Raw genomic sequence first — 72,089 nt, forward strand, 5'->3', positions numbered from 1 at the left:
AAGCTTCCAGGCTCAGGAGTTTTCATGTCCTTCAGCTTTTCAGAGCTGCTTCACTGTTTTTCAGCACAAAGACAGACATTTTGCTGCTTATAGACACTTACAGGTTCCAAGTTGGACAATGAATGGATGCTGGAAACGTTGCAAAAAGAGAAACATATACAAGGAAGCATTTAATTTAAAAGAAAAAGTAATGCTGAAGGGTGTCAGGAGTTCACTGGATTGACCTCTGCGCAAAGTTCTCAAACCAATTTTTTCGCATCCAAACATGAATCCAGATGTATTAACTATTCCTACACATTAAACTTTCCATCATGCTTTTTGTCTGTTTGCTTTAAACTCTGAATCTTATTTTTTTTTCTCAACACATAATGACAATAAAGTCGAGACTAGTAAAACCATTTTTCATCAGAAAAAATCCATCAAGTTAGAGACAAACTCAATCTATTTATTGCTAATGATTCTCTCTTGCTGTGTAGCTTACATCAACATGGGACCAATTTTAATACAAAAAAACCCCAACAATATTTGTTTTCATACCCTGTGCACCGTGTACTGACATTTTGAGAATAAAGACAAAGACAATTTTATTGGTAGCTCTTAATTTCAATAGTTATTCTTGCACTGAAATATTAATGCGAAGAAAATCCTATTTAAGGAAGTGTTTGTTAAGAAATAGTTTTTAGCACAAATCCCTCTGAGGTAGCCACTTAAATTAAAATTAATACTTTAAGTTGCTTAGAGTGTCTAAAAAGGTTTAAAGAGTAAGTTGTGACTTATAAATATGAGGTGACACAGAGGGAACGATTAAAGTTTGAGACAATAAAATTACATTTTTCGGTTTGAGATGCTACATCGCTATCAAAATATTTAGTCAGTTGTTGCACATCCTGGCTCATTCTCAGATCATTTTGCTTTTAATGGTCTATTTTCAGCTTGTTTCGTGATTTCATGGTGTCCCAGTGCCCTTATTTTGCAGTTGCTCTTGTTTTTTCTGCCCCCACGATGATTCACTCCAATAATCAGTCAAGTAGCTCTGCCCACACCTTGCCTTTGGGTACTCATCTTGATACAAACTAAATCAGTCAGAAACTTCCAAAAGTACGGCAGAATTGCTAGATTTGTTTTTTTCCAGCAGCTTAAAACCATCAACCGTCTGTAGGTGAACTTGTGTAAACATCAAAGGTGAAATAGTGAGAAAACATCCTGCACCTTTAGCACCTTATTGGGAGCCGGCTCTGAAATATCAATGCCTCACAAAATCATTCATGCCCGTTTAAAATCAGATTTTGTCACAAATTTTAGGCGACAACAAAAACAAAGAGACAATAATTGTGACGTCGAAGGAAAACGACAGTTTTTAACACGTTTGGCAAATAATTGGAAACTGTGCTGTGCATTTGTGACGGTTTAAGTACATTTGACTGGAATTACAGCTGAAAGTGTTGTTGTGTTGAGTTTCCACCAGTTTTTGCACAGCTGAAGACTGGAAATGTTTGCCATTCTCCTTTGCAAAATGACCCAAGGTCAACCAGACTGGATGAAAAACACCTATGTTGAAATCTTGCCACAAGCTCCTTTCACAAAACTCTTCAAGGTTGGAATAAGACGACCTGTTTTTCCGTCTTCATGCATTTTTGTACTAGGACAGAGGCAATGAGGGGAGGTTGGCGTTAATTATTTTATAGTGAATATTTTTTTTTAACCTTCTCAGCAATATTTTGATAAAAGAAGAAAAAATATCGTAGGTCTGAAAAAGTGTCTTAAATACTTTGCCTTAATAAAATAAAGGTGAACAGTTTCCAAAATTTTCAGGTTCAAATCTTTTCCATTTTGTTGGTCTAGAAAATGTTATTTGTCTATTCCCTGAGACAAAAACAGAGCCCTCTGAAAATCACCCACTCAGCTCCTCCAGACTAGTGGCAGCAGCAGTTAGTAAATACCTGGTGGAAAACTGCATGTCTGCTGAGCTCATCATATGAACTACTTCCCAGTGTAACTTTCCGGAGAACGTAGTAAAGGGCTTGAAGGCGGCGTGTCAGAACGAGTAGGAGCTTCTTAAAGAGACAGAAGCCCAATTGCGAAATCAAGTTTCTCTTAAGTCATGTTGGATATATAGAGAATTTTTCTAACAATGTAAGTTAACATAGTTACCTGATTATGCTACGCACCTGGAAAATACATAATACAGCCTCTTTAAAGATGCAGGACGTAGATTGTGATACTGGCTACAAAAATTAATTACTGAATGTTTTGCTAATTAATTGACTAAAATGTCTCTGTTGAATGTGGTGTTGAGACTTTGACGTTATTCTGCTGCAAGGCTGCACTTTGGTGCAAAGATATTTGACTTCTTTTTTTTTAGTTCAAATAAACTGGAACCTCATTGAGCTCATCATTTTTTGAAGCTTGCTCACGTGTGCTGATACAAACTATTTCTTTTCACTATTTAAAAAGACCATTTTTAAGGAGCAAAAACATCTTATGATTTCATTCCTGCCACCACCACAGAAAGGTCTGAGGCTGAGGATCAGTTCTTACCGTAAGCCTCGTTTTTAATTTTTTTCCAGCCTCTGACAGATTTACTTTAAGGCTTGTCTCCACCCACCTCGCCTGCAACTCCGTTAACCTTTCCGGCCACTGCCAAGACAAACCCTACCTCTGGGGTTGTTCTATACCTAAAACATGTCGGCACGGAGATGGGCTGTGGAGGGTGATGTGCAGTGACAGTTTCCTACCACAAAGGTGCTTTTCCAGCTCCATTTCTGTTTCACATGACCAAAGCTCCTTGATCTAGTCTGCCTGTTTGCCATCATTAGTTTCCACCTGCAGACAGTACTTTTTAAATGACTTTCCTCATAGGTTTTGTTTTTTTCTGCTGTTGCAAACAATTGGTGTACGACTGATCTGCCGACGGATTCTCTGACCTGAGCAGTGAATCTCTGCAACTCCTTCAAAGTTACCACAGGCCTGGTCTGCACATGTGGTTGTATCTATTCATCTATCTGTCTTTATTGATTAAAGCTCTCCTTGGAAAATCTATGGGTTTAGGTGGACTGCCATGTCTTGGAAGGTTTGCATTTTCTTTGTTTGAACTGTTGGATTTCATTGTGGGGGTGTCAGAGTACAAATGCAATGAGAACATTTCTGAAAATCATGCCTCATTTTTCTCTTCCTACACCTTTTTTGTTGTTGTTGTTGTTGTTGTTGTTATTGTTATTGTTGTTCTGTCAAGGAAAATCTGACAAAAATAATCCTAAATTGTGATTGTGATGTGAATGAATGTGTCAATGAAATTTGTTGCTCAGTGAAAGGCGGGTGAGGATTCTTTGTTGGAAATGAAAAATGTTTTACAATTTGCAGCAACTCCCTCTGCTGATTGACCAAAAAAAAAAAAAAAGAAAAAAGAAAAAAGAAAAAGATGCTTAGTTATTTGTAGAAATGATTTATTTAATCTAATGATCTGCAACCTACATTTCTGGTAAATGCACACTTTCCATTTCATTCACACAGGGAGACGATGGGCACATTTCTTGGACAACACACCCACGCTGTTTGCTATTGGTATGCCAAAACACCATGTGTGATGGCTGTGGGGACTGCAGAGAGCAGAGTTGAACAGGTTTCTGCTGGCGGCTGAGTCATTACGAAGCCAATTTATGCATCAGTGTCAGAGGGACTCCAAGGGAGAGTGAGCAAGTGAGAGCGGAGAGAGAAACCCAGATAAACACCTAACAACTTTCTGCGGAAAATCAATAGGTGAGAATATGGTGGCAGAGAGAGAGAGAGAGAGAGGAAACAAACAGAAACAGTCGAGAGGATCCCACCTTAGTCTGGCCTTGAAAGAGCGGAGCAGACATGAAAAGGCAGAAAGATGAAACACGTCTACTGAAAAAGGGGGTCAGGCAGAGAGTGTCAAAGACGGAGAAAGAGAGATAGGTTTCCAATATATGGACAGGGGAATCCCCCCGAGGTTCAGCCACTGTGGTGGGGCTTGCTCTCCCACGTCCCCACCAGGCTGGAAGCTTTATCTTGTATCATGAGTGGGCTTTTGTTGTCTGCTGACTGCTGTAAGTGTTGCCCTCCCTAACCAGGCTTTTAGAGCTTGATGCTGTTGGATGGGAATCCCCCCCACATGCAGCTCCCTGCTCGCCTCTGTGAACTTCTCAATCCAGCTTCTGAAGCGTCGTGCACATCTTTATTGGCATATGAGCAATTCGTAGATTTTAATGCATACTGTATATTCCAGGAACGCTTTTGTGCTGACTAAAATAGTCGAGACGTGGTGGACCCCCTACGAGTTGTTGTTGGTGAAGTGTCAGAAAAAAGGGTGCAGTCCCTGCAGCAATGGGATGGAGCTCTGCTGCTGTTATTTGGGAGAAAGTCCCAGTTTCAGAGACACACTCTCTGACTCTGTCTATGAGTGTTATCTTGATAATAAATGGCGCTGTCCTTGAAGGAAAAAGATTACGTTACAGAGAACGGAGAAGATCCACTGACTTGTGCGTTCAGAGCCAACAGAGCTGCAAATCTGAAAAACTGCAAAAGTTGACGTTTGTTTTGAGCTCCACCGCTCTAGCTCTTATTTTTTCGTTCTTGTCGCTCTTCCATTTTATTGTGTGCAATTTGTAGCTGATAAATACTTAAAATGAAACAAACGTTAACCTTCCTGTGCTCGGATCATCAAGTCGGTTTGTTTTTGGCAAACAGGGCTTTTGCGAGCCCTGCAAAAGTAACTTTGTCGCAGCCAAAAGGTTCAGCGCAATTTGGTTGCCAGTGGATCCATGTAAAATGGAAAGATGTGTGGTTTTTATTTATTTTTTTACAAAAAATAAATTCAGAAAAGTTTGCAGTGTATTAACATTTGCCTCTCTGTGATTTTCTCAGCTATTGTCCTGCATTTAGCTCCACTGACCATGACCACCGGCTGTAAAGATTAGAAATGTGGAAAAGGCAAAACAGCCGCGAGAGATTGAAATTAAAGTTTGTCACATGGCTACTGGTAGTAATATTACATTGCCCACAAATCACAACAACAAACTTTCATACACGTTAGTTTTTCCTATGACTCACTGGGCAATATGGCAGATGAGGCCTGTCATTTGATCCAGCGAACAGAAAGTCTAAACTAAAGTTCTCAGTTTTGGTGTCATTATCAGAAAGCTTAAGGTTTCGTTTAGTACAGTCATACTGAGGGTCACTTGTCAAGTCCCACCGGTCTATTAATTTCCATAGAGTCTATGGAACTCCTTGAACTGATTCAGTTCAAGGAGGGCTTGAACTGAATCAGTTTTCTTATCCTTACTGTAAATAAAGGAACTCTGAGGGGAAAAAAAAGATAAAATGTGTCTTTGGAAAGATAGCAAGCATGTTGCAAATTAGAGACCGTCACCTTCCTAAAATAATGGCCTGAGTCTTTTTTTGTTGTTGTCAAAATCCCTTTTGGAAAAACAAACTTAGGCCTTTATTTTATTTAATCATTTTTACACAGAGAAGAAAAAGTTTGCTTTAACTAGGACCTTGTACAACTACAAGCTCTCCTGTCTCTCTGCCAGTTGTGTACATGTGCAGGTGAAAACTTACATGAGACTCTTCATCCCAAATATGTGTGTGTGTGTGTGTGTAAACACAATATGTATCAAGGTTTGTTGTTTTTTTTGTATTGTATCAGACATGTTTTAATATTATCTGACAAGGAATCCATCCACCAAGATTTCCACCAAAACAGGAGAGTTCCTGAAGCTGCATCACATCGAAGACGGTTCCTATGATCTGAAAGATTCTCTTCTGGAAGAAGGATGCACAGAGTTTTGAAAAAAAGTATTTTTGTCACAGAGAAGTAGCCAAATATATAAAATAAATATCTATATAACAATGTTTTGGATCAACATATCCGTATGAATCCAGCTTCTCACACATGAATGCCTTAAAAACAGACAATATGAGCCTGACTTTTCTGCTCTGGTTCGGTTGAGGAAAGGCAATTTTCCTAATTAGATGGAGAAGAACTTGTTTAGTAGTAAGAATATTAGTCACCTATTATTTTTTTTGCTTGTAAATTATTGCCATCAGCACACACCCACGAAAAATTGCAAGTGACTGATATCAATCAGATCAAGCCTTGTGAAGTTTCTTATTTGCATTTGCAGTCAATGTAAATTTATGAGACTTTGATTTCAATCAAACCGAAGCTGGTTGTGTTGGTGGTGGAAGCCAGCAGTTTCTACTACTGTCATCTGACTGGGATTCAAATAACAATGTTGAAAATGTAGCGGTGCTTTATATTAATTGCAGATTCAGTATGGGAGTAAGAGAAATGTGTGGCCCAGGGACAAATAGCCAATTTTCCAAATTGTCATCAGGCTGATATTATGAAAATCGGACCAAACAGTGTACAAACTTCAAGTAACTTTCTTGTAGCCTTGTAGAACAAAGTCACAAAAATGTGGGACACTGGTGATGCGCTGGTTAGCGCGTTACTAATACGTAAGCAAATGGCCATTCTGGTTTGCGGTGGAAGTCGCACCCATCCTCATGGGGGCGAGGAAATAGATGGATATGCTGTAAAAAGAAAACATGATTTTAGCGGGGAACCTTTTTTTTGTCCAGAGGAAAAAGGACAGGCTGTAGCATCTCAGGTGTGTCCACCTGTGCATCTTCCTGCATAGTACCCTTAGTGTGAGATCCTGTAACCATGTGACAAGATGTCAACCACACTAATCTCTTAGCAGCACTGTATGTATATATATGTGTGTTGTGGTAGAAGTCCGTATATACATGTTTGAAGTGCTTTGAAGAATCAAATCTACTAAAACCAAAATCTGCAGCATTTGTGTTTGTTTAAAAGAAGAGACATAGTATTGATCATTTGTATAAACCAAGTTGTGACACATTGCAGGTACCTGCAGATGGATGCAATTAGTCTGGGATTCTAATAAACAGGAGCCAAATGGCAACACTGGTGGCTTTGAATAATTCAGGAGCGTCATCATATTTGGCTAAGGCCATTGGATATTCCTGGAGGCCCGACTAAACTGTAAGGTTTGGATCCCACAATACCACAGGAAGTCCTAGAATTGAAGGTCAGAAATAAATATCTTGAGAAGGATAAAAGATAATGAGCGGTAATTTAAAAAACTATTTTCTGCCTGAAGAGAGGATCTCTGCAAAGTGGAAGGTCTTGCATGCTTTGCAGTCTCATTGCATAAATAGTTTCAAGGCCTAATGTTGACTGTAGCAGGCTACCTAGACTCCTCTGTTCAAGGGGGGACAGAAGCCATAGCGATAGCAATTTAGACTAAATTTAACGAATATAGGAAAGGCATGCAAGTTCAAAACCAGGTTTACAGATGCCAATAAGCTGCATTTCCCTCCCAATTCTTTTTTTCTTTTGCATAATGACCAGTTGTGTGCACCACCTACTGACTGTAGCATTGACTGATTCATTGATTTGTGAAGTAGAGTAATCGTAACAGCTCTTTTTCTTCATGTTGGCCGCATTTTCTGTACTATTTATTTTTCTCATTTTCAGCACTGACCTTACTTGAAGGGAAAACTTAAGGCTTACAAAAACTTTGTATTTTCTGTCCTGGAGGGTATACTAAGAAGCTGGTTCAGTTGTAAAGCAGGTTAAGTTAACCTTGTGCTATAGGTAAAGCACCTAATTTTCTTAACTAAATGATGCCTGCAGGTATATCTATTAGCAGGTTTAATTTTGCCTGCACTTGGTTGGGTACATTATTTTAAGTGTATTTGACAAGTTTACCAAAATATAAAAAATGTCATTCAAACTGCATTTGCTTTGTTTTACTTTTTACTTGTACTTTTCATTACATTACTTGAGTACATCCATTTTTACAGTAATTTCCATACTTAAGTACAAGAAGTTTCAGATACTTTAAGACTTTAACTCAAGTAACATTTCAGTCAGCTGATACAGATATCGGCTGATGTATGAATAAAAGGTGTATTCTTGTTGGGGTAGTAGATCCGGTATAGGAGAGGAGGGTTGGGAGGGATTTTTTGTTGTATATTTCGTCAGTCTTTTTTTGTTGTTGTTGTTGTTTTTTGTGTGTGTGTGTGGTGTATGTAAAAAATAATAAAAAGACCTTGATCAAGTAACATTTCAGTCAGTGACTTGAACTTTTACCAAAGTCATATTTTGGAGAGGTACTTATACTTTTACTTGACTCTGAGATTTCAGTACTTTATACAACACTGCTTACATGTTCTGGCTTTCAATGCCTGCTGTCAACAAGTTTTAGGAGATTTTTGTCGCCCTCTGGTGTTCACATTTTAACATCGTAGAAAGGTTGAAGGTGTACCATAAGTTTCCCCCATTACAAAATACACATACAATGACAAAATGTAATTTATTTATTTATGTTTGTGAGCTTTAAAAAGCATTTTCAAATGTTTTTTGTATGACGATCACCCTGACTCTATATTATTCTTAGAGAGTGCAAGGCTTTCTGAAATCCTCTCAGAGAATCTAACAAAGTTGTCTTCTTAAATTTGTTTTGATTGAAAATGTAAATAAACGTACATAAATAGAAATATGATACCAAAATGGTGCGTTGCTCTGTTCTTTGGAAACGCTAAACTGTGTGTCTAAGTAACGTGCAAACATTGTGAACGCGCCACAACCACTGCTTTTCTAATCAAAACGGATCAAAAACTGAACTCTGTCCCACTGGCAGATCTGGTTCACTGAGATTGTCTGTTCTGGTCAGGAGTCATGAAGCACAAAGGTCAGGACGAACAAACGGCTCTGTTTCCACAGGCGGTACAAACAGTTTTCATTCATTTTGAACTGAAAATGAATGTTTTTGGTTTTACTTACCAAAAACTGGCCTCTGTCAGTGCCAAGGCCTGGATTTAAGCAGATGAGACAAATGCAAAATGTTCATTTTTGTCACAGCCTTTGCTTTGACTAATCTTGAATATATGTTCCTCCCCCCAAGAGGCAGATGGAGCTGCTGTCACTGCAACAAATGGGACATCAAGGAGTCTCCTACAGATGTTTCTGTAATATAGATCCAGCGCTAAGTCAATGATCTGGCATAAGCAGTCTTTATGAGAGAACTGAAGAAGAAAATAGTATGTACATTTTAGAGCGTAGTGCCATTATCATGTCATTTATGTTGGTGCATTAAAAAAGTACATGCTGTGAGGGACTAAATGTGAGAAAATAACCTGGATTTTGTGGAACATCAAGTGCTGTAAAGTTTTTAGAGTATGGGTGTTGATTTTACAGCGCTGTTAGAATAGAGCTTCAGATGCTGTGTGAGCAGAATCGCGAACTGGATTCAATCCTGTTACAGAATCGCAGACGTGCTACGGTTCCTGAACCCGACCTTGGAGGAGTTTCAAGCTCGGCTTGGTGGAACTGGCCACAAATTTGGGTGTTTGGACTCGCCATTGAGATGTATCAGCGAGACTTTCAGGCAGATGGAAATGAACGGAGTCGGCCTGATGAAGAACAATTGCTGTTATCTGCCGGGCCGGACCAAAGCAAGGCAAACTAAGCGGCTGCTTAGGACCCCGGGCCATTAGAGTAATAGATTAATGATTCCTATGTGATAATATTAACAAAAACACACAATTTTATTATAAAATTGGGATTTTTTTTTTTACAATAATATATAATTGATCATGCAGACATCATTCTATTTATAGGCAAAAAGAAAAAATAAGTTGCTCTTGGGGTCCCTCTAGTGGCCGCGATAGATTAAGCTTCACCGTGCAGAGCTCATCCAAACCTCCAAAGCTCAGGTGGAAGAAAAGTTAGCAAAACAGCGTCGCAAAAAGGGACTTGACCTTCAGAGACAGAGAAAATAAAGAGGAAGAATAGGGGGGGGGGGGGGGGGGGGGGGGGAAGCCAAGATAAAGGTTTGTTTTCATGTCTCTTGGTAATGCAATGTTTATCTGAAAGATTTGTGGAGCCGCTAATAGACAATTAGCTCGATAGCGAAACTGGAACAGGTCAGTTCAACAGTCAAACATTTATGCTAGGGTCTTTGTATTTGTGTGAAACTGAGCTTTCACACAAATACAAAAAAAGAGTTGATTCTCGTGGTTGGCTCTATTTTTTATTGTTGTACTTCATAATGTTTGATAATAATAATTAAAACTTCTCAATGTTTGACGTTGCCTACAGGGCCGTGCAGAAACCTATGGAAGAGCAGGGGCTCAAATTTAAAAAAGGGGCACATTGAACAAAAACACCGTACAACAACACAGCAACAACCCATATTAATCAAGAATCTAATTGGATCCTACTGTATCATTGCCATCACGCAGGGAAATGCAAAGCAAATATAATCTATATTTTCCCCAACAGGTATAAAGTTTCTGTTTCTGCTGCTGACAGTCCTGGAGGGCTGAGCTGATCTGAGACTGTCGCTGTTAAACAGACCAGAGGAGAGAAGGTCAAAGGTTATGAAGTTAGGAAATAAGCTAATTTGCTGCCATTTTACTAATGAAGCCCCAATAATATCTATTTAACCTCTAGAACAACCTGGCTGCAGACTGATTTATAGATCCAACACGCTCAAAGGGGTGAACTCTTTATAATTTTTTATGTTAGCACCTCTGAGACCTAGAATTATAAGACTGGGATATCAAGGCAAAGACAACTCAGTAGCTGCTGGTAGGGGCCATTCAGGGGCCTCCAGACATTCAGGGGCCCCTAGAAATGGTTTAATTGTAACACAGACCATAGATCTAAGCCTGTAGCATCCATTTAGAGAGAATAGTAATGTTATTACATTTTATTTAATGCATTCAGCTGAGAAAAATAAATAGTACATTTAGGATTTAATTAGGAAGTTTACTTTGTAAACTCTCTGATGTTTATTTTGTGAACTCTAAATGGGCCGAATCTTCCTTTAACACTTGAGGTTCTGTAATAACTTCTATTTACAGCCGCGAACCTCCAGCCCAGATCCCGTCAGCAGAGGCTTTAACCCGCCTGGTAGAAACGTTAAGGAGAAGCAGAGCGAACAGTCAGCAGGTGGTACCGGGTGGTACCAGGTGGTACCGGGGCTTTGAGCTGCGTTGCGACTCGCGGTGACCGTGTCTTATATAAGGATGTCTGATATAAAGACAAATATTCTTTATATCTGTCGGTGGACCGACTCAAGCTGCCTGTAGTGAACCGGGCCTTTAGCAGAATGATCAAGTTAAAGTCAGAAGTTTCTCTGCAGCTGAAGCATTTCTGTGTTTAGTGGCGAGGCAGGTTTTGTCTCGCTATAGCGAGGACGATTATGAAAATATAAATAGAAACAGTTTTTCTAACGTCAAGATCAGACCCACGTTTTTATTCACAAACCAGTCTATGAAAAAATATTCTTGCCCATAATTTGATAGTTAGAGGACACAGATCCTCCTCCTCCTCACCATGGATCCGGAGTCTGAACAACATGGAGGCTCTGAGAGTCATTATTAGACTGAGGGCAGCCAGACTAGTTTATTTTTACTAAATTATTATATTTAGCTAAATATTATTGCTGAGGGGCACAAACCGGCCTTCTCAAATACAGATTAAAAATTACAAATAAAAATAAAAATTCTTTGAAAAAAAAAACCCTCAAAAAGGGCACTAGGGGCATCAAGGATACAAAGGGCAGGGGCTCAAGCCCCCTTCGCCCCCCCCTGCACGTGCCTGATTGCCTAGCAAAATGTTTCAGGCTACAAGGCTACTGCATTAATATATCAAGGTGCTAAAACAAACATCATTTGTATATTAACTTATAATTTATGTAACTTATAAGTTATGAAACTTCTCCAGGAGCACTGATGAAATTATTTGAAGACTCAAAATCAGCTCAGTACTGTTTCCCGTTCTCAGGTAAGAAAGACTCACCCTCATATGAATTTAATTTGTATTCGAATTACACCTAAGACAAATGAATCTAATCAAGGTATGTCATGAACATGTGTGTAAGTATTCCATCTTAAGTCCAGTTCCTTCTAGTTCTTTTATTTGCCGCTTTTACTACTTTCATGTATGTATATAATGTAAACAGCACTGTCAGAGACGCAATGAGTTTATAGCAGGTGGCAAATGATCAAATCGTCTGACTGTTGATTGCAGCGATCCACATTATTAACAGAAACATAGGGCCTCGAAACCAAATTTCACTTAAGGTCCTCTGGAGGCTTGGGCCTGGCAATGTGAACTGGCTACCCACCGTCACTGTGAATGACTGTGGGGCAGTGTTCACAGACCCACTTAAAAACACACACATGCACACACACACACAGGCACATAACTATAAACACACACCCCTCGACTCCTCTTGCCCTCTGCTTGCCCCCAGTGCGGCAACACAGTGGAACCCAAACACCAAAGTTCATAACATAATACTGATATAAGGTATTTTCACCATTTTTATGCTTTTATATACTTTTTAACATATACATGTAGAAGTAACTAGGGTTTTGGTTATATTCTATTAAATAAAATTAATATGCAACTGTCACAATAAATCAATGAATCGCATGACAAATTAAAAGAACTCAATAATTTTAATTTGCTTACGTTATTGTTTTTCCTCTCTTCTTTCTCGTTTTACCAAAAACCGAATGATGAAAGTGGTGAGTCTGGTGCTTTGGTCTCAACTATCCCTTTTTTTGGAAGATAATTTTGTTTACGCAGACTTCATAATTCATTTTATTTGTTGTTTTATTTTGGATATTTCAAATGTCTTCCAGCTCCAGTCTTTCAATGCTCTTTAGAATTTAATGTGTATTGATCTTTGAGAATGTGTTCATGCGTTTTTATGCCATCATTAGCATTATATTACTTGAAAATATAATAGTAATGTATATTACTATACAAAATAAGAGTGATATTATTGTAAAACAGCAATATTATCGTTTATCACAATAAGTTCTGGGACAAATTGTCCAGCAAAATGTTGTGGTGACAGGCCTACATGCAACAGTAAAAATAGTCAAATGGTACTTAGGAAGTGTTGAATAAGACTCTTGGTAATGTAACAAAATGTAACATTACTTCATTGCACCATGAAGTAATGGATGCAGTGCAAAACACTAAAACTGGGTAAGACATGTTCTGAAATGTCAGAACCAACTATTTTATTACTGAGCCACTATCTTCACCATCTGTCCAACAAACGAGAAACGAATTCGCTAAGGAGAAATAACTAAAGAAAGAAAAATCATTGAACAGTTTTAACTCATCAAAAATAGTTTTAAGTATCACAAAAACACACAGAGGAAGCTAAGCTCACTGACCTGAGCAGCATTCATCAATCCTAATGCTGAAAATAAAATCCTGACTTCTGGGTATCTTTTTCACTGGAGACAGTTTCAACCAGTTTGGCTGATAAAAACTGCAAATAAAAGAAGGAAAAAAAAAACCCTGCTAAATAAATATGTGTTCTTGGAAAGGTCATCATTTTAACAATGCAGTTTGTGGAATACGCTTTAAAATGTGAGATTGTTTTAATCATCCTCATATTGAAATAGCAGCCGCGTTTGCAGAACTACGATCACAAAATCAACGTCTGTCTTTTCAGAACTCGCTTTTCTGATGACCAGATGAACCAGCCAACACACCCAGCAGCTTCAGAACATCATTTAAAACACACCAGTCAGGTGGAAGATGCATAAAAATGTCAGCAAGTGGGGTAATCTGTTTCTATGGAAGGCTAAGAGTGACAAAATTAAACAAATAAATGTGCAATAAAATACATACGTGTAAATCTCCCATTATTTATTAAATGTATCACAAAAAAATACTAAAAATATCATTAATATTATAATGAAAGAATAGAATAATTTAATATAATATTAAATTATCTAAAGCATCAATAAATTATTAAATATATCACAAAATTATGAAATATGCCATGAAATACATACATGTAAATGCATGGGACATTTAATTTTCTGACTGCATATTTATTCATTCAATTTTGTCACCCTTAACAGTGCCAAATATTTTTCAACAACAAATGGAGATTTAAAAAAAAGAAGAAAGAAAATGAGAGGCGGAAGGAAGAGACGTAAGAGAGCAAGAGCAACAACATTATCCCAAATAATCTATGTAACACTTGTCAACCATGTAAAAACTCATTGAGTGATGTGAAGGAAGACTGCACTGAGCATTGGCTTCATCAGACTTGCATCAGGAGCAAATAAAGAAACTTTACTAAGAGTTTCACGTAGAGGCGGAAATTCAGAGTGAAACATCTCTGGCGTTTGCTTCACTGGATCATTGTACGTTGCATACATCAGAAATTTGATAAAGAGCTTTTATGTTTTGCCAAAGCAAATGTCTTCTAAACAGCAGAAAGAAAACTAGATTGATGGCACTCTGCTCTGACTTCCTTGTAGTCTGATTGAAGTTCATTAAAACAATGAATGTTTTGAGCGATCTGTAGCTTTTCTTGTTGGACTTCCTCTGTTTACATAATTTACAGCAACAATTAAGAAAGTTGAAGGGATAACATAATATGATGATAACATGCTTCAAGGGTTTGGTACATCAGTGTGTGTGTGTGTGTGTGTGTGTGTGTGTGTGTGTGTGTGTGTGTGTGTGTGTGTGTGTGTGTGTGTGTGTGTGTGTGTGTGTGTGTGTGTGTGTGTGTGTGTGTGTAGGGGGGGCGTGTGTGCGTTTGTGTGTGTGTGTGTTCTAAAAGTGATTCACCTTCTGAACAAGTACCGTTTTCATAAAAACAATTCTTGAAAATTTTACAAAACTGTTCCATTTTTGCAAAACACATGTGGCGATCGTGCTAACTGTTTGTAGTGGTTTGATAAAAATGAACAATTTTTAAAATTGTCCTAAAAACTACAACTATGGTTCTGTCTCTTGATGACACCAGCAGAGGGCGCCAGAGTAGCGATTGACATGGGTGGTGAAGTTGGTTCATCTTTACAAAACCAGGATAACTACAGAGCTAACAGTAACTAATAGTAGCAGCAATGGATACAAGGCAATGCTGTAGGCTGCAGAAGCTTTTTTTTTTTTTTTACTCGGAGTTGTGCCTTTTAAAGGCGTTGTGTTGTTTTTTTCTTTTTGCAAAGTTCAAAGCTTTTATTTGTTTCCCAAGATGCTTCATCTTATAAGTTCTAATTTTCCTTAAGTTGCTGTTTTTGAAAACCTTTCTGTGCAGTTTAGCGTTCTTGAATTGACAGCACTGTTTTCATGTTTTGGTGATATGCAGCCTGTCACCATTTCTTCCAACAACCAGTGTCTGCCACAACGTCCCAAAGCTGAATGTTCCCAAATTTCATGCTTACCTGTACGCTGCTTCTTGGCTGTATCTTTTAATGCTCTGATGATATCTGATAATCGTGGCTCGATAGTGACTGTTTGCACAGAGCTTGTTTCAGAAACCCCTCTGGGTAATTTGGATGTGACTTTGCTCTCTTCCTTCTTTCTCTAGACTCGTGGTGCAGACTGATGTGCATGCATCAGCCCTGCACCACCGCCTCCCGAGTGGCTTCTGAGGCCTTTTTGCAGAAGCAGTGCAGCCATGTGGGGCTTTTGTTTTCCTCTTTCTTAGAGGAAAACAAGAAAGAGGAAGGTCAGCACAAAGTTTTCAGTAAAGATTTCTTTCAGTTCTGGAAATCTCCCACTGGCACTTCCAGACCTGTCCTGCAGCTTGCGCCAGTCAATAAAGACAGGCAATGTTCATGCAATAGAATAGAATAGAATAGAATAGAATAGAATAGAATAGAATAGAATAGAATAGAAGTACTTTATTCATCCCAGCAGGGAAATTACTTCGCAGTTACAGCATAGAGACAAGACACAACAACAACTACCACTGAGTAGTAGTTGTAGATAAAATAAAAAATAAAATATAAAATGCTATAAATTGTAAAAATATAAAATGCTGTTAATATAAAAAGCAACTTAAGAGCAGTCTTTGCAAAGATTCAAAAATGCAGATATGTATATGTAAATATATGTACAGCAAGTGTGCCACAGTGCAGTTGTGCAAAATTGGACTGATTAGTGCAGAACAATGATTTAGCTTTTATTGTACAGTGAGATGGCATGTGGCAGGAAGGATTTCCTGTATCTGTCCCTACGACAGCGGAGCTGGAGCAGTCTATGTGAGAAGGTGCTCCGCTGTCTGTCCACTATGTGGTGGAGAGGGGGCTGTTTATTGTCCATAATGGACAGAACCTTCTTCAGTGTCCTCCTCTCCACCACAGTTTCCAGGGACTCCAGCCTTAGTCCCAGTACAGAGCCAGCTTTCCTGATGATTTTGTCTAGTCTATTAGAGTCGCTGGCTCTGATGTTGCTTCCCCAACACACAGCAGCAAAGAAGATGGCACCGGCAACAACAACAAAAGGCAGATGGATTAGAAACTAAATGTATACTTTATATTTGCTTGCTTTAACTTAAACCTTTGGATACAAACGTGCATCTTTAAGTTATATTAATAAAATATTTTATTTTTTAAAAAGAAATGTGTTAAAGTGACTATTTCTGAACAAAACCTACTGTATTATTTGTCACCAATAGTGTATTAAACAAGTGTTAAACTGCTGTTTTGTGTAAATTATTGGTCTGAATTAAAAAGCACACTTTATGTATAATTTATAAAGAAAAAAAACTCCCTTCGTTGGTCTCTCTGTCTGGTGTGTCAAATTAATTCACTCATCCAGTAGATGGGGCTAGAGAGACATTTTTCATGTTTTGGTGATATGCAGCCTGTCACCATTTCTTCCTACACCAGTGTCTGCCACAACGTCCCAAAGCTGAATGTTCCCAAATCTCATGCTTACCTGTACTTTCAGTATTCAACCCTACACTAAACTATACATTTATGGATATTAATTTTGAATAATATCGTATAAATGCATTGCACTGGCCCCTAAAGTATGCCCGATTACTAAAATTGTCCCACTTGGTGCACGTTCTAAACATAAATAAATTATATATTAAGTTACTCTGTGTTGCTCACCTCTGTTACACACTCAGCTTGAAGAACATTCTGTTGCCTTTACATTTCACTACCTGTTACCATTCTAATAACCTCTGATGACTTTATTCTGTGAAAACACTGCAATCTACTCCGGGATCCAACGCGTCCTTATTGCCTGCAGTACCTGAATCTTTCACCAGAGGGCAGAAGATAGCGTCAGAATTGAAAAGAAAGGTATTAGGGGAAGACAGGAGTTGTGCGGTGGCCATAGAAACACATCTGTGTGATACATTTGGCGTAATCCGGTGTAGTATTCAATTTATACAGGAATGGACTGCTTCTAACTGTAAAATTTAACTCACCTTTTCTACCAATATAGCTTTTATCCAACAGCTTTTGTTTTGTTTGTGTTTTGTAAAACTTTGGCCTTTCACTTTTACCAATGGGAATATGTTGTTTAGTGTCTCCAGAACACGGTGATTAATCAACAGGAAAGGCATTTAGTTGCTTATTGGTCATTTGTAAGTAGATATTTGTAAGTGATGATTGGTTAATCATTTCAGTATTTGGTAGGACAAGCCCTTGATATCTTTGTGATAACAGCGAGGTAGTCAGAGTTCAAAGTCTTTAGTCCAATGATCCCAAATAAATCATTATTTGAACTGCAGTTGAATCTGCAGTTTATTGTCCTCACAGACACACTGCAAATATTAAACTGCAAACAAATCTGTTGTAGAGAAAGATCTCTATAAAAAATATAGATAATAAAAAATGGTGCAAAATCTTTGATCACAGCTTAAAAAAAACACTTTGTTGAAACATCTTTTGATTTTCTTTCAGAATTGAGCCTTGGAGTCTTTGGGGTATTCTCATGGTAGATGGATAATAGTTTCATTTCTATGTGACGACAGCAGTTCAAACTTTTTGGCCGTGAGGGAGAAAATGATGAAGTTAAAGACACCTGCAGAGCCCAAAAATATATTTTAAAAAGGAAAAAAAAGTTAAACAAATTCATTGTACCGTTTTCATTTCTTTTTCACTTTATTATTTCAATATTTCATGATTTTTTAAAAATATTGAAATGAACAAAATGTTCAGATGTTTGTGAAAAAGTGATTCATAAAATATTGTAGATCCAAAACATACACTAGTTTTTGTGGGTTGAATGTTTTTGTTTTGCACATCACCAGGCCAGATTTGCTCCATTGCAGGATTGTGATGTGGGGCCACATGAAGCCAATAACAGGGCCTCAAATGGCCCTCGGACCACACTTTGGACACCCTCTCTCTATAAATTTTTCAGTCAGATTTATGTCTAGCTTTCCCAAAACCTTAATTTCCTTGGTGTAAATCCACTGCTTTGTTCTTTTGAATCTGTTGAACTCCCTGTGGAATATAAAGATAAAAACTCAGCCTCTAGTAGACACCGGAAGTTTCTCTCTCTCTTTTTCGCTCAGGATTTACCCAAACCAACAACATGAACATTTTTCATTTGGAAAACCCATTTGGGACAAATGTTTAACTCACTGGCTGATATCTGAGTTGTTGCTACAATATTTCCATACAATATGGAATTATTGCTGATCAAAGGTCACCAGTCCCTCCTACGATATCCACCCCCAGACATGATGCTGCCACCCTCGTACTTCACAGCTGGCATGGTGTTTCTTGGTTTGCAAGCTTCAGTCTTGTTCTTTGATCGTCACGAGCAGCAGAAATGTACACAAGTCATTTATTCCAAGTCTCAAGTTTTTTGCCCCAATTCAAGAGTCAAGTTGAAACTGAAATTTCTCATCAAATCTGGTGCATCTCTATCCCGGCATTAGGATGCCGACAAGAGCAGGTTGTTGTGAGGCAGCAACGTCCCATAATCCACCACTGTCAATGGCTGACAGTCGCGCTTATCCATCACAGTGAAAACATGTAGCTCGCATCCCGGCTTCCTTTCACTCTTCATTACACGACATAAAAACTGTTGAGACTCGATTCTCACACCAGGTGTTCAAGTCGAGTCTCTAGTCTTTAGGGCACAAGTCTTAGTTGGGTTGGAAGTATTTTATTTTAGCTACTTAACTCTGAAGTCTCAAACTTGTGTGGCCAGAGATTGTCACTCAAGTTTGACCTTTCGGCCCTTGTTGGTATCGGAGTTGTTTCATGGTAAATTGTGACATTCTTTCACTTGTTTAGGCCGACATCTTCACAAAATCTGCTCTTGTTCTGAGTTTGATATACACATTTCACCCGTATCCTTCCTGAATGGCACGATGAACTTTTCCAAGCTGTTTGTAGACTGTATCTTTGATCTAGTTTTTAGAGTAAATATCTTAGTACAATTAAAATACGACAAACTAACTTACAAGTAAATTTTTTTGCAATATATAGGAGCTTATTTTTAGGCAATACTTCCTCAATATTGATAAAACAGTACTAGTTCCACTGGCAGATTATTTCACTTATAACAAGACATTTTTCCTATGTAATAATCTGCCAGTGGAACTAATATTTTTTCATTAATATTAAGCAATTATTGACTCAAAACAAGCTCATATGTCTTTTATTGGAAGTTAGTTCAGTCTTTTTCCAAATGTACTAATATATTTGGACTAGAAACTAGACCAAAAATACTTTACATATAACAACGACTCCTCCAGGTGAGATACAAATTATTTCCGGGGACGGGCCAGACTTCTGGTGGAGCTCCATAGATTTCTTCTCTTTAAAGCCATGATAATATTTCTCTTTGTAAACTTCAGAATTTTAATAAAGGAATTAAAATCAGTAATACAATTACCTAATTTAGCAAATACGGAAATAAATCTGATAGTGCTAGCTGAACTAAAACTGAAAATCTTTGTTTGATTGAATTCCAGACAATCTTATATAATGTATATAAGATTAAATATCTAGTCCCATTTTAATAGTGCCTTCCTCTGACTGATACCTTTATACAAGTTTACTTTGATCCTTTGTGGCGATCCGTTGTGATCATTCTACAAAAAAATAAAAATGAGCAGTAGTCCCTCAATTGACTTTTACTCTAGGTTAATCAGATTCGTCGTAAGTGATGGTAAGTGCAAGACTGAATGCTGAAACTAAATCCAAAAGTGTTTCACCAAAGTGTTAGCGTGCACAGTTATATAACCAGGTTATTGCAACATGGTTCACACATTTCCTCCAAACTGATTTGTTTCTGAATTGTTAACCCTGAAGCTGTCTTCTCTCCGTGTCATCATGACCAATGGCTTCACTATACCCTCAATATAAGTAGCTTATTATATACAAATGTCACATGAAAGATTCAGCAAGTTTGGAAATAATTCACTGTTTTCAAAAGTTTCAGTTTCTAAAGTATGGAATTTTAACAAAGGCTTTGAGAGCCACAGTAAATTATCTATTTGTAATTATTTTTGTCTTCAGAGGAAAGTTTTCTTCCATTTTGTGTGAAGTTAGTTGGCAAAACCTCAAATTGTAACCGATGTTCTGTTGAAAGCTATTTAAAGTAACCTAAAGATTTTCTTTGTATTCTATATTTCTCCGCGGTTTCTTCAAAAGAGGAAATATTCTAAAACATCTAAGTAGCAAACTTGTAGGCGGCACATTTTTATTTCAATCTGTGCTGCTCGCATTGAAAGAAGTTTGATGTGATTTGGACCTGTCTGCATCCAGCTGATTAACAGAAAAGGATTTTGTGCACAGAAAGAGCTGCAGCTGTGCTGCCGGCTCGACTAGATGTGCTTTAACCAAGATGGAGGCACATGTTTAAAGGCAGCGCTTTCACAAGCGGCATTGCGATATGAATTTAGTGAATACTGGAAAGAAATGCAACCACACGTGTGCTGATTGCAGAGTCTGGAAGCCGGGCAAGACTATCTGAATTATGCTGCTGAGTAAAAACCGGAACAACTTCAGATGTGTGGTTTTGGTAAAAAAAAAAAAGAAAAAAAAGAAAAGAAGAAGCTAACTCAAAACTTGTGAAACCTTCATTTTGTAGATGTCAATTTAGTGGAAGGCAGAGCGACAAATCAACCAGCTTCTGATTTGCAGCCACTGACGTAAAAGCTGATCTGAAAGCAAGAGGCCAGAATGTGGTACATGTGACTGAACCCGCAAAAATAAAACACAAACTTTTCTTCTCAAAAAATTTGAAGGTTTTTTTTTTTTATCTTCCTAGTTATCGCCAGCACATTTTTCAGCTCTTCTGATCTCGGCTCCAGAGGCCAACTTCTAAAGAAGGCCAACCACATGGGTGAGAAAAAGCACGAAACCTTTCACAAAAGAAAATCAGCCTGCAGACATGCAAGACCCTCTTGATGTTCACACAGGAAGGAAGCAAGTCAACACTGCTACTGCTATAACCCCTTGTTCTGTTAGCCAGGCTGCACATTTTCGCACTCCACTCGCCCGACTTTGTGGTGTACAAGAAGCAAACTCTGCAACGAAGGGATTAAAACTGAGAAAGAAAAAAAAAGAACGAGGCTAGTCAGAAGAAGAAACATGCATATTTCTCTTGGAAGTCTATGAATAAGTCATTTAATTACAAATTCACATGGAAAAATGTTTGAGTCTGACATTGCTGCCTCTCTGTCTTAGAGGAATCTAGTGAAGTTTACAATCAGCAGAATTATGCAAATACTTTCCAGTGGTCATAATCAAAACTAGCGTGGGTGTTCCTCCCAAGGCAGACTATACTCAATTATGAAACACAGTTTCACAAAAAACATTCATCATTTTATTTTTGCTTCAACACACAGAAATCTGCTTAATAAATTCCTTTATTTATTATTATTATTATTTAAAGAAAATAAAACACCCATCCTACATCACAGGCATACATACAAAAATAAATACTGAAAATGCTACAACTAAATCAGCATCTTAGTGTCAACTAACTCGACATTTTTCATGAAAGCAAAAAACTGAGGTGTAAAAATGCTGTTTATTTCTCTGTGCTGTTTTGCTTTGAGCTGCCAATGAACAAAAAAAGTGCACCGCCATCTTTGGGTTTCTATATTGCAAAACAGAATATATTTAGTCCAGGTATAACAGATAAGAAAAAAAATACAATCAAAGGATCTCTTTGTGGAAGTTATGAGTAAGCTTTCCTCCTGATTCAGAACAAAACTACGGCACAATGAAACAGAGCTGAAACAATCGAAACTCTTCAGATCTTGTACAGACCGAAGAAGTTGCCATAATGTGAGTGGCTGAGATAGGTCGGGTGCGACACGTTCACGTAAACCCTGTCGAACTTCATCAGCTGCAGGCCGCCGCCGAGGTAGTTCTCTGCAGTCCACGGGCCGTTGGGTTTCTGGACGCAGAAACCCGACCTGTGGGCTTCCATCAGAGTCAGGAGTTTGGACTGTCCTGCTCGCCTCACAAACACGACGTGATCGAACGAGGACGTGGGCTGGCAGTTCTTGAAGATCAGCTCCACTCGAGAGTAGACGTGGTAGAGCCCCGACTCGTTGACCTGCAGGGCGCCGTCTTCGATTTTGTAAGCGACCTCCCCGGACGTGAAGGCCTGGCCTGCTTTCGGTTCCCATCGCAAAGTCATTTGGGACGGTTGATGCACAATGCGCCCTGCAAAGAGACGATTCCATTAAGCAAGGTGGACTTAAGAAAATCAACGATTCGTCCATGGGTTAATAGGAACCTCACCGAGAACATGAGCCGCAGGTTTCTTCGTTTTCTCTTCTCCGTTTGAGTCGGGGTTATAGAGACCTGAAATGGCCGTCAGATTAGCCCACATCAACTGTTTTTGTTCACCATCAAGAACATTTTCAACATAAAGGACGGCTACGTGTGCAGAGAACACAATGTTCGCATACCAATTTGCTTCTGGGGTGCATGAAACTCAGTCACGAGGTCATGTTCAACCTTGAGGGAAATAAAAGAAACAGAAAGTCAATACCACATCACACAGGAGAAGTGCATCTTAGTTTGTCTCTGAGGCTGAAAGCTCTGCCGCGGCACATGTGAGATAGAGGATATCCTGTCTGAATGGACGGGTGACCACAGTGGAACATCAAGAGGCTCTGGCTTGCATTTTAAATGTCAGAGTTCACAAGTGAAGCTATTTTAATTTTAAACGGTTTCAAATTAATTATTAAACTTTGCAGGTCTGCCCAAACTTTCCAGCCTTGGTTCCATTCTCCCACCTGACGCCTCCCTGACACCACCTCCATATGTAAAGATACTTTCAGGTCTTGCTACTGAACCGTGCTCACAAACACACAAGACTTGGAAAACATATTTGTTCCTTTTCAACAAGAAGAGCTTCAAGAAAATATTCTACACAATGCAAAATCCCATTTTTAAAAAATACAAAATTCTGCAATTTACTTTGTGTGTGTGTGTGTGGGCGTGTGTGTGTGTCAGTCCTTACCTTCTCCACATCTTTGAGTTTTTCCTGGAGTCTCAGGATCTGCCAGGCTTCAAAGCCCAGGGCGGCGAACACCAGCAGGAACAACATCAGCACTATCATGGCCACGCTGCAGCTGACCCCCATGCAGCCTCGGCTCTTGCTGTGGCTCCTCACGGTCTCCCGGGCCTGAGGGAACGACCAGCAGGGGATGAGGTTCGGCGGCGTCGCCGGCGAGCGCTGACCTCCGCCCTCGTCCACCAGGAACACCTGAGGGAACGGGTACCTCTGGTCACGGCTCATGGTGCAGGACCCTACTGGGAGGACGAGTTGTCTGCGAGTCTGACTGCTCTGAACTGAAGGAGGTGTGGACTTGTGTCTGAGAAACCCTTTTCACGTCGAACCCAAGAAGCTGTCAGAGCATTCACCACCCACTGCCTCCTACGCCTCCCCTTTAGAGTTCAACACTAAACTAAAGTTCCTCAACTAAGAAGCAGTCACTCTGATTAGTTACACAATCTGATCTGTTTGGTTTTGCTCCCTAATCTTTCTCAACATAACCAGTTGACTTGGGTTCTATGTGCAAACTTTTCTCTGTGTAGTCATGTAGATTAGCTGCACCTGCCTGCAAAGGAAATTTGAGGTCTAGCTGACCCATACCTCACTAACCGCGCTCTCCTCTTCTGCATAAAGAGACCTTTTCACAAATTCCACGAAAGGAAAGATTGAGCAACATCGCTCGTCGGGAGCCGTTTTTCAGTCAAACACAAAAATAACTGACCCCCTTCTCACCGAATCGGACCCCGGCACAATTAAGTGTGTTTTCTGATGCATTCTTTATCTGTGTCAGGGTGGATGGGTGGCCCTGCGTGTTGGTAAACAGTGATGCAGCAGTTTCAAAAGCACACCGCATGTTCTCTGTGGGAAGAAGCGGCTGCCACATGAAAAGGAACACGCTCCAAGCATTGGCTTGCGCGTTGTCTGCTTCAGAAAGACTCGTAGAGACACTCGCTGAAACAAATGAAGCACAACAACGCCGGCCCGTTCCTCTGAGACAGCTTGCAGCACAGGTGTCAAACTCCAGTCCTCAAGGGCCGGCATCCTGCAGTTTTTAGATGTGTCTCAAGTACAAAACACTAGAATGAAATGGCTTAATTACCTCCTCCTTGTGTACATAAGTTCTCCAGAGCCTTGCTAATGGCCTAATTATTCTATTCAGGTGTGGTGCAGCAGAGGCACATCTGAAGGTTGCAGGACACCGGCCCTTGAGGACTGGAGTTTGACACCCCTGGTTTACCGGAAGGAGCACATGAGCCAGGCTTCCTTCTACCTGACTGATACCCAGTGCTGCTGCTGTGGCTTTCACACCAGTTTGGGTTTGTTTCGTTGGATGTTGAGCAAGTGCAATGCGGCTAAAGTTGCGGGTGCAACACCTTCCACTTGCAAGACTACCTGGCATTAAAAAGAAAAAAGAAGAAAAGACATGCTGGCGGCATGTTTTGAGGTCTTTTCAAAGCCCCTTGGGTGATTTGGCTAAAAATCTCTTGATTTTAGATGAAGAGATAAGCGAGAAGTCCCTGCAGCTGATATTTTGTGCAGCATCTGTGAAGAAAGAAGGCAGGCATACTGAAACTTCACGCCACGCTGCAAATGGAGGCAAACCACAGCTCATGTCAAGTGAAGAGAAACTGTTCTCTTGTGAGGTCTACCTGTTATCTGCACACAAAAGCCTCCAGGGTTTCCACAGCGAGGTGAGCGTCAGAACGGTGCTGCAAACGTTTTCTTTCGTTTCTCCAGGCCGAAGCAGCCGCAGGGAAACCCAGCTCGCAGCGTGCAGACGCAGCTCCCAAGTTAAAGGGCAATTACGTCAAGCTTAACCATAAACTTCACAGACTGCCAGTAGCCTGCAAGCTGATGTGCCTGTTTCCCAGAAGCGTCATGCCGAAACAGACGCTCGCAGCAACACTAGCGGCAGCAGCACGGAACCGGTGAGGTGGGAGGGTTGGGTTTTGGGGTCTAACCAGCAGGCTGCTGCTCCAGTTATTATAAGCAGGCGAGTGTAATAAAACGAATCTCTGAATCAGCAAACGCGTTTCTCAGTCAATGTGTTTCCCACCGTCTTCCACTCTTTGGCTGCAGGTAGCTGTGGTCTTGATGACTGATGACACAAATATAGCAGAATAAATGACAATGAAGTTCGTTACCTGGAGAGAATGACATTACCCAATTTTTTTTTTTTTTTTTTTTTTTGAAGACAGATATTTAGTCTTACACGGCACATTTGATGAATTATCATATCATAAGAAGTTCCTGGCAAACGCATTTGTGCCATATGAAATCTTGTAATGACGAAGCAATGGACTTTTATATATTGAATTTGGATTTATGTGATAGACATAAATCCAAATTTATGTCTATCACAAAAACCAACACGAAGCAGCACATAATTAGTGAAACAAAAGAATATACACGCATATATTTAATAAGAATATATGTATTCTTACAACTTTCACAAATAAACCTGCGTTTTTTTTCCCCTCAGGTTTGTCCTGTTTTGAAATTCATTCATCTTCTTATCAACTCTGCCAGCTTCCTTTTCCCTGATAAGAACAAAAACCCACATAATGACACAGCCACCACCATGCTTCACGTTAGGGCACCTGCAGGTGAATGTCAATATACACATTACATGTTAGTAGCTATTTTGTTGATATTCACAAACATGACACTGTTACTTTTATTCTTACGTGCAGTTATGTTTTGATTGTCCAACTTTGTTAAATGCCTTTTTTTCTCATCCTCGTGCAGAGGGTGGGCATTGCAAGATGTGCAATGGTGTGCAACATGACCGCAGACAGGAAGTGCTGATTGGGCAACAACTAAGAGCATTTCTGTCAAGAGGAGCACAGAACGGCCAGTTTCTCTGAATCAGTTTAAATCAATTTATGCATCAGTTTTTATCGGTGCATTGAATCATTGACTTGAAGTTCTGTTTGGTGTCTAACTAGATGTCTGTATTGTTTAGTTTATTTTAAGTATTTTGGGGGTATTTTGTGCCAAGCTGCTCAGCTCAGCCAGTATTTTTTTAAATTCATCTTTGTCTTTTGTTGGGTAGCTCTTTTTTTATTATTATTATTATTATAAACCAGTTTACGGTTGGTGTTAAACTTAAACTTTGTTCAGTTTGTTTGACCTATTTTAAGGACATTGTTACCAATTGTTATCAACTGAATGTTTTTCTTTAGTTCTCAGGTAACTAAAGTCAACTTTTTAAAAGAAAATACATCTACATCCTCATGTCTTACATGTTCAGTCCATTACAGAAGGCGTTTTCAGGATGGCTTATGAGGTCAGTTCCCAAACACACAACCTTGTGAAGCTGAACATTAACTTTGATTTTATTTGACATTAACATGCTTGTTTTATCTTCCAGGCAAAATGGATTTCCGACATCTTTCTTTTTTGTCACATTTCTATGCAAGTCAGATCTGTGGATTGCATGACTAATGATTTTCATGAATGAAGTATGCTTTTTTGCAGCTCCCCCTGAATTACCATAACCATCAGAGCCTCTTCTGAATAATTTCATCGTTGCCTTTTCAGTGTAGGAGGTGGGGATGTCGTGCAATGTTTGCAGTTTAACCACACTCTTTCCATTCCTGGTCATTGGACTAAAATGTCTATGCAAGATGTTCAAAGCTCTGGGTTTTCTTTTTTAGTTACACAAACGTAAACTCTACTTATTATTTGCACTTGGGATTTTATTTGGGGGTGCCAGAGTAAAAGGGTGGAGTACAAAGGCACACCTCACTTTCTTAGTTCTCTTTTGTAAAATTGTTGAAAACCGTGCATCACTTCAAAGTTATGAAACAAAAAATTTCAAACCACTGTGACATTGTTTGAAGCCACCAGGCTCTTTCTGTTAGACTAGAAACAAATTACAGTATTTTTACCAACTTGGGTCACAACCAAACAGTTCAATCTGGAGAGACTCAGACGGAGATAAGACGACAATTAGAAGAGTTTATTGACAAACAGAATTTAAAGTCTTTGGCGCTCGGGCCCCGACTGGGGATAACGGTTATCGCAGCGTTAGCGATAGGCTTCAGATGAGCATCCCCGATGCTGTTAGGAGCGTCATCCCCCAGGGCCCGGCACTGGTGGTGGAGGTTGAAGAAGGGCGCGGGCCTCAGGACCGGGCGAATGGAGGAGAAGGGGTGGTGGTGGGTTGAGCTCGGCTGGAGAGCGAAGGACACCATGAATGAAGGTCCTTATCAGCTGGGACTTGGTCGATGATTGGACCTAACGTGGCTTGGTCCGGCGTTGATAGGTCGACGATTGTGGGCAGGTCGCTTCAATTAGCGGGTCCCGGTGGGGATAAAGGAGTCTTCCAGTTTGAATTTGTGCCTAGGCTTCATTAGAAGGTAATTAAGCCCCCATTATGAAAAAAAACGTCATTTGAAAGTGTCACCTAAATTACGAAATAGTACATAAGAGGAAAGCTCTCAGTAGAAGTGTCATAAACCTTTATGGAAGGATGTATCTTTGATTTGGTTCAGTTGTTTATTCATTTTATTTTTATTATTATAACTTATTTTAGTGTTCTGTGTGCTTCCATTTGGTTTTAATTCTGGCATTTAGAATAATTCTGTTTTTTTCTAAAACTGATTTTTTTTTTTTTACAGTCCAAACATAGATCTGATCCAGGCAAAACCAACCCAGCAACAGTTCTGTTCAATTTAATTCTAATTCTGGTGCTTCCGGATTATGGTTTCTGTGGTGATCAGTTACAGCCAAGCAGTAAAGACAGCAGGTTTCTTATTTTTACCACAGTACAACGAATGGTTCTGCGGTGCAGAACCCAGAATTATTGTTGATGGTTATCTTTATGTTCCGTAAGGACCCCCTCAAAAATGTGATGGTACATCTCAAGGAGTCATCTTTGAAATAAATAAATACCGTATTTTCCGGACCACAGAGCGCACCTACAATTAAAAAAAAGCAAAAACTGGAAACGTACATATAAGCCGCTCTCGGTTTTCCACAAGGACGCAGCCCTGCGTCTCCAACGCCGGACTCGTTCACGCCGAGTTTACACTGCACGATTCTGCCGGATCGAAACTCCTCGACTTAAAAGCTGCATCATATGAGCTTCTTTGTGTGGTAGGCGGTATGAGTTTGAAAACATTTCTTCTTTGATTTCCAATTTTGACTTCCAATGATTCACTTCCTGCTAAAGAGCCCCCTGGCCGCACCGGACTGTAAGCCGCATGGTTCAAAGTGTGGGAAAAAAGCAATAGTCCGAAGAATACGGTAAATAAAAAAAATTGGAAAACACGTCGATGGGGGGAACTCAGGCCAACATAACAGCGTAATTGAGATGTTTGTAACTTTTATGTATTTTTTTTTGCCTATGCTATGTTTTTGTAACAAATGTAGACTGTAATTCAAAAACAAAGATATTTTTAATATACATGTGCTTGAAAGAAATTTGACCATCATTACAAAATATAATATTTTAATTGAGGTTACACACTATTTAACAAAACCAATAAAAAAATCACTACGTGTTAGTGTCCTCATCAGAAGAGGAGTAACAATCAAGTCCCAGGATGTGTCCACTCTTGTCCTGTGTGAGCCCCGAGTCAGACGCCGCTGCACAGCTTGAGTTGTTTTCTTGAACAGCGCTTTGTTCCGTTCCCACCAAAGAACCACTTGTGTGCTTCTCATTTCTCTCTGGGCTCCAGTTTTTAAATTCAGCCATTTGCTGTGAGTGGAACTTACTGAGGTTGGGAAGGCCAGACTGCAGCATCCTGGCGAGGTCCTGTGTTTGGGAGGAACTCTGGTGCAGAACCGGTCCTCTGAATGCAGCTGCAGCCACCGCCAGCCGCGTCTGGTCGAAGGAGAGCGGCTGGTCCTGGACTGAACTGGCGTCTGAGACGGCGGTGGTGGGAACGAGGCTGGGAAGCCTGGTCTCTGAAAAGCTGCAGGTCGCCGCTGTTGCTAAGGAACGAAAACATCCGGGAGAATCTCTTGCAGCGTCACTCTCACCTCTGCTCTTCTGACTCCCTTCATTATACAGCTCATTAAGTCGAGGGTTTTTACCTATGAATAAGAGACATAGAGACAGTTAATTAATCATAAGTAGTTTGGGAAATTTCTCTGCAACTCAAAATGTAATATAAAAAACCAACTCTATTTGAAATTTTTCTGACAGTGATATGTCGCACTATGTGGCATTCAGCTGTGGCTCAAGGGGTATAAATAGAGCTGATTTGCAGAAGATTTAAATCTACCGAGCTACTGTGCGAGTACGTCTTAGATTATCCAACATTAAATTCTTCTTCTTACAGATGAAGTTTAAGAATCAAGCTACATCGTGTACAGTTCCTCACAAACATGAGATAGAAGTGTGCCAAGCACTTGTGAACAAAGTAATTCTTTAAAACAGCTGAATATTCAGATATGTGCAGGAAGCAGAGGAGATTTAACCTTTACTTTTACTCATTGCTCATTTCTGTAGCATGCACTGAAGCTGCCAATGTTGTGTTTACAGCAGTAGCATACTGCTAACTGCAGTGCTTAAAGTGACATTAAGCACACTAAAGCTTATTTAGTGGTTTCTAAATAAGCTTTACCTATTAGTTTCTAAAGCTTATTTAGAAACTAATAGGTGGTTTCTCAGGAGAGTGAAGCAACCAAATTAACCATCAGACAATCTAGATAGTGGCACTTTCATTTCCTGTGACAACCAAAGCACTGACCGCCATTTGGTGGGTCTTGAACCTCTCCTCTCCGTTTGCTGTAGGCTCTGGGAGTCCACGGTTTGTGTTTGCATGAGGGGTCTAGAGCTCGTAGCTTGGTGATGAAGCTTTTGTATTCTTTTTCCAAAGCCTCGATGTGCAGCTGGAACTCAGCTATCTTCCTCTCCGGGTAGTGAGGTAGCTGGGATTGCTGAGCAGTGGACAAAAAAAACCAAACAAATCCAAAACAATGTAGAGCACTGGGTCAACAAACCAGGACCTTTACAACTTTCCAAGCAGCTCTCTCTTACCTGCAGGTAATACTCGATCTCACTTTTGATGCTGGGAATCCACTTTTTTACAGACGGAGCTGAGTTGAGCGTAGACTGTGAAGGGACGTGGTTTAAAGTTTATTCTCAGTTAACGAGTTCGGACTTGGTGGCTTTAAGAAGACATTTCATTAGCTTCGTTACCAGTTTGGGTCGACGCTTATTTACATCTTTAAGCCGTCCCTCTGTAAAAACAAGGTTTCATTAGTTCACGTGCTCAGAACAAAACAACAAAATCTATATCTGTGTGGGATATAGATTTAGAAAAATAATGTATCCCTGCATTGACAGCAACAACTTAGCACGAGTGAAGCTAACAGGTAAAGCTAGCTGTCGGAAACCCCGCAGGGTTCTTATTAGCAGGATGTGAATAAAATGGCGCCATGTTCTACAGACGGTAACTCTGTACCCTCTCTCTCTTTCTGTAGCCATAGTCTGTTCAGTCTTCCCTGCTGTTTCTCCTCGTTCCTTGCCATGGATTGAGGTTGCGATGTTGAGCTGCGACTCAGGCAAAAAACAAACTCACGTGACCTACAAGCAACTGTCACGTGATAGCCATAGAACGTTGAGTCTTAAAGGGGACGTGTCTGTAAATCCAAACGGCGGCTGGGACAGAGCAGCTCATCCTGTAAAATATGGAAGAAAAAATAACAAAAGGATGTTGCTATATAACAAAAGCTGAGCTGGGATCCAAGTAAAAGATGTGGTAGCCTTGAGAGGATTGTGCAGAAAAGCTTATTCAAATATTTGGGAAGATTCGCAGGACATGCACTGTGTCTGGAGTCAGTGATTCAAGAACCATCACTCAGAATTATCCAGGAGTGACGGACACGTTTTGCACGCCATAAAAGATGTGTACAAATACGGAACAAAATATTTTCATATCATGAAAAAGTTGGACTTATTACAGCATCCTCTTCATTTTACTCCAGATTCCGCACAGTGTCCACAAACATGGCTGTTAGAGGAATTGTTCACTCTTTCCATTAGGTCAGGGGTCTCAAACTGCAGTCCTCGAGGGCCGCAGTCCTGCAACTTTTAGATTTGCCTCTGCTGCACCACACCTGAATAGAATAATTAGATTATTAGCGAGGTTCTGGAGAACTGATCTACTCAAGGAGGAGGTAATTTAGCCATTTCATTCCAGTGTTTTGTACCTGTGGCACATCTAAAATCTGTAGGACAGGGGCCCTTGAGGACTGGAGTTTGAGACCCCTGCCTTAGGTATAAGTGTGTCCATGTGTCTCTGTGTTGCTCTGCGATGAACACACCTGTCCAGAGTGTGTCCTGCCTATCTCTCTATGACTGCCAGGGATAGGCACCGAGAAAATTTGTCACAATAGCAAATTTTGCTGGACGATAAATTGTTCAAGAAGTTATTGCGATAAGCGATAATATTGTTGTTTTGAGACCATTTTTGAGTAACAAAATGGCAATGACATAATAATGCAAGAACACGTTCTCAAAGATGAATAAACTTTAATTTTTTTGTCAACATTTAACAGTGGAACTGGAAGACATTTCAAATATTCCAAAAAATAATAAATAAACAAGACAACAGAAATTACAAATAAAATGAATTATGAAGTCTCTGTAAACATATTTATCTTAAAAAAAAAAAAGGGGGGGCCAGTTGAGACCAAATCACCAGACTGAGGAAATTTGTCATCCAGTTTTTGGTGGAAAGAGAAAAACAATAAATTATGCAAATGCAAATTATTGAGCTCATTTTAATTTGTCCTGTGATTAATTGATTTATTGCTTATTGTGACAGGCCTACTGCCACCACGACCTTCCATGGATAAATGGCATAGACAAAGGCATGAATTAGCCCTCATCATAGCTGCATAGTTAAGTATGACAAGGCCTATCATGTTAATACCAAGTCTTGCTAGTTTAATTTTGTTTGAACATTTCATAAATATTAGTGTAGGGCTACCCAACCAGAGAGATGTGTGGTTTATTATCGTTATATAATTGTGCTTTATTAATAATAATAATAATAATAATAATAATAATAATAATAATAATAATAATAATAATAATAATGTAACTAATTTTCCAACAAGACTTTTGGTAGGTGAAAAAACAGGAACATCTCCATGTTTAGTCTTGTTTAAATAAACAAAAACAAAACAAAAAAAACCCTGACTTGGTCTTGGACATTTCCAACAAAGGGAAAATGTGCCAATGCAGCACTGTCACCATGAGTGTGTGCCTCCTTCTGATTTATATCACTGAAGTGGAACGTTGATGTGTGTGTGGGGGGTCGGGGAGGTGCAGCTTGCAAGTAACTGAAAATATCTGAAGTGACAGAAAACAAACAAAGAAAAAAAATCCCACCCTGCACCCTTTGGGTCTGTGGTGTTAGATTTTTATCATTTAGGCCTTTTATTAAGAGTCAGACAGGAAGAAACGACACGCACCGCACCGCCGATATGCGTCTTTATCATCCTGTCACAATTTGCAGCAAGCAACCACAGACAAAAACAGCTCACAAGAAATTAAGGTGCAGGAGCACAAGAAATATTTCATCATAACACCACTTCTGTGCTATGGTACCAACGAACATTAGTGCATTTTAGTAGGATTTTATGTAACAGGCCCACCAAAACGTATCGCATAGTTGTGAAATAAAGCCAAAAATGATGGTACTCACGCAGAAAGATCTGAAAAGTGTGGTGTGCTTTTGCATTCAGCAACCAGGGTCCACAGTGTGTTTAGGGTTATGTGCAGTCTTGCAGATTGCTTTTTAACACGGGGTCAGAAAGTTTAGCTTTGGTTTTATCTGACCAGAGCGCCTTCCTTCACATGTTTGGTGTGCCACTTATGGCTTGCGGAAAACTGCAACTAGGACTTACGGTTTTCTTAGAACAATGACTTCATTTTGAACACTTCCTATAAGGCAAGAGTTGTGGAGTGTAAAACTAAATGCAGGTAAGTCATGGTATTCTCACGCCTGAGCTGTCTGCTAGAAGCCTGTGCAGAAGCTACTGAAAATGAGATTAAAACACAAGTGGACTCTCTTTGCAAGTTAAGTGACTTAGTTGCAGTCCATTTTATTACAGAGCATCAGCGTGAAGGGGGTTTTCAGAGTGGGTGATTAAAAAGGTATAATTAAAAAGGTGCTCAACTTTGTGTTGATCTGGTAAGATGTGGCTTCAATGTGAAAAAACGTGAAAAGGTTCAAAAGAGATGAAAGCCTTAGCAAACTACTGTGACTTCCATAACCTTAATGTTTGATTTCTTATTTACAGGCAGATGATCTTCTGATACTGTGTGATGCAGTGGTCTCAGATTAAGATGTTGTATGTTCAGCAACACCATAAGGGTTTGCAAAAATCTTCATCAGTACACTGAAGTATTTCTCAGCCTTAGGAGTTACTTCTTACGTCTTTATTGGGGAAAACTGCAGCATTTTATTGAGCTTTTAAGGTTGTTTCTGTCTTACTGTCACGTTGAAGCACGCAGACCAACTGTCTTAGGATTCAGGGGCCGATCATAACAAAAATAATCCTGTATTCTACATTATAAATCTGCATATTAAGAAGTGTTCCAAAGGCTTCATATATGTTTAAGAAGAGTCTTATACTCAATAAAAGAATATACTGTCTGACATGCCAGTGCAAATTACAGGAAATGGGTACCAGCAAACGGCTTTAAAACTCAATGTTTGCTGTTGTAGAGGAAATTACAACCAGTGTTCACAGTGATGCAGAATTAAATAAGCAGAATGATATCTTTTAAAGGACTGATACTTCTCTGCAGGACTGGAGTTTCTAGACATCGCCACTATTGTACATTATCTGCTTTAACAGCTGGGTTTGTCTTTTCTGTCTGTGACCTGCAGCCGCATATTCACTTCATAATTTGTAGCTTGCAGTTTAACTTCCTATGTGCACAGTTTACTTATAAACCCTCACCATGTGTCCTGGTGTACCGTGCATGCAGCACATTGCAGAGGAGCATCTTCATCATTGGCCTGCTCAACTGCAAAACAAAGCCCTGCTGTTGAGTGACTTCAGAAATGCTATATTGCTATATTTCTTCGATTTACTTATGTCAGTGATTGCATTTTGTTGAAGTTTCTGTTACCTCGTCCAATGACTGCTGGAAATAGCCACCAGCCTTTTCTCGAATTGCTGTTCAAACATAAAATGTTTCAGCTCTCTAACATCTTGCTTTTTGCACATTATTAAACCTTTACTTTCATTAACCTGGAAAACACAATGAATTAAATGATGGCTTGTACTTACCATTATTGCTATGCTATTACTGCTATTACTATTTTAGCACCTTATTAAGTCCAGAGGACCCCAAAGCGCTTCGCACCACATTCAGTTTGTCACCTACTCACAGAGTTTACCCACCTATAAGTCGGAAATCTATCTAACCAACATCTAAGCAAACTGGAAGAGAGTAATTTCCTGGATTATGGTCTTCACAGGTTTTGATCGGAATATTTCTGATTTTGCAGAAAAGTTTTTTCCTTTGTTTTACACCTCGAACATAAATTGACCTTATTAGCTTCCGTCCCTGAAGTTTGATAATATTTCCGATACAATGTCGCATTTAGTCTGCCTTCCTCCAAGTTTCCGGGAATCCGGCATGGTGTGGAGCCATTTCCTTTGTTTAAAGAAGAAGAAAATCGAGAATTTCAGAAGACAAATCAGTTTTTTGTTTATTGCTTTCTTTGTAATGACTCAGAAACCTGCCTTGACTTGTTTGAATAATTACGTGCCAACGTGTCAATCGGCGTTAATCTGTGAAACAGCAAGAGCTGCAAGCTCAACAAGCTGTTGCAGACAATTTCAGGGGTTGAAGTCAAAAACCGCAAGCGGGCGAATACAATGGTTGTGTGGAAATATGTGATTCACTCCCACACTGTTACCAGAAAGACCCTCAGCTCGTGGAAATCTCCTGGTTCAGCAGCATTCTATCTTTCATCTCTCTGGTCTAGTAACCCGGCAGAGCTGTCAGGTTTCAGGGGGCTTCCCTGGAACAGTCTCCACCTTCTCCTCCTGACCTCTTACCTTGTGACACCTCACATCTCTTTTTATAAGACTATTTCGAAAATAAGGTGAATGTAACCTGAATCCTACAAGAATAAATCTGCACCTATACCTGCAGTGGCGTGGGGAAAACATGCTGCTAAATATTTGAGAAGTGTACACCCGATAATGACTAAATATTACCAAAAATGGAAAACATTTCATGAGGTTATTAAAAGTTTAGAGTCACTAATCTTTTAATACATACTATCTAAGTTACTTTTGTAGCAACATATGACTTTCTCTTCAACTTTGCTTGTTTCAGTAACAAAGAAAGCAATCGGTTAATATTATTTATTTAATATTATCAGTGAATACCTTCCTGTCAGTAAAACAGTAGACTGGCTAAAATATGTAGACTCAAAAATCTGATGAGTTTGACCTCTGCTCTGTTTGCAGGAGGATCAGCATTCGTTTTCAAACAGCACCCCCTAGAGGCAAAAGATGCTCAGTTAAAGTTGTATTTTTAATGCATTGAGTACGTGAGTGGGTAAAATCAGCGGGTCTTTGCTAACATATGTCACTTTCTGCCTCTAGAGATCTGCCTCAGCCTTTGAGCACAGAGGAATGAACCCTTCTTTCTCACATCTGTCGATATCTGCTGCGTCGTCTCTCACTGGTCACCATTAATCACATTTCCGTATAAACAATGAAGAAACCACAATGAAATTTTATTTTTGTTGACACCTGACACAATAAAAGTCAGTAATAAGTAAGTATTTGTTTCTTAAAGGGGATTTGTTAAATTTTTTTTAGAGCAAAAATCCTTGCAGTGGAGTCAAATACACTTTTTAATTAGAATTATTTTGTTTTTATTGCTAATTTTCAGCTATTATGACAATGAAACTATGAGTTGCTGTTTTACTATATGCAGTGCAAATATATTATACACTATATTTATTATTTTAACAATATTATATATTTATGAAAATACTTCTGAATTCTATTATAGCTATTTAAGTATATTGAGGTATATTCTATACATTAAAAAAATAATACTTAATTTAATAAAATGACAACACCAATGTCATTCAGTGATGCTTTATGTAACACGTGTATATATATATATATATATATATATATATATATATATATATATATATATATATATATATATATATATATATATATATATGCAACGTTTATTGGCCCACACAGAAACTTCTATTTTATTTGTCATTTCTGAATACTTTATATTTTCATATCTCTTACCAAGAGGTAAGACTCATTTACAATAACATTTTAAAAAGCACTTGACTTCTTCCTATGCGGAACATTGAACTTTGTATTTTTTTTTATCGCGGTTATAGACTTTTAATGAGTTTGCTCTTTGAAACCAAATCTCATTTTGTCTCCGGATTTATTGGACTCACCCGGTTGTGCAGCAAAGCAGCAGATTAAACAGTCGATCCACTTCCCGTAAGAAACGCCCCCCTGCGCTGTGACGCAGTCTTCCGAGCTCGCCCTCTCCTTATATGGCGGGGAAGGATGCCGTGTTCCGGGATGATGTCACGCTGATGCAAGTTTGAGAAACCAAATCGCATTGGGTATTGAAATACAAATAAGTCTTGGTGAAACATATTTAACTTTTGTAATTTCGTAGGTTAGATAGAACTGGAGTAATTTTAAAAATTTCATAGACTTATAAACTATAAAACTTGGATATAATTTAATGGTGTAGAAAGCAAGTTAACAAGCCTATGTGACAAATATAATTTGGGAGGTTGAACTAGAAAAGAAGTATGTGTAATATGTTCATGAATAATTGTATTTATCATTTGTGTTATTGTACTTACATATATATGGGTAAGTACATATATATATGTACAATAACATGTTATTGTTTAATGGCTGGTAGTTTTTCATTTATCTAACTAAAAGCAAAATTGTTTCCCAAACATTATTGACTTGTGAAAAGTACTTCAGGTTCTATTACAGCCAAACTGAAACTTTCTCTCTGTGCATTCCCAAAGAAACATCGTTCTCACGCTGAAACACGGTAGTGGCTGCATCAAATGGTTACTTTTCTTTAGTTGAGAGTTGGATCGGTTGTGTTGGTGGGGAAATTATGAACAGCCTCTTGTCTGCTTGGATCAAAATCTTCAGATCTATCCATAACGCTGAAGAGGGATTTCATTTTTCAGCATCACAGTGACTTACACATTTATTCAAATAAAAAAGAGTTTCACCTGAAGAGACTGAGTTTTGGACCCGCCCAGCCAGAGTTCAGAGGTCATCTCAATCTGAGTGACAGGCCTGTAACCAAAAGAAATCCTAACAACCTGACGAATTTTGCATAACAGTGTGCAGATATTGCAAAATCAAGATGTGACATTCTCAGACTGCATGAAGAAGATTGAGCAATTGAATGAAAATAACAGAGCTTTATTATGATCTCAATGTTTCAAAACCTGTCTTTTTATTAAGGGCGTGTCGACTCTTTGAGATTAACTAATTAAGATGATAATCTATTTTTAATTAAAGCAAAACAATCAAGGAACCACTACAGGCAATAACAATCCACCGCAAGGAGCGAGAAATCTCGGTTACAGTTTCTGTCGCCCTCTAGTGGCGAACTGGATTTATGTGAACCAGGGGGGCCTGTTGTTTTAAAGTATAAAAACATTACATAACTCTTGAGCGCTATACTTCTGCTGTCCTGTCAAAAACACCTGTTTACTGAACAGGCAAGAGTATTGTGTTCCCTAATTTAAGCGGTCTGGACGATGTTTATCTAACCGAGTCTGACAATCTGACGTCCAAAACAACTAACAGACGGGCTTATTTATACATGTTCTATTACTATGAAATATTTCGTAATAGAGGAATAGGCATCAAAGTAATTAAACTTTTGTTGTGTTTGTGCATGTAATGCTATTTTTCAAATATCTGATCATATGACCCTGAGACAGGGCAGCACATTTACAAAGTTACGGGTGACTTCAATTAATTCTGTTGCGCAAAAGCTGACACTCTGGAGTTGTTCTTGAAATATTGACTTTGTTGACTTCCGAAAAAGTGAAGTTGGATCCTCGAAAGTAGCAGCGACACTGAAAAACAAAACTTCAGTGTATGTCAATTTGGTTGAGATGTTAAAGTGATTTTAGCCTAGTATCACCAAAGAGTTGGCATAAAACTATTGCTTATAGGGTTTGAGATAATTTAGGGATTCAAAAAAATAAACAACTTCTGTGCTTAGTCACAGAGTGGAGATCAACCCCGGCCCATCTGTAGTGTAGGCTTTCATCAGTAAGTGAGCCTGGCCTGTCAGCTGTAACCCAATCGCTGGGCTTGGATCAATACCAGCACTAATGGAATTTACCTTGATGTTCTCAGAACTAGCAGTTCTTGCAACATGTTGCAACATGTTTTATTGTTTCTGAGTTCCTGACATGGCACACCCACTGTTTTTTTTTTCCTGTCACAAGAACACAGAGAGACACTGTTGCTTCATTCCATCTGGTTTATTTTTTTCTCCTTAAATATCGATTAGTTTCTGAAGTGCTCAGAAGACAAGCAATAAAAAAAACAAAAACAAACATTATACAGTTTCCTTATTACAAATAGTAAACATAAGTACTCCAAGTTGATCTTATATACATATAGCAATGAGTGAAACCCCATTAAACGACTTTTAGAAAAACAAAACAACAAGAAATTCTTGAAGCTTTATCTAACTTAATTTCTTACAATTAAGAAAATGGTGTTTTGAACTGTAACTCAGAGGTCGGCAGCATTTGTTACAACTTTATTTAGCGTTGACAACACGCCCAAAAATATGGCTACAGCAAGAAAAGTCTCTCAAGTCCTAATACTGAACCTCTCCTTGTGGAAATGGCAAAGTCCATGCAGAGCTGTGGATAAATCAAGAAAACTTTCAGTTCACTTTAGTTCAGTTGGTGCATGTCCTCTCTGGTTCATGGCTGCTGTCACTGTCCCGAGCCCCATCTCCAGGACTGCCACAAGGGGAGTGAGCGGCAGTTCATCGCCCCCCACCCACCCCCTCCCAAGTGATCCTGTCAGTGTCGCCTCCGTATCCTCCCAAATCCCATTGGGATGTTTTTTTGGGGGGAGACACGCCATCACAGGAAGCGTCCGTCTCTTTCAAACTACAGTCTCTCCTGTCTGCTGGGGTCGCCTCAGAAGGTCTGGAGCTGCTGCGTCAACATGAGCTGGCAGCCGCTGTTGACGTGGTTCATCACCTTCTGCTTCAGCTGGGCCACCTGCTCCCGCAGCATGTTGGCGGTGGACGCCAGCTCGGAGTTTTGGGACTTCAGGGTCTTCACCTTATCCTCCAGCCGGGAGATCCGCTCCAGCTTCCTCTTCCGGCACTTGGAGGCTGCGATGCGGTTCCTCATGCGCTTCCTCTCCGCCTTGATGCGCTCCTGGTTCTCCATGTCGATCGGGGAGAGGGGAGGGGTCTCCCCCGGCATCTCGGGCACCGTCTGCGGCTCCTCCTTGAGCGCCGTGAGCCGCGGCAGCTGAGCCGGGGACGGCTGGCCGTAGATGGGGAGCTGAGGAGGGGGCGCGGGGAAGGACACGGCCGGCGCTGAGGTGGTGTAGCTCGGCGCCGAGACGGTGCTGATCGCCGGGTTGAACGTGTTCAAGTCCTCGTAGACCGGAGAGTCGGAGCGCATGGCCGGGGTGTTGTTATAAACAGTGGCACCGGCGACGGATGAGACGGGCGGCAGCGCCGTGTTGACGCTGGCCTGCGGAGCGGAGGCATTGGTCGTGGCCGGCATATGCTGGTGGTGGAGCTCGGCCAGGGCTCGGACGAACCCCTCCGCGAAGCCCTCCTGCTCGTCGGTGACGTTCTTGGGGCACAAGAACTGGGTCGGGGTCGGGGTGGTGGTGATGAGCCCGTTGCTGGACTGGATGATGAGCCGCTCCAGCTCCGGGGAGGCCAGCTTCAGCAGCCCCACGTCCGGAGAGGTCAGCAGGTCGCCGGCTTTGGCGCGCAGGTGAGGCTTCAGAGAGCACGTCGGGTCGGACAGGTTCAGCGTCATGCTGTGCTTCAGCGCTTTGGGGTTGCCGTATCCGTAGCCCGCGTTGTCGTTCTGGGAGAAAGCGTTGAGTGAGTCGTCGTAGAAAGTAGTTTCCATCTTGGTATACATAGAAGAAGTTTTAAAAAGAGACGCAGCTAGAGAGTTTTCTTTTTTTTTTTTTTTTTAGAAAAACCCTAACAAACAAACTTCTCGTCCCTCTTCCTTCCGAAAAGTCCTCTCAGTGAGTAAAAAGTCTCCAAACTCAGAGCGACACAGGAATCAGAACTTACTTCTTCCCCTCACTCGTTGGTCTGTAACTGTTCACTAAGCTCTTCCCACAGTATCCACAGCTGTACTGAGTCTAAGAGTGAAAGGCGCCTCGCAGCTGCTGAGCTGCTCCTTCTTGCCTGGCTGTGTATACACTGTAAGCCAGGCAGCGTGGAGGTAAAGCTTATTTGCTGCCGCGGCCTCTCTAAAAATAACCATGAAGTCATAACCGGGCTCTCCTATTGGCTGGAGGGCGTGTCCAGGGGCGGAGTCAAACCCGCCCGATAAGGTGTGTTGCCTAGACAACCACCCAGAAGATTCTGAGTCTCGCGGTGGATTGTGGGATGAGGTAATGCGTTAAAGCAGAGCGTGAGCGCGGTGCATTGTGGGATGACGTGTTGTTTTTGAATATTTGGTTACCCGCTTTTTTGCAGTCAGTGGCGGGACTGGAGGAGTTTATACAGCTTAATGTCCTCTATCTGTCACTAAGTAAATGTGTTTAATATTACTACTTATGTTTTGCTTTAATAAAAGTTTAATTTACATTATATTTGTCTTATTGTCTTTATTTTTGAACAGTAAAAATCAGAACATCAAATTCAGAGTTGGAGTAAAAAACCAAAAAAAAAAAAAACCCCAAACAAACAAACAAAAAAAAACATGGGTGGACTTATTCCTGTTACAAAGTTCTTTCAGTATTTTAATTTCGATGGATGTTGTGATGGTCTAAAGATGGAGGTCTCGCATAGTTTGTCCTATATGAAGTCGATGAAGTTATTGTCATTATCATGGTTGCACTGTGTAAAGTCTTGTGTAAGAGTGTTAATATTCCTGGAACCTTTTCAACTGTTGTGAAGCTAAAGATAAACTCTAGTGTAATTAAATACGTTTTTCGTGAAGGACAGAGCAACAAATTTCAGTGTATAATAGTGACATGGAAGGGAAATGGTATGTTTTTTTTTTTTTAAACAAACAAACAACAACAAAAAACCATAAAAAGGCATGATACTGCCGCCACCATGTTTTGCCATGTGCATAGTCTGTTAAGCAAATAAAAATCTGATAAATGTGGTGTGTGTTTGGATATAGCCCCCTTTTTATTTAGATGCCTTAAATAGATGGTACAGAGCTATAGACACAGTACAAACAATTGCCTTCAGACACCTAATCTTGTTCTTCTGTGTGTAAAGAGATCATTAGTAAACAATCAGGCTGGACCTGGAACAAACCTCCCAAATTGAACATTTCACATGGTACTGTTCAGCCCATTCTTCAGAAAAGGGGAAAGAGTATGGAAACCCTGCAAACTTTCCGAGACATGGCCATCCACCTAAGCTAAATTGCCGGAGAAGGAGCCATGGTTACTCTGGAGGAGCTGCAGAGATCCACAACTCAGGTCGGAGAATCTATTGGTAGGACATATAAGTTTGAGCACACTGTCAAGTTGGGCATTACGGAAGTGTAAGAAAACATAAAACATTGTTGAAAGAAAGCATTTTCAGTTTGTCAAAAGGAATGCAGGGGAACCTGTAAACATGGAAATAAAACAAGAAAAATGCAAACCCTAAACACACGGTTCGGCTTTCAGCTTCTCTGCTCCGCAAATCTGAAACAAGCTTTCAGAAAACTGCAAAACTGCCGAAACACTGTGCTCCTTTAAAAACCTACCTGTTTAGAGTTGCCTTTGATTAATAATAACTGGAACACTGATCAATATGTTTATTATACTGTATAGTTGATCATTATTCCTGCTGATGGCATTTGACATAATCTAAGGTTTATTTCTTGTTTCATAATTGTTTACTGTATTATCTTTTGCCTTGTCACTGAAATGTGCCATGTACATAAACTTGACATTCAAGTGGTAAAACACGGTGGTGGCAGCATCATGTTGTGGAGATGTGATGAAGTGGGGGGGGGAGGTTTAAAAACAGATAAGCAAGTTGGGAACATGAACTTGAAAATATCAGCTCAAAGCTGCACATGTTTAAACCAGCCAGACACTTGACATTTACTTGCAAGTGAAGTCGAGTAAACAAGCTAATTAGAATGTTTCCACAAACAAAGTACGCATCTCCACCACAGCGTCTTTCCAGAGCTTTTATATTTGCTTTGACAGCAATTTGCTTGAGCGAGGACAAGAAATCTGCTTGTCCTCATAAAGATGCACACTTCCTATTATCTGTGTTGCGGTGTGTAATTAGTGGAGTGAAGTCCATTGTCCCCTGGCCTTTGGTTTGAAATCACGGGTGGTTTAATGGGAGGAGGTTAACCCGTGTGTCTGACGTGTTCCCCTCTGGTCCTCTCGCTGTCTGGGTCACCCTCTGCCCCGCCAGCTTTACTGCCCAGTCTCTCCAGCACGTCCGGTCTAAATACGTCCCCCATGAGTGTCAAGTAAATCAGTCGCCCGGCACTGCCTGTTCGTGGAGAGGCACCTAAAATCATAAAGCACCTCTGCAGTTGGACTTTTTATGGCTGCTAATGTTGTCTTTATGTACTGCAGTAAGTGTCAGAATGGTCAGTCAATAACCTGATTTCCCTTTGATTTACCTGATCTGATGTAGTTTCTTTTGAGATTTAAAGGCCAGGGAGGACATTGCTTGGCTTTATGGTCACAAACCAGGCTGGGAGCAGCTTAATGCAAGTCTTGCTACCATATTTTTCTTCTTATTCCACTTTTAGTCAGTTTCATTGACTATACCACAGTTTTTTGCACTTTGGATAAAAATAAATAAATAGAAAGCAGAAAAACTACTTGGAGAATTTCTGAGACCTTTTTTATTGAAGGGTGTCTTCTCCAAGGCTCATAGAAGGCCAGAGGAGAATAGTCTCCTCTTTGCTCCTTGCTTTTAGCCGGGTGTTTTTAGCTGCATGTTTTGGGTCATTATCCTGTTGTGATATTTAAATTAAGACTTGTTTCTCGGAAAAAACACACCATGCCCAAGCTCTGTAGAGTCTTCTTTTTTTTTTGTATATATATATATTTTCCATGGTTGTCTTTAACACAGAACCCCACAGCATTTCAGATATTTTATGCAGAACGTTTCATTCTCAAAGCTCACACTTATAAAAAAGTGACCGCAAAATGGAAGTCTGCCAAAGTCATTTTATGTCTAAGAGTGCATGAGCAAATTAACAGAGAGCAACCCTACTGTTTGAGTTTGTGCGGGAAGGATTTCCTGCTGTTGTTGGATCCAGGGCCTGGACATTTGGTCGCCTATGAGTAGTTATTCTTTAACTGCTTCTGGACCTTTTGTGTGCATGTTTTCACTTAAATTCTCTCTTTTTTTACAAGCTATATAAAAGAGACAATTACACAGCACTGAAACGAGTTCCACTTATTTGCTGACTCTGTGGTGCTTTTTGTTATTCACAGTTACTGAACGTGTCTTAATTTTGACAAGGTTAACTCCTGGTTTTTGACTCTTTCCTGCACAAAAAATAAAATAAACAGACAACTTTACTTTGCACTGAAAAAATACAGTGTTGGAAACTATTAAATATTTGCAAAATACAAAAACAATTTTAATTCTGACCAAGCACATTAGTTAGTACTAATGTCACATTTTCTGTTTACTTAATTAGGATTAGATCATTTTAGTTAAGTAAATTCTGAAAAAAAGGTTGTAGTTGAACTATTTCATTTAAATGTCCTTAGCAGTCAAACTTTTTTTTTCTATTCATAAATATCTGCCCAATAATAGTAATAAATAATTAACTAAATAAAAATCACACTTTGCTGATTGAATTCCAACAGTTTGCTTCATTTGTGCCGCTGCTTATTTTCAAGACGGAGAATCAGCGCCGTGTTTTTGAGCATTGTGTTCCCGCTCCGCTGCATCCTGAGGTTGTTCACTCAGTCTCTGTTGTCTCGACTTTAACTTTTTCTCTCACCAGTAAAAACCTCCTGCTTCTTCCCTCCCCTGCGTCTTTCACCTCTTTCACTCCCCCCGCTTTGACATGTTTCTTTGCTATTTATCCCTCTGGATTTCCCCCAAAGTGTCCCTCTCTTCTGTGTCTCCCACACACTTTGCCTCCTTCTTATCTCTCCTCCTCCTCCTCCTCCTCCTCTTCTCTGGCTCTCCTTCTCATCTTACTCCTATCAGCTGCCGTCCAGGCTGCAGGATTTCCCTTGTGACGGAAACAGGCTGCAGCCTTATTGTATTGTTTCAGCCGTTCTTTGCAGTAAAATCTCACACAGCTCTGCTGTGCTTGTGTTTGTACCAGAAAGTTGAACTTGTGCATTAGCCAAATCGCCGCAAGACACATGGCAAAGGTGACAAGCGATGAACCCAATGAAGTAATAGGAAGAAGTTTGCTTTCCGCTCTGAATCAAACTCTGGGTTAGGATTATGGAGTGAGTGAGAGAGAAGAAGATGGACTGTCTAAAGCCCAGACTGCGCTGAAAACACAATAGTCTTACCCGGCGTGAATGATTGTTGTTTCAGCTGTTATGCGAAAGAAAAAGGAAAAAAAAAAAAAGCCCTACCAGATGTGTGTGTTGGACCGGACTGTATGCAAACACACACTCTCACAAGCTGTATGTGTGACCTTGATTTCATTGGTGAAACGGGCCTGTTTTTATCACTGCAGGTACATTTGTTATCTGTCAGCAGATTTACAAATGCATTCGCACACAGCGTTCAGGCCGCCGTGACCAGCTGCTCGCTATCATTTGAATCCAGTACAAGTGAGCTAAAACTAATTGGAAAAAGAAAAAGAACTCTTAAAGATATGCACTGATAAGCCAGAAAGTCCTGAACACCCACCAAGAGACCAGCTGTTCAGTCCAGTCAGAGCTCTGACGCGGTAAATCTCGGCTCTCCTCAAGGCTCCGGGTTTGGGACTGTTCCCATAGATCCTCTGGGCGTCTGTGTGGGTTTGGTTTACTTTGCCTCCACGTCCCGTCAGATATATAGTTGTCTGAATTGAGGAGTCATACAAACGTTAAATTCATGAAGGAATGATTAGACAAATGGGTGGGCGGTTTAGCATAGGAGCACAGCTTCTTGTCCAACCTTCAGCTGGATTTACTTGTACTGGACCATATTTGGAGCAGAAATACGTCAGTAGCTGGTGTCAAAACATCAAATCTGTGAAAGAGTTCATTTGGATTTTGGTCCATGTGAAGGCAGATAGTAGCTAATGTAAAAGGAAGCACTGTGCAAGAATCATTCAACATTTTATTTTTTCCCCCTTTGGCTGAATGTTTTTGTTTTCTGCCTTAGCAACTTCTAGTTCTATACATCTAAGCCTATCACAAAAAGCAATAAATCAATTAATCGCATCATAAGGTAAAATCATTTGATGCTGTTGAAAAGCCGGCATTTTGAAAAATGTAACAAACATTTGAAATCCCTTATAAAGTAGTTAATTTGGACTTTTTCTTTTTTACTAATGTCTTACCTGCCACTTTTGCCTGTTTGCCTTGGCTATGCTGAACAATTAATCATTTTTAAAATGCAATATTGGTTACATAATCTATTTTAATCATTGTTGCTTGTGTTTGTTTTGTTTATTGATTTTAGATACATGAAATGTAAAATATGTTTTGATCTTTGACATCAAAATGATGTTGGTATACTAATGCCAATTATTATATTAGCTGAAAATGGTCTCAAAATGACAATATTATTGTTAATCGCAATAATTTCTGGGACAATGTGTCGTGTAATACTTTTGAAGATTGTTTACATTATTTTACATTAATATTTGCACAGAACAGCTATGATTGCTTTCAACCTTTTTGCATAGATAACAAACATCCTACACTACAACATAGAGTTATGTTCAAGAAATTAGAATATCATTTTGATGATTATCTGTGCACATTTAGTAAGAACATGGCATTTAAGGCCAGAGTATTACATCAGACCAATAAGAAAATAATTTTTAAAACAAAAATGTGGGCTTTATAAACGTGTTTAATACTGGCCTAAAGGTTAATTTTGTCAAAATGTGTTTTAAACCAGAGTGAGAAGCAGATCTAATTTACTAAATGAACATATCAAATGTTGATGTCATCACTCTACTTGCATTCACACCCACTAATAGCAGTAAGTTCATGTGTCACCTGCAGTTCACTGACTGGGTTACATTGCCATAAAGAGGCCGTGGTTACTGTGACACGGTAACCACGTCATTTTTGTATGACTGAAGATCTCCAAGGAACTTTTCTTTCTAAAATATGCAAGGTCGTTAAATGTTAAAATTGATGTGTACCTAATGTAACCACCAGTGTATAGTAATTTGCTTGCTTTTCTGTCTTCGGCTTGACCACAGCTTTTGCAAAACCTCCACTGCTGCATTTTGTGCGGCTCACACAAATCCACTCTAACCGTATCAATAAACTGTGGTCATTTTTCAATAAAAAAAAAAAAGGAAAGACGAGAGTAAATGACAAACGTCCCTCGTTCGTGTCTGGATTTACGACAAGCTGTAAAGCAGAGAATCGCAGCGTTTAATTATAATTCACATGGAGTGAATCTCAGGGAGTGATGTCTCTTTGTTGTTTGCATCACTAAGTGTAGGATGAGTGTGTGATGCCCGACTTTGACGACGCGGTTTCGGTTAGCGTTTTAATTCATCTGCCCATAAAAGTCAGCACTATTTCCCATCAGCCTCCCTTGCTTCTGCCGTGACACACGGTTTTATTAGCTTTGACAATTAATTGCAGCTAACTACCCAGACTAATCCCAGATTTATTGCTCAGAATCATATGGAATATTGATTGTCTCTTCCTCTTTTTGACCCTCCCATCTTGCTGTAACTCACTCGCGGGTGTATGATGACCTCATTGGAACAGGGTGGCAACGGCACAGGGCTTGGCCCCCCCAACCCCCACAGTTTCAGGACACAGATGCTGTTTTTATCATGGCGAAAGCCAGAGAGGGACTCCAGCGAGAGGCTCCCATCGACTGGGTTTTGTATGTTTGTGGGGCTGCTTGTCTGCATTCATTTTTATTTGTTGTCTCAAAGTAATTCAATCTGGGAGAGTGAGTCTGGGCCTCATTATGTAAATTAAATAATCTCATCTGAAAAGAAATGCAGAGTGAGCCGCAGCAGGACACATCAGTGAGCACAACCTGGCACAGGGACACATTTAGCCAAAGTAAACGGGCCTTTTTTGACGGTACATAGCAGGTTGTGTGTACGCAAATATGTGTTAATGTGCATAGACTCTGGGACCTGTGCCTTTGCGCTGCCTGTAACATCGAGGTGTGTGTGTCACCAGGGAAAATGATCGATAGCTATTAAAAACCACCAGAGCCTGGGTCCAGATGGAGGACATGTGTGTGTGTGTCTGTGTAGGGGTGTGTATGTGTCTGCTTTGCCATGATCTAGTGCTGTGTTTGTACAGGTGGGATACTATATGGCAGCAGCGCTAACCTGTTCCACTCCATTTACCCCCGCAAGCCAGGGAACCATACCAACCGCACACAATGTGTGTGTTTTAGCATGTCATTTCTGTGTTTGTGCCGTTTGTGTGTTCAAGAGGGACCGGGAGGTTGGCAGCGTGTGTTTGGACTTGCTGGTTATTCTAGCCTGGCTTTTCAGAGGCAGTAAAAATAAATAAATAAATAAATGGGGGGAAAAAAGGAGCAGAAGGGGAGGAGAGTGACAGGACAGAGAGATTGTTTTTGACTGTGCAGCAGTTCCACTAAATGAAGGAGATGGAGGCTAAAACACGGAGGAAGAGAAGTTAGTTCTGTTGTTTTTACTGAAGAGGAAGAGGGCTTATCGGAAAGGCTGTGATAATCATCATGCGGCTCACGGCATGCAGAATATTTGCATAAATCACAGTTAGGCTTTCTGGGATACAGATAAAGTACAAGTGGATCTGATCTGGAGGAATCTATGAAAAAAAAACTGTTTTGTTCTCATCTTCTCTTTTACTTTCTCTCTTGCTGACTAGAGTACATGAACACAGTCAATCACATGGAAATTATCTTCACTCAGTCCTCTGAGACATCTGTGAAACCTGATCAGGGATCAATAGCACTGTTATGATGCAGCGAGAGAAGGTTTCAGGCTCTAATGATTGTCATGCCGTTGGATTTTAGATCTGAGGAGGGGAAGCAGCCTCCAAGTGAACATCACTAATGTTCATTTGTACTGGTCTGACCAACTCTGTAAAGCAGGAATGTTTTTTAGCCGAATATGGGGCCAAAAGACAGAATTTTGTCTTAATACAATGCCATGGTAAAAAGACATCAGCTATGACTCTGCAGAGTCTGCAGATGATATTTCTGAGAGTGGACATTTCAGTAAATTCATCTATGAAATGGAAAATCTCAAATTCGCCAACCTCACATATCCATTGTCAAGCATGGAGAGATGATGGTTGTTCCTCCACTGTGGTGTGAGACTGAAAAACTACTTCAAGTTAAAGTTTTGCAAGTGATTTAGAAGGTGGGCTTAGTTTTTCAAACACAGGCTTTCCTGTGTTTAACAAATTATTATTATTATTTGTTAAATAAGTGATACTAACAGTGTAGAATGGGATGTGTGTTTTTTATGCGTTTGAAGCTAAGCAATTTTAAAGGACAAGATCACTTTTAATTGAGTTCTAGTTTGTGAAACCCTATCCTGAACGTGGACGTTCTTCTTAATATGGATACATGGAAATAATATGTGTTCATTTGGAGCTGATGAAGCTGATTTTGTTTTAGTTTATTAATCATGAACGGTGACTATAAAAGCATGGTAACCTAAACTGAAGATAATAAATTGCTTTGGTTTAGTATTTTCAATAGAATAACAAATGTTTAGTGTTTTTCTACATTCTGCAGATACATACCTCAAGAGTCTCTTTACTACTCCAAACAGCAAAAATAAAAAGAAAAAAACTAGCTTTTGTTTTCATTATTCAAATGTTGAATAAATTGCCTCCAGTTTTTATTTTCTGTTTTGCTTTGGTAATTGGCCATGACTTGCATAGATACTGAAAGTTACTAGAGTCTCGGAGCTGGTCATGTGTATTCCATCGCCCTATAAGATGCCATTTAATCACGCTGATGTGCTTATTGTCAGATTTTATGGTGACACCTGAAACCTAATGGAGCCCGGTTGTAGAGTTTCTTACAGCGTGCTTGTGTGTGAGGCCGCGAGCAAGAAAACGAAAACTGCTTTCAGAGAACAATCATTTCTTTCTTGTTAGTCAGATTTCTATGAATGGATCCCAGGCTGTGTGAGACGTGCTAAGGCAGGGCTGAGAAAGAGCAGGCTGCTTCTCTGAATCTTTAGTTATTGCTGTATCATCCTGTCCCTACAGTACATCTGAGTGTTTCTAATTTTTGTCTCTTCACTGGAGGAGTCTTTAAAGCATAAGAAAGTTATTTGAGCTATGCTGTAACGAGGCCAAATGCAATTACTTAGAAATCCATCTGAAATCTTGTGAACTAAACCTCCATGTGGAAGTTACAGCAGCTAAATCTGAGGTTGATGAACTGCTAGCATTTGGATTACCTTTATTGGTACTCAGAAGACATACTGTTGTAGATCATTTACTATGAAAATCTAAGTGGCTGAGTAAGAAGAAGAGTTGTCCTACAATCAAAAGCTGTGGGTTCTATTCAAGTCTCTATTTCTGCCTCGTGTTCATGCCCCCTTGGGCAAGGCACATAACCCAAACGCATCAGTACTCGTTTGTGAGTGCTGTGGAGTGAATGAGACTCGCGGTGTAAAATCTTTGAGGAGTTATGAGTTTGGTATTCCTTCAGTCAACTCATTCTCTGAAACACAAACTACCTGAGATCTGTTGAAATGTGTTGACATGGAGTGGGGTGGTTAAAGTCAAATCAGGAAGTCAAATCAGCAACCTGTTCCTTTCAGAACAACCTGATAGGAACAGGTTCAACAGCAGCTTTGCTTGTATAAAAAGAACTGATGATTTCAAATTATAGCCCAGCCCTTTGCTTTGGTGAATTCAGAAAGCTACAAGCCGCGCCCTTTTGGTTCCACAGTCCCGGAGCAAAACAGAGTGCTCTGAAAACACACAGGGCCCATGACCCCCACAGATCATTGACTCACTTGTGTGAAAGTGAGTCAATGATCGTGCCCTGAAAGGGGATTTTGATTTATTGATTAATTCATGGGAAAATACATAAAACTCAGCTTAACCATGTTTCAATTTTAAGTCAGAAAAACAGCAAGATTTGTTAATTGCTGCGGTCAGTGGCAAGCTAACTCAATATAAGCTAGCAATTCCTTTTTTTTTGCATTCAAGGTATTCGAACAGTCAAGGAACGTCTTTACAAAGAAAGTTTTACAGTATTACATAGAAGACAATAAAACTATCAGAAGCACAAATAAACATTTCATTAATAGAGTGATTAGTGTATTTTCCTTAACAAAACACTACCAAATGACATTTAGACTGCTGTCTGCATGTTTTTTATCTAAAGACTAGGTCAAAGCCCTCTTACAAGGCATGACCCTTGTTTGTTGCAAATGAAGAGTGATGCAGTGTTTGGTTACATGTTCAATCAGACCCTAAGATGATTCAGGGTGAAAACAAAACGTGGACATTGTGATGCTGTGCATTCAAAACATATTTTCTTTCTTTAAACACACACCGGCCATGTTGCCAACTCTGTCAAGAAAGGACAAATCGCTGGATTAATGCCAGGCCTTGCTGCTTTATTGGTGGCGACACTTAAAAATAGACCCGAGTTGAAAAGTCATCATAACCCACTAATGTGTTTAACCCTTTAGAACGGAGGATCTCCAGCATTCATTTCTTGCGTAACGCTTTCCCAGTCCACTTCCTCTTTCAAAGGAGGATGGAGATCACTGGGGATGGATAACAATGTCATTTTACTTTTGCTGTTGCTTTTTACGGGGAACGTTTTGATGAATTTGATGAATTATTGTTTTAAAATATGTCATTGTGATTGTGCTTGGATATTTAATAAGGTGATACTCTTTAAAAGGTTTGAGAACCTCTGACAGGAATTAGGGAGATACTCATCTACTTATGTTTTTAACCCAGGTCCTGCTCAGTTTTATAGGTGCCTGTATCTCTAAAAAATTATCAAGTTATTCAAATTTTTAAAGTGTTGTTTTTGTAGATAACACATCACATTTTCATGCCCTTCATTTTTACCCTTAGTGTTTCCTCCCCTTATGCTTATCCCCTTATCTCGATTCACCAGTATTATGGTAGGGATTTAATAAACATGCTGGTGGTCCTGTTGCTGTGCCGACTGAGCAACAAATGTTGGGAACTATGTGGCACCTTCCACCAACATTCCAGAATGGCTGCTTCGGAAAGTTCCTCTGTCAGTCATCGTTCTCTCCTTTATCGTTTTCCAGCATTTAGCTCGCTCTTACTGTTGCCCCCCCCCCCCCCACTGTCTCTCTCCTTCTTTCTGTGCCTCCCTTTGCATAAAGAGACTCTTTGTTTTCGGTTAATATTAACTTGAAAACAGTAGTTGGGACAACTACTGTTGCAATAGTAGAGCTGTTGCTGATTTACTGCGGCTAATAGGCAAAAAGGTTGAGCACTGTGCATTCCACATTTATGATAACTAATGTCCTAATCAGGTTTAAAATCCAACACAAACAATGTATGCTTTACAAATGTTTTTAAAGTTCCGTCTCATTAAAAGCGAGCAACTACAATGCAGAGCTCAGGAGCTAGAGTTTGAGGTGACGGACAAGAACTACCCCTAATAGATGTGCAGATTCGTTTTCATTTCAGGTTTTCCTTCCTGTTCATTCTTTGCAGATTTGGATCTCTAGTTAATCATTACATTACTCTGCCGAGCTGAGTAATGCACAGACGCTGACAAGCGGCTGACTCTGAGCACAAATTTGAAACTTCCAACGAGCGATACCGAGGCGCCATCTCTGAGCGTGCCTGCTGGGGTTTTTATCTGCAAGCTTGCAAACGAAAGGCGTGCACTGACACAAGTTCAAATCAGTCTCCAGGAGCAGTGCAGTTGTAGCAAACTGAAGTAATCCCTGGGAGGGGGATTCCTTTTATTTCATTCCCATTTCAACTCTCTTACCTGGGTGTGTGGCACTGTTTCGTAACACTACCCTGTGTCTCGCAAGGTTCCTGATTCTGTTCAATTGTTATGGAGTCCAGTTTAAGTCTGGAGTGGCTGTGATCAGTGGCTAACTCCGTGGAATGTACTTCCACCCTTTCAAACAATTATTAATCTTTGTTTGCTCAGAGCTGAACGAGCGCTCCGGCCGTGAGAACTCTTGCCTAAATCGCCCTGCTGCTCCAGCATATTTCCATATGACTGTTTCTTTGTGTGCATTGCTATTGGTGCAGTCAGACTGGTTTGTCAGTGAGAAATAGAGTTCAGTCGAAACTGGCTGCGTTGTGCTCGCAGGTACATACTGTCCATGTTTCACTTGTAAACACAGGAGCGATCGAGCTAGCGGCTGGATTCCTGTCTGCACTCCTCCATATATCTCAGAGGGTTAAGGGCTGGGGGGCTTATCACATTCTAGGACTGTGCATGTACATTCATCTGTGTGCTCGTGTCTGTTTGTTTAACCCTATGATTGGGTGTGTGTGTGTGTGTGTGTGTGCGTGCGTGTGTGGAGGTGTGTGTGTGTGTGTGTGTCTGCATGTTTGAGAAAACACAGACCAACCCATGGGAATGCTCGGACTGTGTGTTTTGGCTCTGTCAGGCAGGCCATTACTATGGCGTCAAAGGTCAGCTGGTCTTCTAAGAGGCCCGGATACGCTGTGGCTGAGTTAGGTGGACCTGTCTTTTGAACAATCTCTTTGGGAAATGGGATGAAAAATGGACTTAGATCCTGGTGTTCTTGGGTATACTCAAGTCAAGACCCTTTCTCCATGAAGGCAATTCTGTGATGAGAGAGGCGACCGTTGCAGTTCGGCCTTTTTTTTGTTTGTCTCCTAAAAGGAAGAATCCCAAAGCAACACGTGGTTACATCAATACATTCAACTTTTAAAACCAGCTCAGTTTAATTTAGTTCATCTTTATGCTGTCAGCTCAGCAGAAGTAATCAAATAGCACTTTACAAAAAAAGTTGATGTAGTTCCAAGGAAAACCTAGGCAAAGTAACATTTTAATCTGATACAGGACAATATCTTTTCACAAAACATTTGCATATACCTCAATTGGTAAACTGGTGTATGTATTAAATTGTGTTATCTAACTAAGCAGATTGCTGAAGGCCACTTAACTTCACTTAGTTTTACCAAAATGAAGATAAAACTCCATTTCCAGTATCTTCTGCCAGTGCTAACCTTGGTTTTGGTTTTACAAGAGATGAGCCTACTGGCATAAAACTCTGCATCTCCTTCCACACTATTGGACGTGGAAGTAAACTTCCTGCCTGAGAGTAAAGTGCTGTATTAGAAAGATGAGGAGCATCCATTCATTGCTCTCCACTCATTGGGTCACACGTGGAACAGGTCAAAGAGAGAAACACACATATTCTTGATTTCAGTACATTTTTAACTCATCCCAGGAAGTCCCAAAGTATTTCCAGGTCAGTCCTTCCTTCTTCAATGTCTTTTAAAGATTTTTTTTTCAATCATGGACCTTATAACTAATTTTAAGGATGTGCTTTTGCCAAACCAAAACTCTTTGCTTGCATAAGGTCAACTAAAAGTCAGACCGATTTGCTTCATTAGCCTTTCTATTTTTATAGGGTCTTTTTGCACTTCGGTCTCACTTCTGCTATTTCATCTCTCTTTATATTCTTTCACCCTCTTTTATTGAATCCAGGTCAATACCTGTGTCACAATTAATAACTGGCACACAAAAGTACAGACAAAAGTTTTATACTAACTGAAAGTGTTCATTTTGATTCACTGCTATTTGAGTTTCCTAGTCAGCTTTATAACATCTTTCCCTAGAAGCTCAATCAATGATGACTCATTTTATCGTTTCCTTTTCATTATCGTGTGAGTATATTAGCAAACCAGCTGCAGGCGTTTGCTAATTTCTGGAAAGAAATTGTGGTGTTATAAATCTCCTGGTGTGAATTCCTATCTAAGGTTAATATGTCTCCCTTACTTTAAAAATACATGTTACATGATTGCCAGCAGTACTTTTTTTTTCATTTATTTTCATACTTGGTGATAGACTCTTATGATATGTGAACCTTTATTTAAGAAAAAACACAGTTTCATGGTGAAAATATTTTATAAAAATCTATAATATTACCTAATTTGATCAAACTGGATTTGGTCTTTGAAATTTTCCAGGTTTCATGAGGTAAAAAAAACTTTTAGCAACTGGAAATTTAAATTAAATTTGACCCTTATTTCAAATTGTTGAGTATTAATATTATATGTATTATAATTATTATAATCCAATTATACATTAATGTTTGCAATTGAATTTGACAGTAGCACTTTGTGTATAACAAGCTGATATTAGCTGGTTCGTTAGTCAGCCTATCTGCTGGAGTAGAGCCTGCAGTCGACTATTAGTCATGCCACTTGTGGTTTTCAAATTGTTGAGTGACAAGCGATGCTCCAGTTTGGCTATCAAAATATGACTGTCTCTGTTTTTTTTATTGTATATTTCCAAAGAAATTTGCCTTAAAACACAGAGGAGCCTTAGGTAATCTAGCTAGCCACAATGTTTTACTAGCTTACTGTTTTACTCTAAACCTCACATGATAGCAGAAAACTCTGGTCACTCTGGCAGTTTCTTTGCCTCTCATTAATGTAGGAAAGCTGTGACGGAACAATTTTGCAGTTCTGAAGTTGTAACCTTTCCAGACCTTGTTGTGCCCTGATACCGGTTACTGACCCCTGTCTTTGTTTTACCTTTTTTGTTGTTGCATTTTGCAAACATTGACGGTAAACGTGAACGACAGCCGTTCTGCTCCACAGCGCACTCGCCATGTCACGGCTAACTCGGAGTCAGAGGCTGCAGGTGTAGGCAGCAAATGAACTGTTTACGTTTCATCCTGTTTGAGAACACATTTAGGCTGGTACTGATGAGTAAAATGCACCTTATTGAGAAATTGACTTTAATTGCAAAATTGTACCCAAAATGTCAAGTCGGCAGGCCTAAATGACATTTTCAGTATGATGTGCATTCGTGTGGGCAACGGTGGGGAAAGTCATTTTGGCGTAATAGCAACAAATGAGTGGGCTAACTGGCAGTAATTACCCATTGTGCGTGTATGTGCGTTAAAGACTTTGACAGGTCAGCTCAGACACTAATGGTAACACAGCTGTGCCTTATTCCCCCGGGTCTGGGAGGGATTTGGCTGAAACTGAATAGCCCTCTGCAGTTACTGTCATGTACTTGTCCTAATTTTCAGGTGAGGCTCGGCTCGTTTTGTAGCAGCTGTGCTCGTTCTCTGGTTAGTGTGTGGGGCAAAGAGACGGGGAGGAGGAGGAGGTGGAGACAATGGACGGACGTCACTGTCAGTCGACGTAGGAGCCCTCAGACACACACACTGTCATTGTGCGAATCAAGAACCACCCCGGCGTCTCTCAATGTCTGGGTGCCATGCCGAGCACCAGTGGGCGCGTGACGTGATAGCAGAGTTTACGATTCCACTCTTTGCTTTTTGACGTACGCACGCACGCCCTCACCTCAGAGAGAGTGTCGGCGTGTGTGTGTGTAACTAAGCGCGGCTGTGTGAGGCAGTTTATTTTTGAATGTGTGCGTGTGGTTTTGCAGAGCACAGAAGTGAAACCCGCGTAGCCTCAGAAACGGCTCGGTCCTCTCTCACAACCAGAATGCGAAATTGATCGAAAGAACTCCGTGTCACGTACAGCGGCCTGCTGTGTCTGTCAGCAAGCAAGCGTCCCTTGTTTTTTTTGTTTTTTTTTCCTATCTTACAGTGACAACAGTTACGCATACTTTAAATGAAGTTTATAGAATAAACCTTGGCAGTCACATTTAGATGTTGCACATGAAGAAAAGAAAACAAAACAAAACATGCCAGGAATGTGCTTCTCCCCTGGAGGTTAACTTGTTTGGACGATAAACCAACTCAGTGGCATTTGACACCGGTATGGCAGTTTTGGTCTGCATACACTGCAGACTCTTTGGTTGACCTCCTTTGACATGTGTAAATTATGTCAACGGTTACCTCAAACAAGGACAGAGCCCAGTATGCACACTTCTGACTTCTAGAACTTCAGGAAGGACTTGCAGTGAAACCGCTCAGGCTGCTTCCTTTCTGTGCAGAGGCTCCGAAAGCAGTAGCAGCAGCAGCAGCAGCAGTGTGCCCATTTCTCCTCCCTTTGCCTGAGGAGCATTTTTTATAGAGCACATACAGAACAAATATCTTGATGGGCTGTTGACTGATTGATTAATGGCTGTTTGTCATAGTGTTGCACAAAAGTTCAGGTGTTTGACACATAATAAAGATGCATATTGATGTTTGTTTGTGCACAGGCTTGTTGAGGCAAAAATTAGATGTTTACTGGGACACACGTGTTAGGAAATTTACATGCGCCGCTAATGCACATGCAAGTGCTAAATGTGGTCGTGCACCTTGAGCCGTGTTTACTTGAATACCTTGTGCGCAGTCGTTCCCGTAGAAACTTCCTGAGGCTCTCCACTTGTCTGAAAAGTCAGAGGTTATCTGCAGATCCAGCGTCAGTTGAGCCACGCGGGTCCATGCAGCTGTTTCCTCTTGTGATTATATATCAAATCCAATCGTTCACTCAGACACACTCAGACACACAAAGCCCGGGATTCAGGAAGGCTGTTAAAAGTTAAAGCACCTCTGGAAAAATAGCAGCATTTCTGCAAAAGCTTTGTGGAAGGATGTCTTGTAGTTTAATGTATTTCCTTCTCTCGTTTTTGTTCAGTTCCGAGCAGGTTTGTGTGTTGTTATAAATGGACGAGGTCCTAGGACAGGAACCATATCCTTCAAATGTCTATGTGTGTGTGTGTGTGTGTGCGTGTGCGTGCAGCCTTGAACATCTGCTCCTTGTTGGCTTTGTTTTCCCAGCTCTCCATGGCCCACCCTTGCTCTGGATGCTGGGCTCCCAAACTTTCCATATAAAGAGCTGGAGATAAAGTTTGTGATGCAATGTTAAGTGTTTTTTTTCTTCTTCTTCTTTTTCGTATTTTATTAGTCCAAGATATTTTGCTCGCCCGCTTTCACCGTCCGCCTTCGTTCATGCCGCGGTTGTTGGGTTTGTCCCTACATGTTGTCTGTTTATCACTCTCCAGCTACATCCCTAATAAACTCTCATACAATGAACATTGGCAGGCCTGTCTCCATTCTTTGCTGCTGCAAGAGCAGACATGAGAAGAGATACAGCTGGGAAAATAAGTATGCTTCTTTTTCTGTTTAACGGGGCTATTGACAGGAAATTCAGGCCAGATGTCGGCAACGGCCCAAGTAATCCACACATGCAAAAAAATCAAAACAAATTAGTACATAAATAATGCGTACCGAAGTAGAATGGAGCAGGGAAATAACCAGTGAATACGCTTACTGAAAGTCATTCAATAATTGGTAGAAAAGCCTCGATAGTAACGACGCCTTCAAGCTGTTATTCTGCGTCGGGAAGCTGGTCAAATGCTTTTCTCATCTGTGATTTTCTTAAAAGTTCTTGGAGACTCCTTCTATGCACTCTGATCTCCAGTTTGTTTGTTTTTTTCTCAAATGGATTCAATTTGGTGCAGCTTTATTTTCCTTTCTTTGAAACTTTTGGATAATTTTCTTGACTGTGTCTTGTTGAAGGTTCAACTCTGGTTTATCTCCATATTTATCTTCATCTAGAAAGTTCTGATGCATTTTATCATTTATCCTTTGTTTTAACCATACAGGATTTATTTGCACTGTATTCCCCCCCCCAAAAAAGAAAAAAAAAGCCCACATCTTGCTCCCATAGATAGACTCCCCTTCAAGGAAAATCAGGTATAGATAATAGACGGATAGATGTTTCTCCTTCAGCAATGGAGTCTTGTACAGCAAGCTAAGCCATGGCAGCTGAGTTCTTGCACCTGCTAATTCCAGATCATTTTAGCTCTTTGTGCTCATTTGCTTTTGGGCAGCTCTTCAGATAATTGTTTATTTATTTTTTTGACTGAGATGCACCTAGTCGTGGCCGATTTACGACTAGGGGACACAAAGTTCCCCCACGGGACACAAAGTTCTTTTCGCTTCCACATCGTTTGCCCCAAGGATGCTCACTGGAACTGAAGTTTAATAATATCTCTATAACCAATGCCATCGGTAGGCTTTGCAGACTTAAACCCGTGAAAATGTGAAGAAAACTTTTTTTTTCTTTTGCCCATCATAACATGTTGTTTTTTTTTGTGATATGGAAAACCTCAAAAACCATCACTTGCGCTCAACATAGTTACCAATAAATTTCACAGACACACATTTTCTTAGCTTTCCATGTATTTTTTATTATTTTTTGGGGGGGATCTTCGTACATTCAGCGTTTTATTTCTTGTGCCAGTCTGCGTCGCTGCTCGACATTTATGGATTCATTTTTGCGGATTACCGGCTCTGTTATCAAAAAATGCAGTCATTTTTTTTTCACAGTGAAAAATATGTTTACTGCAAACTGATTATGTGTTCGGCGCTTATTTCGCAGCACCACACATGGAAGAGTGGTGGAAACACAAAGACAGATTAAAATGCAAATGAGGAAGGCATTCACAGTTTCTGTACTAATTTGAGTGTGTCGTCTTCACTGTTGTCAGAGTTGTACCCAGCAACAAACGGAGCTCTTTCTCACAAGTGGGCAGCCAGATTCAGGCAACGCAGGGGAAGTTTCCTTATCTGCTTTTGCACCTGAAAAAAAATCACTGTGTTCTCTTGCTGTTGACTGTTACCAGCTAACTCTCGTGTTGTTTCACATCTGCTTAGAAACCAGCCGTCGCAGTGACTTTCATTGATCCCTGTTTTACATTTGACTCAGGCATTGCAACCAGTCCCTGTTTCAGCCAGAAAAACAAATACGATGGGATTGGCGGAGCATGTGCAATTGAAATTTGGCAATTTAGGAGAAAGATTTCAAAAACAGCCCTATAAATACTTCTTCTTGTTGCTGTTCACCTGGCTTGTTCTGGCATGGTAGGTTCGACAGAACAAGCAAGGAAAGAGAAATAAATACCTTCACAGTGGAAGGAATGGAATGATAAAGAGGAGACTTATAAAGATAGATTTTTTTCCAGTCTACTTCTTGTTATTGAATCATGGTCCCTTCTGAGTCGGTTTATCATTGCTCTATGTTTTCATCATTGCAAATAAAAACTAAGGTTGTTAAGAGATCCTGTGGTCTTTAAATTGACCTTAAATTAATCTCAAATCAACCCTGAGCATTAGAAGGGACGTCACGTCTTAGTTGTTTTTGAATTTCTTCAGCTTGAGGCATGATATGTGCCGTTGGCCGTGTGTTTGTGAGGTAGAAGAAGAGGCAGAGATTAATATAAAAACTAAACGATTTTATAATAAAAACCAAGTCCACATGTGAAGATCAGGAAACAAAAACTAATCCAAAACCTGCGTGCAAAGTCCCTCCCAAAAAAAGTCAGACAAGAGGAGATGCAAACGTGTGAGGATGGAAAGCATGAATGTAAAGGAACGGCAGAGCAGAAAGTAAACGCACAGAGACCAGAAACTACAGAGCTCTACATGAACTCAACATGAGATAGACTCAAAACACAAAACCAACAGCAGACTGTGAAATTCAGAAACAGGCGAGAAACATAACAGGAAGTAAAGAGAACAGACAGAACTAGACCACTTAAAGTAAAATAGGAAACCATAATAGAGAAAATAACAATCACAACTCTAAGTAAATTAAATTTAACAAAATAATCCACAACATATTGTTACAGATCTCCTAGCCTACTTCTTGTTGTCAGACCGGCCAACAGTGTCAAACCTCTCCACATCATTGCTCTGACTTAATTAATCAACTTTGTGATGCCATCAAGCTTTCAAGTTTTAAGACACATATGGCACAGACATATCCTACCAACCCATGCCAGAGTTACTGGGATGAAGCTGAGGGGCTTGAACGCAACGCCACTAGATCTGTAACAAAACTCCATCACAGTGAATGACAGAGCTGAGCCTTGTTTTGCTAAATAAACCACAATCCCAGACTTTAGCACGAGAGTGCGAGTCTCAGTTTGACGGCATCACGCCACTCTGCCAATTATGAGGGATTCCCCGTTTCCTCCCTCTGTTCCCAGAAGCTGTGACTGTGAGTGATGGAGACACCAGATGTGTGAGTGACGTCCAGGTTCGGAATGTTTCTTTGGCACCGCTTGAGACGCTTTTGGCGGTTTTTATATTCTGTGTGTGCAGAAAGTGATTTTTTGATGTTGGACTTCTGGTAGCTCACTGATGGACGGCATCCTTGGAGATGGCGGCTGGTTTGTCCGTCTGGGAACAGGCAGGGTTCACTGTCGAGGAGTTTCTTTTTTCTCTAGGCAGGCAGTTCAGAGATTGAAAGTTATCTTTCATATCTCTAATTAATAAAGCTGTCTTTGATTTAAATGAATGATGGACTCCATGTTTGCAACCTGACTGAAAGTGTTGCTTAGTAGTATTTCTCAACGTGAAATACTTTCTACCCTTTTCATTCCTGATGAGCTCTTAGAGATTGAACTTTGCCAGCATAGTGAGAACCACAATAAACCATTTAAAACCCATTTTGGTTTGGAGAGCTACATATCCCACTGTTGTATTTATTACAGAGATAACCAAAGAGAGGCTGCAATTAGTTTGGTTGTGAAAAAATGAGATTACTGACCTCCCTGACGTGACTCAGAGGAGCAAGGTAGACTGTAAAGCTCTGGGAGTCTTTTAGGGTTATGAAAATATTCAAACAAGGAGACAGAGCAGGTGTGATGCCTGTCATCTGAGTGCTAGTCACAGTTTTGGGTCAGAAGAAGTTGCTTGGCTCGACTTACTCCTCTGACAACATCCAAATACTTTGTATGGAAGGGTTTTGAAAACTTTGAATGTGCTGCCAGCGATCTAGATTCATTTTACAAACGTTGTTCTTTGTCTATATTTGGATATCAAAGCAAAGGCATGAACTGAATGGTTGCCATGGAGACTGTGGGCACAGGCTGGTGATAAACATTACTGAGCAAAGAGTCACACTTCATTAATAACCTCCAGATGAGATATGTTCTGCATTTAATGTACTTTATATAAGAAATAAATTACTTGTTGCTTTATGGAACAATAACAGTGGTTATCTGCGGGGCCTGCGGTGGTTCCGATGGACAAGACAGAATAATATTCCCCCGATCCTAACGGTTTGCAGTTTGGAAGGCCTCCGTAACAGATTGACTGTAATGGATGCATCATCTTATGCATAGCAGAGAATAAGGAAGTACGTACCACTATTTCTAAATGTAGTATTATTTTTGTCTTTGAAGCGATGCTCTGAATGTGATTCATGTTCTGTCCTGTGAAACATGCCCAACCAGTTCATGTTGGGCATGTTTCACAGCCCAATATATATATATATACTGTATATATATATATTGTATATACTGTATATATATACCTGTATATATATACAGTACAGACCAAAAGTTTGGACACAACTGTGTGTCCAAACCTTTGGTCTGTACTGTATATATGGTTGCCATGGAGACTGTGGGCACAGGCTGGTGATGAACATTACTGAGCAAAGAGTCATACTTCATTAATAACCTGCAGATGAGATATGTTCTGCATTTAATGTATTTTATATAAGAAATAAGGTAAATATATATATATACAGTATATATATATATATATATATATATGAATGACTCCCAGCCTAAAAAAGATCAGATAATTATTTCCACAAGCAATTTTTGACAAAGATGAGACTTGCACAACATGAACCTCCTCCACCTGCCTTCCTCCATTTTTAAATCTGACCAATGAATCTCATCTTTACTTTTCACGCCTCAAATTTTCTTCTTCTAGCTTTTGTCAGCACTGAACCCACTGCCTTGGAGCAGCTGTCTGCCTGCGTCTGGAGATCTCTCTGGCGTCCATTATTGAGGTGATGACAAATGAGCAGGTGGATATAATGTTCTTGTACTTAATCCTTCGCTCATTTCTTGTTTGGTCAGCGACCGGAGTATTCAGATGGACACCCGACTCACAAACAGAAGCACACATTGATAAAGATGTTATTCCCTTTTTTCACCTCTTGTCTTAATCATAATGCACAGATAATAATGCTGCACATAATGCAAACATGCTAAATACAGCAATAATGCTGTATTTAGTTTAAGTTGAGGCTGTTTTGTGTAGATAAAAGTGCAGGAAACGATAAGAGAGCAACAACAAACACTTCCGAGTCTGTACTCCTTGACGCAAAGATGCTATCCATCCAGTCTGACCGAGATTAAGCTAGTTTGCAAAGAAGAACAAGCAAAGATTTTCAGTGGGTGTGGTTGTGACTTGATAAAATATGGAAAGGTTCAATGGGTCTGAATAGTTGCTCAACCCTGCAGGGACAGCAGCCCATTCTACTAAAAACAATATGGTAGAAACTTTTCTCAAGTCAAGGACGATGTGAATGTTCTGCTCCCAGTGCCAAAGGCAGAGCTTGGCTCATTTCCCCCCAAAATTTATAGTTTTGTTCTGATTAAGCCATTTTGTGCTGAGTGACTGGAAACAGTAAGTGATCAGCTTCCTCCTCGCACATTCACAGTGGTGCTTGGCAGCTTTTCTACAGCTTCCTCTAAAAGGCAGGAGATCAAACCTGAAAGGCTGCTGGAAGGAATGTTGCTTTGCGATTATCAGGAATCAACACCAGCAAGAAAAAGAAAATAATATCGACGTGCTCCCACAAACACACACACACTCACTCTGAAACACACTTATTTACTCCACTTAGTGGTTCAGAGAGGGCACTGTATGCCGGCCATATAGTACTGAGTCATGATTATTGCTGAGAACTCAATCAGAGCCTTCCCGATGGTCTCACACACGCATCCATTTCCCCAACAAAAGCCATCGCTATTACCCACTACTCTTTAGTTGCTAACGATGCACCTCTTTTTCCACTTGTGCAGCAGTTTGTCTATGTGCCCTTATCTGTAACTGATTAATTCATGGTAGTGACTTACATTGCAGATTCCATCCCATAAGCCATTTATCTCTGTAATTGTTTAAAAGTGAGGGAGGAAAATAGATGAAAAGATTTGAAGATTAATTCAGGGAATTTTGGACAGAGTAAAGAGAGCTTGAGAAGAAAAGCAAATGTCTTATGAAGAGATAAAGCAATGGAGATTGTAGATAAGAGCGCACAAACAGGTTTGGTCACATTTTAGAAATAAGTCAGGACTTCTGGAAAATGCAGCTGCATACACAACCAGGAAACTCCGTCTATATATTGTTGGAATCTTCGTTTACCAGTAACGGTTGCGACTTATTTAGAACCTGGTTCAACTGATAAAACCAGCCCGATAGAAAGTAGGAGGACGGAGGAAAAAAAGCCAGAGGAAAGGGAAAAAAAGCAGGTAGAAGATGGATGTGTGTGTTTTAGATCAAGAGGAGGGAGGTGAGGCGGTGAGACGGTGGAGTGAAAGGAGGGGAAATCCCTCAGGGAGGTTCATCTATCTGCGTATGTAATGAAAAGATAGTCATCCATGTACCCGCCTAATGTAGTGTATCGATGAACAGCTAACAGCCCCACTCTGCCTCGCTTTCTAATCACTCATGTTTGCTGAGAGGTTACAGGCTTTGTTGAGGTCTCCCTGCCTGGGAGGCAAGCCAGAGCCTTTCAACTCTGTGACTTGTGGACCACCCTATTCCACATTGGTATGCACTCTATCCCTCTTTATTCCCCACTCTGTAGCTGGGGTCAGGGGTCAGGAGCTGGCAGGTGATTGGATGTTATTGTGGTAAGGGAATACTGGGCTGCTAAGTGCTGCATAAACACCAAATGTCTCTGATATTACTGCCCATAGGCCTTTGGCCGACCGGTGCCTTTGTGTATGTCTGTGGGCGTGCGTGTGAGTGCGTGGCCTTGTATTTGATACATTGTGAGGACCATTTTTTGTGGGGCCAAAAGCTGGGGCCCCATAAGAAGAGAAGCTGTTTGTGGGTTATGGATTGGGTTTAGGTTAGGGTTAGGGTTAGGCATGTAAAGGTTTAGGTTTAGGGTAAAGTTATAGAAATGAATGGAAGTCAATGCAGAGTCTCTGTGGAGATAAAAAAAAGTATACTATGTGTGTGTGTGTGCGTGTGTGTGTGTGTGTGTAGGTCAAAAAGGGACATGGACCAGATTTTCATCTTGAACTCGACCTTCTGAACACACACCTGGAATTTAAGTGAATCCATGTGTCTGTGTGAGTAGGGGGGGTGTGTGTCGGGGTGTGTGTGTGTGTGTGTGTGTGTGTGTTGATCCATGTGAAACTTCAAAAGAGCCACATTAGTAGATGCCATTTCAGCAATATCTTCAGATCATTTCGTCCATCAAAATAAGTTACATTATAGAGCTAAATGCTTGGAGCTGCTGGCATTCACACGGTTTAAAGTGTTTAGATGTTTTTAATTTGGGTAATGCAGACAGGCTCTCCCTTAATACTTTTAAATCTTCAGGTCAACCATTTTGTTACGCGATATACTGTTTGAAGTTTTAAGAATCTCTTAAATAATTTTCCGGGAAATTGTTGCTTTGAGGTTCAGCAGTGCATTGCCTGTTGATCTTTCAAGCACCTCATGTTCTGACCCCCAGACATTCACATACAAAATAAATACCAACAACGTGACACCACAGTCACGACAAAGCTGCCACAGACACACTAGGAGACACGCGGGGACTAGAAGACCCGTGTGAAGGAGACCTCACACGGGACCGAGGCAGAACCACAGCACTAAAAATCAGCCTGGATCTGAATGGCAGGGTGCTGGGGAGCTCTTCTGGGATGAATTAAGAAGGCAGTGCACTCCCCATTATGCCTGACGGAGCACAAGGTCATCAGTGAAATTGAAGCAGAACTGGATGTGCTGGCCCCCTGCCAAGACTACAACCTCAGGACACCTGTACCAGCCTGGCAGGGCGGCAACAACTGTACCGTAAAGTTCTTGGGAACGTGGTTAATTTTTTTCAAAGAACAGAAGAGAAATATCCTTTATCATCTCACAGGGACGAAATCAACTCAAGTGGAAAAATGCATGTTTGCACAAAGGTAAAAAAACACAAAAAAGAAAAAGAAACTGCAGAGTATGGACAAATTTACAACATAATAAAATACGGTGCAGTTATGAAGAAATAGCATACTATTTAAAAGCACACTGAAGTAACTATGTTGCCTTCTGTTGGTCATGTATTCCACATCAGACATTGTGTTAAACTGAGCAGGTTATGTGGCACACACAGCACAATGATATCCGCCATTGTTTTTGTTGTCTGCATGCATAGAACAAGCCCTGTCAACTATAGTTGTGCAACAGTAAAAACGACTTTAGGTTTCATCAGGAGGATCAAATCCTGATGAGTTCAGAAGAAATCGCAGGGGGCGTCGTCTTGGAAAGTGGTTCGGTGACCATGTAGGTTAAATAGAAAATAATCAAAAATTATGTGTTTTTTGTTGCACTTACTTTCAAAGCCGTACTTATGTTCATCTAAACCACTTTGACTATTGAAATGTTCGTCTCCACCAGTATGATTGTAAAATTTCAGCCAAAGTAAAATTGTTCAGAAACACCAAAGTGAAACATCTGTGTATTTTTACATGAGGTCGTTTCTGGAAGTGATCTTGATTTGCTAATTGCTCTGCAGGGAAAGATGCATGCTCCGTCTATGAAAACTACTCAACATATTTTGAACAACAATCTAATAATGAAATGACAATGACAAACGTCTGAGGCGCCGACACTCTGGGGAACCAAAGCCTAAACAAACTTCTGTCGGAGACATTAAGGGCCCAGGGAATCCATCATCAGACGCCCTGGGATGGATCCCTGCAACAGCAGCTGCTGTATATCCCAAATCATCTGTTTGAAATTAATAAATGAAACCCACCTTGTGTTTTGTGCCAGGTACCAAGTGTTTTTTTCTTCTTGCATTTAAGTCTTGAAATTAGATTTTTATAGTTTTGTATGGTCTCATTAAAACGCAGGATTTTATTGTTGTACTGGTTCATTTAGTTCCAGAATTGTTCACTTAATGCAAAATAATTTGACTTTATGTCATTCCCCCAGTGGGGTTTTCTCGGGAACTTAATCAGTTGGTATTTTAAGATACATAAAATGAAATGAAATAGTGGACAGTTTGGGTTTTTTTTTAGACAACCTCACAGATTCTTTTGCGCCAGTCATATTATTTGTCAGCATAAAATTTGCATGAATGGAGAATAAGATTTTGCTTTCCTCATGCGGAACAGACTTTGAGTCACCGAGGTTTGTTTCAGCGTACGTGTGAGGGCGTAACAGAGCTGGGCGGCACGTGACCCAAAATGTGTAAAGCAGTTTTTAAATTTGACTCAGAGTTTGACAGATGAATGAGACGCCCACTAACACACACTTATCTGCGCTTCAGGCTGATGCCTGCGGACTGAGAGAGTTCTCTGGTAATTATGGGTCTGTTCCATCACTCCTCTTCAGCTGGTTTAAAGTGCTCTCCTGGCGCTCGCCTCTCTTGTTAAATTTGATTGAAAAGACTTTAGTTTAGCTTAAAAGCCTATGCATGAATTTGCACAAAGGACACGCATGGAAACACACACCGCAGCTGTTGTATAACATTTTTACGAGCACACAATGCTCTCTTGGCTGTGGCTTGGATCTTGAAAGTTTGAGCACCCAATAGTTGATGTACTGGCTTCAGGCCAAGTTTTTTGTAATAGAGAAACACATACCATGCCCTAAAGGTCTGATTGTTCAGAACTCTTGCCAAATGTTTCACTGCAGTGGGGAACTGACTATGGCCATTTCTCATGTAAGCTCAATCGTTCTCTCACCTCTGTCCCCATTCTTTTCCTCCATCCTCTCTCTTTGTCATGCAGCAAGTTCTCACAAAACAAGGCTTCATAATAAAGTGAGAGATGTGTATCAGGATAAGGAAATGTCCACAGGAGGGAGTGGGGAACAAGGCAGAACGAGTGGAGTAGCAGGGTATTGAAAGGTGAGTCCTGTGGACACAGCACCTGTTAGTGCAGCCAAGCAAACCCATTGACCCCCATTCTCCTCGGCAGTGCTTTCCCCGTCTTATGCTCTACACTTTTGGCAGTAGAAAGATATCTCCAGCCCATCCTGGCCCTGCCCATCCTTTCTGAGCCTCACCTAGTGCAGCAAACATGGGTCCGGTCCAGAGTATTGAGCCAGACCCGCCTAGCTGTTCATCCAGTCCTGCAGGAGGCAACGCTATGAACCTCTGCAGTTTTACGAAGCGCTGGAAAACTTTTATTGCGCTGTAATAATCAAAGACGTCTTTTTTAAACATGTGCTGATGTTGTTCCAACTGTATTGTCGCATCGCTTCAACTTAATGTCATTTTTCTTCTACGCCTCTCGGCTTTTTCCTTCCCCATCTTCGCCTGTCACGCCCCCACCACCATAGCCGCCACCATGCGCCGGCTGCCCGATTTCTCTCCATAACAGAGCCGGAGGCTTGGAGAGCAATCAGTCGCTGAGATTTTCCAAAATACGAAGCAGATGTGTGACATAAACACACACACACTCGCAGAGACGCACGTGGACTTGCAGCCTGAAGGATTTTTGGGCCAGAGGGTGGAGACAGAAGTAAACTGAAACAGCCATGTTGCCAAGAGACGAGGAAAATAAAACAGACTCGGTGTGGTTCAGTCTGCAGCTGAAACAGGACGTTTGTTTCACACAGACACACGCACGCACACACACACACACACACACACACACACACACACACACACACACACACACACACACACACACACACACACACACACACACACACACACACTTTTAACTGTCAAGGCTAGAAGAAAATGTTTTGGGACAATCTGGGGAAAATGGCCAAACTTGGTTTAAGAACTTTTATAACGTATCTGTATGATTCATTTGATTATGCAGGGTGTGTTCTGAACCCTGACCCTGAAAATGTTGGAAGATGATAAAGAGTGACTTTGGTGATCTGATGTTCCTTCAACATCTGCTTGAAAATAGCGAATAAATGAACAAATCAGCCTTTTATAAACCTGTCTCCAGTGATTTGTCTCTCTTTCAGTTTGTCTCGGTTACACATGGTTACCCTCTGAAAAGTTCGAACCCTCATCAAACAAAGAAGTTAGTTGCAGGAATGTTTAGTTCCTTGTTCCCTAGAACAGGTGATATCTTCTTGGAAATCTTCACATAGCTGTAAGCATGTTTAACTCCAACACACACACACACGCACACGCACACACACACCCACACACACACACACACACCCACACACACACACACACACAAAGCCAAGGGGATTCCTGGGACTAATGTTTAACAGGGAGAAACTAGACTGCACCATCAATTTTAGCTCTTTGTTCAGACACTGTGGTTTACTCTAGATAGACTGGCCGAGCCTCAGAGATAAGACGCCTTTCAGCCCGCCTGTGGGAAAGATGAAAGCATTCCCCTTATAACTGACTCCTTTTTCTGTTTCTCTTCTGCAGAGCTTGCTCCAAATGTACAACGTGTTTGTCTTACAGAAAGCAAAGACAAGCGAGTAGACTAAAATCCACGAGAATTCACATACAAAGTCTGAATCTCTCTGATGAGATGGGTACTTTTAACATTTTTCCCCTCTTCAGACATGATTTTTATAAGTTAGATGGTGCTTTTGGGATTGGTCGTATGTAAAATCTGTAACAAAAACCTCAAACTTGGAATTAACAGGACCAAAAAAGGCACAATTCAAACATTGTTTAGAAAGTTTGAGATCAACTAAAGGGTATATTCACACTATGAACATAGTGTGGCTTTGATGGTTTGGTCATGATCAAAAAAGTTAACTTTATTTTTGTCATTTGGTTGCTCTTTTGCAATTTTCGAAACAAGGCCACACGGGAACTATCGTTTCTCCCATTGGACAGAGATGACAGAGGCAGGGCAGAGCACAGACTCAGAAAAATAAAGGCAAACATCGGAAGTTCCTGCTTGTCGTGTTTCTGTTGTGCACATTTATGCTCTGCCGTTTTGATACCGTTTAATGCCCTTTTGAATTTTTTCTTTTGAAAGAGCAGCTCATTCAATGCTGAATTCATGATTGGTGGATCAGGTACAATTTCAGTACAATCAGTACATGTAGTAGTAGCTTTATCAACACTGAAGGGGTTATTTTGATCATAACCCCCAGCAACAGTGGCTCATGAGGTCCAAAAAGATGCATGTTTTCTGTTATTGGTTTGGTTTGAAGCAGAAACGCACTGAGACAACCTCAATACTGGGTCTTTGTCGTTTTCCGTCTTGTTGACCAACAAGGAAAACAAAATCTGGCCCATTTAAAACACATCTCTGAACACCTTCCAACAGCTTTACCAGGTACCATCCAATCAGAAAGGCCCACTCCCTACTTCCTTTTGAGAATAACATGCAAACTGTACTTACAAAGTCTACAGCCATATGCTGCACATATGTATTTTATGGTACAACAGTAAATCAAGACTATAAATTGAAAATATTGGAAATACAAACAAATCCATTGGTGAATGAATGTTCAAGCTATTAAGCTTCTTTTGCCCTGGCTTTGTTTGACCAGTCTAGGCTCCTTGTTGTTATTACATGTCAGCTACTGTACATCTGCCAAGTTGCCACTTTTTCTGTGCCTGTCATTGTGTGGATAGAGGCAATAAAAGAAGTGTGGCCAATGTGGGAAGAAGTGCAAAACCCAAACAAAAGTGGCATCCTGCACATGACAACTCTATGATGCTTTTTCATGACAGTTTTGGGCCAAGAAGTCTCAGTTGACGTACTGTAGATATTTGCTTCAAGCATTTGAACAATGAAGCCAGTGTTTTGAACACTTCCACAGACGGTGACATGCCCAGAAGCTTACATTTCTGGGCATCGTGTTGGGTCCAGTGTAAAATATGTCCTTGAAGGGACAGCACCTCATGATGACTTCTCAGAAGTCACGATGGAACGGGTTTCTCTTCTCATAAAACAGACTCCCCTTCTTGATTGTCTCCATCATGGCAGCCACAGCTTCCCCAGCCAAGCGTCTCAAGAAACCAGGTTCCTTGTCTTTATTACTTGTTCTAGTGAATCTTTATCTGAATTAGTAACATGAAGAAATTGTGCTAATTTTGAAAATTACTGATCATGAATGTGGGGCATAGTTTTTTGGGGGTGTTGTGGGGGATGGGTGGGTGCAAATAGTTCACTTTATTTTCATTTAATTGGGGAAATTGTTTCAACCCAACTACACCTTCCCAGTCTGTTTGGATAATTCTGATAAGCAATCCCTGCTAATGATTAAGCCAACGAGATTCACCAAGTGGCTGGTTCTGCGTTGCCTAAAGATGTTATATCTTCTTCTCACAGTTGGGCCTCTTAAAAAGTGTTTTCCTGGACATGTGCAGAAGGAAGTTTGGCTAATTTTCAGAAAACTTAAGTCTTGTCCAAGGAATGTCAGCCACGTCAAGCTTTCAGCATTCAGAGGTGAGTTAGTCTTCAACAGTCCAGACAAAGCATCTGCGCAGGACAACATAGAATAAAGTAATGCAACTATCGGATCATTGCTGAAGCATTTACATGGTGCTTGTGTGAGTTTTGTGGATGCAAGCATGTGCAATAAGTCTATAATGTTCTTTGAACACCATTGAAGTGCAAGGCAGATGCACCAAATATTGGTTTCAACCAACATTTGCCCTTCACTTGCTTTTAAGAAAGATTTAGCCTTTAACACCCTATATGCTTATCTGATCATGCTGCAGGAAGCAATTCAGACTTCTAAGAGGACACCGTCATCTATGGAGTCAGAATGTGTCACCTGCACCAGTAAGGCTGTTTGATGGCACAAACAGCCTTACTGGTGCAGGAAGCTGTGGCATCCCAGTCCTGTGCTGAGAAGTTTCTGACCGTACTCTCCTCTAAAAACAGTTTTGAGGTTAGCAGGACCCATAATAGGGTGAACAATATGATTTAGGGACCCAAACACTTATCCTGTGGTCAAAGCAGATGTTTTAAGAATTACCATACACTTCATTCAGCACAATAACAAGTAATGCAGTTCTTTGGCCGCACATGAGAAACTGGGGCGAGTTTGGCGTGCTTTTAGTCCATAGGGTCTTTTTTAAAATGTCTCAATTATGTGTGAGTTGTAGAATTACATCATTGTGGGAGTGTGTCAGTAATTGACATGCACAGCCAATTTGAAGAGGTTCTTTAGCCTTCATGCACATCTGCCAAGGAGGATCCATGCTATTTCAAAAAGAAAAGGGTGTTTTATTTCACAAAACATATATAAAGTGATACATATTAAATAATAAATGACAGGTATTAAAAACAATAATAAGTTATGTTGTTTGTATTTTTCCAAGATAATTTGAATATGTTTTATCATTTTTCCAT

The 72,089-nt window shown here is 40.3% G+C and overlaps 3 protein-coding genes across 4 annotated transcripts; all 3 read right to left on the reverse strand.

Moving 5' to 3' along the window:
* Positions 1-21,625: 21,625 nt before the first annotated feature.
* On the reverse strand, positions 21,626-25,217 carry LOC102222747 (tumor necrosis factor ligand superfamily member 6). Of its 2 annotated transcripts, XM_023339288.1 has the most exons (5): positions 24,985-25,217; positions 23,300-23,545; positions 22,743-22,791; positions 22,573-22,635; positions 21,626-22,494 (listed from the first exon to the last, which is right to left on the reverse strand). In XM_023339288.1, the coding sequence occupies exons 2-5, from the start codon at positions 23,420-23,422 to the stop codon at positions 22,076-22,078; spliced, it is 654 nt and encodes a 217-aa protein (XP_023195056.1). In that variant the 5' UTR covers positions 23,423-23,545; positions 24,985-25,217; the 3' UTR covers positions 21,626-22,075. The 2 variants fall into 2 exon arrangements, with proteins under 2 accessions (XP_023195056.1, XP_005795736.1); XM_005795679.2 differs by lacking the exon at positions 24,985-25,217 and having other exon boundaries at positions 23,300-24,357.
* Positions 25,218-28,740: 3,523 nt separating this feature from the next.
* Positions 28,741-30,877, reverse strand: LOC102222494. Its single transcript, XM_005795678.2, has 5 exons — positions 30,757-30,877; positions 30,492-30,532; positions 30,330-30,404; positions 30,040-30,229; positions 28,741-29,380 (listed from the first exon to the last, which is right to left on the reverse strand). Exons 1-5 carry the CDS (start codon positions 30,821-30,823, stop codon positions 28,839-28,841), a joined length of 915 nt encoding a protein of 304 aa, XP_005795735.1. The 5' UTR covers positions 30,824-30,877; the 3' UTR covers positions 28,741-28,838.
* Positions 30,878-38,847: 7,970 nt separating this feature from the next.
* LOC102234665 (transcription factor AP-1-like) lies at positions 38,848-40,855 on the reverse strand. Its single transcript, XM_005795556.2, has one exon. It carries the CDS (start codon positions 40,510-40,512, stop codon positions 39,538-39,540), a length of 975 nt encoding a protein of 324 aa, XP_005795613.1. The 5' UTR covers positions 40,513-40,855; the 3' UTR covers positions 38,848-39,537.
* Between the last annotated feature and the right edge of the window lie 31,234 nt (positions 40,856-72,089).

This window comes from Xiphophorus maculatus, chromosome 9, assembly GCF_002775205.1.
Source record: "Xiphophorus maculatus strain JP 163 A chromosome 9, X_maculatus-5.0-male, whole genome shotgun sequence".
NCBI lineage: Eukaryota > Metazoa > Chordata > Actinopteri > Cyprinodontiformes > Poeciliidae > Xiphophorus > Xiphophorus maculatus.

What these genes read in the sequence shown, in the direction of transcription:
- LOC102222747 (XM_005795679.2), bottom strand. Translation starts at nt 23,578, where the DNA reads ATGAGCCGTGACCAGAGGTACCCGTTCCCTCAGGTGTTCCTGGTGGAC. An exon ending in TGCACCCCAGAAGCAAATTG is followed by an intron (nt 22,636 to 22,742) that starts GTATGCGAACAT and finishes CGGCCATTTCAG; the next exon opens with GTCTCTATAACCCCGACTCA. An exon ending in ACCTGCGGCTCATGTTCTCG is followed by an intron (nt 22,495 to 22,572) that starts GTGAGGTTCCTA and finishes GTCTCTTTGCAG; the next exon opens with GGCGCATTGTGCATCAACCG.
- LOC102222494 (XM_005795678.2), bottom strand. Translation starts at nt 30,823, where the DNA reads ATGGCAAGGAACGAGGAGAAACAGCAGGGAAGACTGAACAGACTATGG. An exon ending in ATAAGCGTCGACCCAAACTG is followed by an intron (nt 30,405 to 30,491) that starts GTAACGAAGCTA and finishes GTCCCTTCACAG; the next exon opens with TCTACGCTCAACTCAGCTCC. An exon ending in TCAAGACCCACCAAATGGCG is followed by an intron (nt 29,381 to 30,039) that starts GTCAGTGCTTTG and finishes TCTTATTCATAG; the next exon opens with GTAAAAACCCTCGACTTAAT.
- LOC102234665 (XM_005795556.2), bottom strand. Translation starts at nt 40,512, where the DNA reads ATGTATACCAAGATGGAAACTACTTTCTACGACGACTCACTCAACGCT.